Source organism: Hemitrygon akajei, chromosome 25 (genome assembly GCF_048418815.1).
Source record: "Hemitrygon akajei chromosome 25, sHemAka1.3, whole genome shotgun sequence".
In the NCBI taxonomy this organism is placed as follows: domain Eukaryota; kingdom Metazoa; phylum Chordata; class Chondrichthyes; order Myliobatiformes; family Dasyatidae; genus Hemitrygon; species Hemitrygon akajei.
Window position 1 is genome coordinate 51,304,785 of NC_133148.1, and position 72,089 is coordinate 51,376,873.

The following is a 72,089-nucleotide window of genomic DNA, read 5'->3' on the forward strand; positions in this document are numbered from 1 at the left end:
TGGCAAATAATATCAAAGAGGATACTAAAAGCTTTTTCAAGTATATAAAGAGTAAAAGACAGGTGAGAGTAGATATAGGACCGATAGAAAATGATGCTGGAGAAATTGTAATGGGAGATAAGGAGATGGCGGATGAACTGAATGAGTATTTTGCATCAGTCTTCACTGAGGAAGTCTTCAGCAATATACCAGACATTCAAGGGTGTCAGGGAAGAGAAATATGCACAGTCACAATTACGACAGAGAAAGTACTCAGGAAGCTGAATAGTCTAAGGGTAGATAAATCTCCTGGACCAGATGGATTGCACCCTCGTGTTCTGAAGAAAGTAGCAGTGAAGATTGCGGAGGCATTAGCAATGATCTTTCAAAAGTCAATAGAATCTGACCTGGTTCCGGAAGACTGGAAGATTGCAAATGTCACCCCACTATTTCAGAAGGGGGCAAGGAAGCAAAAAGAAAATTATAGACCTATTAGCTTGACATCGGTGTTTGGGAAGTTGTTGGAATCGATTGTCAAGGATGAGGTTACGGGGGGGGGGGGGGGGGGCAGTCACGTGATGACGTAGGAGCGAGATGTTGGGAATCCAGCTCCCTCGTAATAAGTAATAAAATAAAGTTTAAGTGAAGAAGAATTAATAAATACCTTCTAGAAACTACTTATAAACAACTCAGAACTACCTTTCGATATGCCTCCTAAACTGAAACAGAAGAAAACTACTACTTTGAAGACTGCGCGAGACGGCAGGGAAAAAGGCCCGGCCACCTTGGCGAAGCCTCGTATTCAAGTTGGATCTCCTCCAGAAGAAGGATATGTTACCTCCGATGATGCAGGGCAGGAAGCTGCGGCAATATCAGCAGTCTCTAAGAAGAAACGGCATGAACAACGCATGCGTGAAGAAGCGAGTACACATATACAGGTACAAACAAAACTACAAGTCCCAACTGTAACTGGAAGTGAAAATGGAAGTGAAACGGAAGTAGAATCAGATTCTCTTGAAAATACAGATGAAGAAACAGATGAAGAGGAAGAAGAACAGGAGGAAATTAAAGGAGACGTAAGAAAAGTCCCAATAAAAATAATGCGTGAATTAAAAATAATAAAAACTGAATTTGAAATATACAGATTACGCTTGACAGAATGGTGGAAAAACAAAAGAAGATGGACAAGAAGGTTAAAAAGATGGAAGAAAAAAATGGGAAAAAGTACCAAAAGAATAGATAAGATAGAAGATAATATTCTTGCCTGGACATCAAAAAGAAAATGGATGTTGGAAAAAATGGATGTGCTTGAAAACTTTAGTAGACAAAATAATATTAAAATTGTTCATCTTAAAGAAGGTATAGACGGAGAAGATTCAATAAAATTCTTCCAAGAATGGATTCCGAAAGTTTTAGAAATGGAAGAGGGAAGTCAAGTAATCGAAATTGAAAGAGCCCATAGAGCTCTAAGATCAAAACCGACGATCAATTTTGATTAAATGTTTAAGATATCAAGATAAAGAAAAGATCTTGAAGGCAGCTGCTCATGGTGCCAGAAAGATAAATGGGCCATTGATGATAGAAGGGAAAAGAGTTTACTTCTGTCCAGACATAAGTTACGACCTTTTGAAGAGGCGGAAGGAATTTAATCCAGTGAAAAAATCCTTATGGGAAAAGGGTTATAAATTTATATTGAGGTATCCAGCAACCTTGATAATTTTCCTGGATGACGAAGAAAGAAGATTTTTTACTGATCATCAGAAAGCGGAGAAATTTGTACAAGAACTACCTAATATTCATGGGATGCAGTAAAAAATTACTGAAACGAAATGGATTAAAGATGAAGATTGTGATCAGGTTGAATTTGATGGACATTTATAAGTAGAAGAATATAAATATACTTTTAAGTATATGACAGAAGGGGAAAAAGAATGAAAAAAAAGAAAATAGCTGAAGAACATTGATTGGGAGTAGAGACATTAAAAAAAAATTTCTTCTACTCTTCACTTATATTTTTTCTTTTCTTTTTTTTTGCAGGGGAGCTGGAAGAGCTTCTGATCAATGGCTGCGAGATTCACGTGTACAATCGTGGCGTTTGCCATGACCCGTAAATTGGGGGAGGTAATGTTGTGTTTTCTTTTATTCACAACATTAGTGGGGGGGGGGTATTTTGTTATTTTCTCTTATATATTAGTTATCTTTCTTCTATTTTTCTTTTTTTTTGCCTGGATGATTGGGGAGAGACACATAGCAACATGGAGAATGTTAAAGAGATTCCCCAAGGTATTATGAATGACTAATTAACTTAATTTTTTAAGTTTTAATGTCAATGGACTTAATGGACCTGTGAAAAGAAAAAGAGTTTTGACATAAATTAAGAAAATGAAAGGAGATATAGCTTTTTTACAGGAAACACATTTAACAGAGATAGAACATAAGAAATTAAAGAGAGATTGGGTTGGAAGTGTTATTGCAGCTTCATTTAATTCAAAATCGAGGGGAGTCTCAATTTTGGTTAATAAAACCTTACCAATTAAAATACAAAATGTAGTAATTGATTCTATGGGGAGATATGTGATTATACATTGTCAAATCTTTTTGGAATTATGGACTCTTATGAACATTTATGCACCAAATGAAAATGATGCAAAGTTTATACAAGAGATTTTTTTGAACTTGGTTGATGCACATGATAAAATATTAATAGGTGGAGATTTTAACTTTTGTTTAGACACAGTTCTAGATAGGTTGACTAAAGCTGTTACAAAATCAAAAGTAATAAAATTAACTTTATCATTAATGAAAGATTTAAATCTGATTGCTATATGGAGAAAAATTAATCCAAGAGAAAGAGATTATTCATTTTATTCAAACAGACATAAAACCTACTCAAGGATTGATTTTTTTCTATTATCAAAGAATATTCAAGATAGAGTGAAAAGTGTGGAATATAAAGCAAGAATACTCTCGGACCATTCCCCTTTGATAATGACAATGATAATGATGGATAAAGAAGAATCGATTCATAGATGGTGATTTAACTCAATCTTATTAAAACGTTAAGATTTTTGTGATTTTATGAAAAAACAGATCAAATTTTTTTTGGATATAAATTCACATTCAGTTGAGGATAAATTTGTATTATGGGAAGCGATGAAAGCATATTTGAGGGGTCAGATAATAAGTTATACATCTAAACTTAAGAAGGAATATATGGTAGAAATAGACCAATTAGAAAAAGAGATTACAACATTAGAAAAAGAGATTACAAAATTAGAAAATGAATCACAAAGATATGTGACAGAAGAAAAACAAAGACAACTTGTTAATAAAAAAATTACAATATAACACACTCCAGACATATCAAACTGAAAAAATAATTATGAGCACTAAACAGACATATTATGAATTAGGTGAAAGATCACATAAGATTCTTGCTTGGCAATTGAAAACAGAACAGGCTTCTAAAACAAGAAATGCAATTAGAACAAGTACAAATAAGATTACCTATAAACCTTTAGAAATTAATGAAAGTTTTAAAATTTTTTACACCAAATTATATCAATCAGAATCACAAAATAAGACTGCTGAGATAGATAAATTTTTATGACAAATAACCCTTCCAAAATTAAATTTGGGAGAATAGAAAGGATTAGATTTGCCCTTTACATTAAAAGAGGTTGAAGAAGCTTTAGGATCACTTCAGAGTAATAAATCCCCAGGAGAAGACGGTTTTCCGCCTGAATTTTACAAAAAATTTAAAGATTTATTAATCCCTCCTTTCATGGAATTAATATATCAAGTGGAAAGAACACACAAACTCCCACAATCTTTTTCGACAGCGATTATAACAGTATTGCCAAAAAAAGGTAGAGATCCTTTAAAACCAACATCATATAGGCCTATTTCTTTGTTGAATACAGATTATAAAATTTGATCTAATAGAATATCTAAATATTTACCAAAATTCATACATATGGATCAAACGGGCTTTATTAAAAATAGACAATCAACGGATAACATAACTCGGTTACTTAGTATAATTCATTTGGCACAAAAAAGAGGAAATGAGTGTGGCAGTTGCTTTGGATGCAGAAAAAGCATTTGATAGATTAGAATGGGATTTTTTATTTAAGGTATTGGAGAACTATGAATTAGGAAAATCTTTTATAAAATGGATTAAAACCTTAAATATTAATCCTCAAGCTAAGGTAGTTACAAATGGTCAAATTTCAACATCATTCCGCTTAACAAGGTCAACTAGACAAAGTTGCCCATTATCACCTGCCCTAGTTGTACTGGCGATAGAACCATTAGCTGAAATAATTAGAACAGATTCAGATATTGTGGGTTTTAGAGTTAAACAAGAAGAATACAAAATTAATTTTGCAATTGCTGCAAAAATTATCTTTCAGATTGGAAGAATGTGGGAAAATATCAGAGTATAAGATAAATTGGGATAGTGAAATTTTACACCTTATCAAAGGAGATTATAGTCAATGTTGATCAGCAACCCAATTTCGATAGCCAATAAATGGGATAAAATATTTAGGTATAAGAGTTGATAATGATATAAAGAATTTATTTGAACAAAATTATATGCCATTATTGAAAAAAATAAAAGAAAATCTTGATAAATGGATGATGTTACCAATAACATTAATAGATAGAGTTAATGCTGTAAAAATGAATATATTTCCTAGATTGCAATATTTATTCGAAACTTTACCAATACAACTGCCTCAGAAGTTTTTTCAAGAATTGAATAAATATGTGAGGAAGTTTCTTTGGAAAGGAAAGATGGCAAGAATATCATTGGAAAAATTGACATATAAATTTGATTTAGGAGGGTTACAACTTCCAAATTTTAAGAATTATTATGAAGCAAATCAACTTAAATGTATTGCATCATTTTTTTGATGAAGAAAAACCAGCATGGATTAGAATAGAACTAGATAAGATAGGAGAAAATATACCAGAAGACTTTATATATAACTGGGAATCCAAATGGATACAGGGAAGGAAAGAATCTCTTATATTAAGACATTTGATTGATTTATGGAATAAGGTAAATACGAATGAAGACATAAAGAAATCTTTATTAGCAAAAAGAACTTTAATTCAAAATAGGCTTATTCCTTTTACGATGGATAATAAACTTTTACATAACTGGTTTCAAAAGGGGATTAGATATATAGGTGACTGTTTTGAAGGAGGTATATTGATGTTGTTTGATCAATTAAAAAATAAATATCAAATATCAAATAATACCTTTTTTGTTATTTTCAATTAAAGGCCTATTTAAGAGATAAACTGGGTCAAGCAATGTTAATGCAAAAGCCTAATGAAATAGAAACTTTAATTCAAAAAGGAAAAATTAAAAAATTTACGTCTTGTATGTATAATTTGATACAAAAACAGACAATTAAACCAGGAATTCATAACTCAAGACAAAAATGGGAATCTGATTTGAATATTAAAATTGATGGAAAAAATTGGTTAAGATTATGTTTTGATAGTATGAAAAATACAATAAATGTCCGACTTAGATTAGTACAATATAATTTTTTACATCAATTATATATAACACCACAGAAAATAAATAGATTAAATTCAAATCTATCTGACCAATGTTTTCGATGTAATCAAGAAATAGGTACTTTTTTACACTACTTGTCTTGTCCTAAAATTCAACCATTTTGGATAAACTTAAGACTTTTACTGGAACAAACTACTTGAGTACAACTCCCACATAGTCCATTATTATTTTTACTAGGTGACATTGAAGGGACAATACCGAAACCTAAATTGAATAAGTATCAGAAAAAATTTATAAAAATTGCATTGGCAGTAGCCAAAAAAACTATTGCAGTTACTTGGAAATCAGACTCGTATTTAACTATGGATCGTTGGAATAATGAATTATTCAGCTGCATTCCACTTGAAAAAATTACTTATAATTTAAGAAACAAATATGATATATCTTTGAAAACTTGGCACCCCTACCTACAGAAGATAGGATTACATATATAGGTCCATTGAAGACAAAATTCTAAAATAATTGGGGAAAATAGAAATTAAAATTATTTTGAACTCCATGAAGAATGTGGGGATCCTCCGATATCCAGGCAATCTTTCTTTTTCTTTTCTTTCTTTCTTTCTTTCTTTGGTTTTCCTTTTTTTAGATAGGGGTTTAAGGGGGGAGGGTTAAGGGGGGGGAGGGTTAGTATTGTTTTTTTCTCTTTTTTTACTATTCTGATATTCCATTTCTTTTATGTAATTCTCTTAAAAATGTAATAAATAAATTTAAAAAAGGATGAGGTTACGGAGTACCTAGAGGCATATGACAAGATAGGCAGAACTCAGCATCGTTTCCTTAAAGGAAAATCCTGCCTGACAAACCTAGTGCAATTTTTTGAGGAAATTGCAAGTAGGCTAGACAAGGGAGATGTAGTGGATGTTGTGTATTTGGATTTTTAGAAGACCTTTGACAAGATGCCGCACATGAGGCTGCTAAACAAGATAAGAGCCCATGGAATTACAGGAAAGTTACATACGTGGATAGAGCATTGGCTGATTGGCAGGAAACAGAGAGTGGGAATAAAGGGATCACATTCTGGTTGGCTGCTGGTTACCAGTGGTGTTCTGCAGGGGTCCATGTTGGGGCTGCTTCTTGTTACGTTGTATATCAATGATTTGGATTATGGAATAGATGGCTTTGTGGCTAAGCTTGCTGATGATACAAAGATAGGTGGAGGGGCCAGTAGTGCTGAGGAAACAGAGAGTCTGCAGAGAGCCTTGGATATATTGGGGGAATGGGCAAAGAAGTGGCAAATGAATTACAATGTCAGAAAGTGTATGGTCATGCACTTTGGTAGAAGAAATAAACGGGCAGACTATTATTTAAATATGGAGAGAATTCAAAGTTCTGAGATGCAACGGGACTTGGGAGTTCTCATGCAGGATACCCTTAAGGTTACCCTCCAGGTTGAGTCGGTGGTGAAGAAGGCGAATGCAATGTTGGCATTCATTTCTAGAGGAATAGAGTATAGGAGCAGGGATGTGATGTTGAGGCTCTATAAGGCACTGATAAGACCTCACTTGGAATACTGTGTGCAGTTTTGGGCTCCTTATTTAAGAAAGGATGTGCTGACGTTGGAGAGGGTTCAGAGAAGATTCACTAGAATGATTCTGAGAATGAGAGGGTTAACATATGAGGAAGGTTTCACCGCTCTTGGACTGTACTCCTTGGAGTTTAGAAGAATGAGGGGGGACTTCATAGAAACATTTCGAATGTTGAAAGGCATGGACAGAGTGGATGTGGCAAAGTTGTTTCCCATGGTGGGGGATTCTAGTACAAGAGGACATGACTTGAGGATTGCAGGGCACCCATTCAGAACGGAGATGCAAAAATTGTTTTTTTTAGCCAGAGGGTTGTGAATCTGTGGAATTTGTTACCACGGGCAGCAGTGGAGGCCAGGTCATTGGGTGTATTTAAGGCAGAGATTGATAGGTATCTGAGTAGTCAGGGCATCAAAGGTTATGGTGAGAAGGTGGAGGAATGGGACTAAAGGGGAGTTTGGATCAGCTCATGATGGAATGGCGGAGCAGACTCGATGGGCCAAAAGGGTGACTTCTGCTCCTTTGTCTTATGGGATGCAATACCCACTTGTTGTACTTGTAGGCAGGTGAAGTCACTGCAGTGATGAGGGAACTAAGATGGAATGAATGGCTTTATCAACTCCAGACACTTCATTTTCTCATTTTGTTTGTTTTTAATTAATACAATTTCAAATCATGAAATAAACTCCAGCGGAATAATGAAAGAAATGCTACAGGCAATGATTTCCGTGACGTCTGATTTACAAAATATGACAGAACAAGACACTGAGCCCACCCTCCACCATGATCACCCCCCCACATCAATTTCTTGCTCCTTAACAATAATATCCATTTCCTCACCTCCCTCTTCTCCTTCACTAATAAAACTCCAAACCCCTGCTCCCCATTCCCAAGGCTTAATGCTGTCTTCCTCTCCCCTCTTGTATACCCCCTCCAGTGTCACATATCCTGCCATTTTCCCAATGTATCATCCACTGCTGTCCCTCCGCCCACCTAACTGGCTCTGTGCCCCCATTTCCCATCTGGCATCCCCGGTGCATCTAGAGGTTTATATTCTGAAATGAGCAGTTGCAGTGCGGAAGCGTGGGATTGCTGAGTGAGTGAGATGGAGACTCCATTTCCAAACATCGCAGCCACACAGGAATTTCTTGTCTGAATGTGGGGCGTGTATCTGCTGGTCACTGCTGAACCTGAAATATAGACAGGAGAGTATGATATTGTGTGTGACAAGGTGCAGCACAGACCTTAACCTGTGAGGACAGGTGAACGAAATAACAGACAGTCTGTCCTCATTGCAGGAGATGGAATCCCATCAAGAGATGTCTGTCATTATTCTCCGAGGTCAGTCCAAAACAAAAATATGAATACCAGTTCAGACCTTTAGTGTGATTCACCGTTGGGCTAATGTTTCAGTTCCTGAGTAAAACCATAAGATAAGATATAGGAGCGGAATTATGCTATTTGGGCAATGCAATTGCTGTACCACTTAGACAAATTGGAAGAATGGGCAAAAAGTGGCAGATGAATTACAATCTTGGGAAATGTATGATAATTCATTTTAGCAAAAGGAGCAATAGTGCAGACTATTATCGAAATGGGAAGAAGGTTCAAACATCGGAGGTGCAAAGTGACTTAGGAGTCCTTGTGTGAGACTCACAGAAGGTTAATTTACAGGTCGAGTCTGTGGTGAAGAAAGCAAGTGGAATGTTAGCATTTATTTCAAGGGGAATAGAGTATAAAAGCAAGGAGATAATGTTGAGGCTTCATAAGACACTAATCAGGCCACAGTTGGAGTTCTGTCATCAGTTTTGAGCAAAATACCTCAGAAAGGATGTGTTTTCGTAGGAGAGAGTCCAGAGGAGGTTCATGAGGATGAGTCCAGGAATGAAGGGGTTAATGTATGAGAAGCATATGGCAGCTTTGGGCCTGCACTCACTGGAGTTTAGAAGAATGTGGGGCACTCTTTTTGAAACCTACCGAATGTTGAAAAGAATAGTTAGGATGGATGTGGAGTTGGTGATTCTTTTGGTGGGGGTATCTGGAACAAGAGAGCACAGCCTCAAAATTGAGGGGCAATCTTTTAGAACAAAGGTAAGGAATGATTTTTTTTAGCCTGAGAATGCTGAATCTGTGGAATGCTCTGCCACAAACTGCAGTGGAGGCTAAATCATGGATATATTTAAGGTGGAAGTTAATAATTTCCTAATCGGTCAGGGCATCAAAGAATATGCTGAGAAGGCAGGTATATGGGGTTGAGTGGAGTCCGGGTTCAGCCATGGCGGAATGGCAGGACAGCATTGATGGTCTGAATGGCCTAATACTGCTCCTGTCTCACGGTCTTACATCTGATGTGGACTTGCCAGAGAAAAGATGTTCCCAAATTAACGCTTCTTTGTTCCTGTCTAATGCCCTTGTAAATTGTCCTGTGTCAATTTAAATCTCTTCCACAAGGGACCATACCTATCCTTGTCGATAACTATCCTGAAAGTTAACCAGTTGTGGTCAAGATTCCCGAACTGTTCACCCATTGAAAGGTCAGTCACCTGGCCAGGCTCATTCCCCAACACCAGGTACAGTATGGTCCCTCCTTTTACTAGACTCACACATTGATTTAAGAAACCTACTTAACAGATTCAAACCCATCTGAACCCCTTACACTCAGAAGCTCCCAGTTTATATTAGGGAAGCTGAAATCCCCCATCACACCAACCCTATTATTATTACACTTCTCCTTGATCTGATTACATATCTGCTCCTCAATGTCCCAGTGGCTATCAGGGGGTCCATAGTACAATCCCATCAGTGGGATTGCCCCCTGCCTATTCCTGAGTTTCACCCAAATGGACTCAGTTTCTGACCCCTCCATTATGTCTCCTCTGAGTGCAGCTGTGATATTGTCCCTGATAAGGAGTGCAACTCCCCCAACCCTTACCTACTCCTCTATGTTTTCTAAAACTCCAAAAACCTGGCACGTTAATCACCCATTTCTGCTACTCTATCAATTAAGTTTCAGAAATGGCCACAACTCCGTAGTTTCAGGTACTGATCCGTCACCCTTACCCAAAATACACCCAGCATATACACACTTCAAACTATCAGACCCATCCTACCTGTCATTTCAATTTTGCCTTTCAATACTTTCTCTGACTTCTAACTTCTGGTCAGATCCATTCCCTACTGACCTGGGACTCTGGTTCTCAGCCCCCTACAAAACTAGTTTAAACTCTCCCAGGTAGCATCAGTAAACTTCACAGCCAGGATATTGGCTCCTCTCCAGTTCAAGTGCAAACCACCCCAATCTATCTGCATATTGAAATTCCCGATGACTCTTTGAACACTGCACTGTTGACATGCATTTTCTATCTCTCATTGTAAGTTGTAGACCACATCTTTGCTACTGTTTGGAGGTTTGTATATAACTCCCATCAAGGACTTTACCCTTACTGTTTCTTAGCTCTACCCACAACAATTCTACACCTTCCAATCCTTTGTCACTTCTTTCTAATGATTTGATTTAATTTTTTCCCAACACAGCTACACCAAGCCCTCTGCTTATCTCCCTGTCCTTTCAATACAATGTGTATCCTTGACATCACCCCAATGTTCATTACCCTTCTCGATTTTGTCCCCCTTTTACATTTCAACTTATCCCATTGACTGCAATTTTGCCCTATTGCCCTAACAAGCCTTTGCTTGTTAGAAGACTCAGTACACACTGCCTCTGTTGTTAAACCAACGACTGGAAGCTCAGCCCTATCACTCCATTTCCCATCCCTTGTCAAATTAGTTCAAACCCTTCTGAACAGCTCCAGCAAAGCTGCCCACAAAGATATTTATTTTCCTTGGATTCACGTGCAACCTGTGAATATTCTTCCACCTTTTCCCTATCAAGACCCAGATGACCCAATGTATTGATGCAGCTTCAGAGAAGGCACAACAGCTGCTATATTTCTTTAGGAGCTTGAGCAGATTTGGTGTGTCACCGTGGAGAGCAGTCTCACTGCACACTGACTCTGTTTGTAAACCAACAACAGAATATTATTTACTATCATAATAAACGATATATTTTCCAATAGAAATAGTAGTATTGGAATATCATTATTTCTAGATGATGGAGCTATGTGCAAAAGGGGTGGGAATGTAGAATTTATAACACGGAAACTTCATAGGTTAAGGTGGAAGGTTGGGCATGAAAGTGGGAATTCAGATTTTCAGCAGAGAAATCCAAAATAATGTTTTTCACTTGGAAGAATACAGAATAACACTTGAAACTAAAACTTTATGGTATGGAATTAGAAAGTGTGGATACCTTTAAAATGTTTAGGAATTTGATTTGATAAAAGACTCACACGGTCAACACATATTAAATAAATAATAACCGAAAATAAGGAAGTGCTAAATGTTATGAGGTGTTTAACAGGAAAGGAATGGGGAGCTGATAGGAATCCCTTGAAAGCAATATATATAGGATTAATAAGATCAATACTGGACTGTGGAAGTATGGTATATGGATCAGCATCACACTGCTCAATAAACTGGATGTAATTCAAAGGTGGAGTTGGGAGAGACACCTCTGATACTGAGAAGAACAGCTTGTGTTAACCTATTGGGTAAACCTACAAGGGCCTGGAGAACATCATCCAAGTAAACAGCTATTAGATCGAAGCTGGGAAAAGGAAATTCTGAAGTTTTACATGGACTATTGAAGGAAAAACAGGAAGGACAAGAATTAGTAATAAGGCAGTGAGTGATACAGTGCCTTTTCCTGGGCTGTCTCCATGACTGTCTGAAGTAGCAGAGGTGGATCATAAAGTTTTCAAAGAGACAGAAAAATAGAGAAGTGATTTTAAATCAAGATATAGTTGAATCTTATGTAAATAATGAACATTATGTATGTTTACAAATGCAAACAATGCTTCAAGAATGGCAATGGTAGATTAGGGGGAGGATTGGTGATGCCTGATTTTAATATGAAAAAGCAGGTGAGGATAAATGATGATTTCTCAGTGTATACAGGGGAAATGACGGCTGGACTATCCGCTTTGCAGTGGGTGGAGGAAGTAAGACCGATGAGAGTTGTAATATCGTCTGATTCAAGGACAGCAATCAGGAGTTGAAAAGATTTACATTCAGTGGTAAAAGGAGACATTGTAAGTAAGATAATACAAACATTATTTTGACTATATAATAATATCCCGAAAGAAATGGGATAGTTGAGTAATGCAGGAAAGACCAGGAGGCAGGAGGTGATAACATCAAGATTGAGGTTTGGGCACACAGGTTTAAAGTACATTGTTTTTCATGAAGAAACACAATAATGGGAGTTGTGAATATTGTAATCAACAAGACATAATCAAGAGAGGGGTTGGTTGATCTTAGAGTTTTCACAGAATGAAATTCAATTTTAAATTAATAGCATTTTGCAGAAAGGATTGCAGGATTATTGCTTTAAATATATAGTGCAGTTCCTTAAGAACACAGGACTTTTTATAAATTTGACCCAAATATAAATATGGGATCAAATTTTAAAATGTGTGTCATGATATGTTGACCCACACTCTGGTCTGTAGTGTCGATAATGCACCTTAAGGTTTTTTGCCAAATGCCATAAAAACCTCAGAGCATTATCGACTATTGAAAGGCTCAGATCGGGTTGATGTGGAGGGTATGTTTGCAAGAATGTCGGGATGTAAGTACACACAGGCCATTCCCGCCATAGGCTGTTTGCCGAGGGAAGACAGAGAAGGGAAACACCAGAGAAAAAGTCAGGCAGACACAGCAAACCAACCTCCCACCTACCTGTTTCTATTCCTGCCACCATTAGTTAAAATGGCCCGTCTTACACCTGGTTAGAGAAACATGCGGACCATCTATTGGTTGGAGGTCTGCATGTTCCCACCCTCCCTTTTTATCTCCATTGGCCTGTGCACAGATCCGACATGCGGCTTGCCCTTGACCTACCAGTGGTCACATTGTTTTAAAGTTGTGGCGGGGGTTGAATTGCATGAAAATTTTTCAGAAAGGTTCAGTTCCTTAGCGCAGACTCATCCTGCGTTAACCATGAGGGAATCCTGCACAAGGATTCACAAATCCCTTTGCTCCTCAGAGTTTTGTATTTTCTGTCCATTTAGAAAAGCGTCAACTGTTTCATTTCTTCTACCAAAGAGCACGACCATACACTTCCTGACATTGTATTCCATCTGCATCATCTTTGCCCATTCTCCTGATCTATTTAACTATTTCTGTATCACCTGTACTTGCTCAAAACTACCTGCCCCTCGACCTATCTTCGTATCGTCTACAAACTTTCCAACAAAGCCATCAAGTCCAACATCCAAATCACTGACATATAATGTGAAAAGATATAATCTTTCTGAATGTTGTGGTGTGCACCGTCTGGTCCACGTGACTTATCTACATTCAGACCTTTCAATTTCTCAAGAATCTCCTCTGTAGTCATGGTAGCTTCACACACTTCATGACCCCGACACCTGGAACTTCTACCAGACTGCTAGTGTCTTCCTCACTGATGCAAGATATTTATTCAGTGTGTCCACCATTTTCTTGTCCCCCATTATTAACTTTCCAGCATTGTTTTCCAGTGGTCCGATACCCACTCTCACCTGTCTTTTACACTTTAGGTATCTGAAGCAACATTTGGTGTTCTCTTTAATAAAGCTAACTTTAGTATTCCATCTTACTCTTCTTACTGACTTTTTTAGTTGCCTTCTGTTGGTTTTAAATGCTTACTAATGCTCTAACTTCCCACCAATGCGAGCTCAATTAAATGCCCTTTCTTTGGCTGTTATGTTGTCTTGACTTCCCTTGTTTGCCATGGTTGTGTCATCTTGCCTTTTGAACAGTTCTTCCTCCTCAAATCCTGTCTGAATTCTCAGGCAACGGTAGTGAGGCATTACAGAGAGTTATTTCCCTCTTAGAAATAGGCTTCAGGGTTCAGTGTAAAGGAGTCTTTTCCCTTCCTTTAGACCTGGTGGCTGGATTCCATAAGCATGGCTGCAAGTTTCCTAGACTTCAAAACCTCTAAGATCTTAGCTAGCTCTGCCAAGTCGAGGCGTCCTTCAGTTCATCCGTGGTGGTAGAATATGGCCACAGCGCTCCTATTCCATCCACTCTTCTGGGCCAAGGTCCAAAATTCAATTGCATTGTCAGCTGTGGACTATAACCCTGTTGAATCTTCATCAGGTGGTCCAAGGCTCGCTGGCTCCGTTGAAGTGATTAAACACCTTCCTCATGGCGGCCAGGAATTCCTCTGAATCCGAGTAGATCTCTGACCTACGTTCCCAATGTGCAGTGGCCCAGGCCAGGGCTCTTCCAGACTGGAGAGAGCTAATGAGGGCCATCTTTCCTCGCTCTGAAGGGAACTGGGACAGCTGTAGTTCAAATATGAATGAGCATTGGGTGAAGAGCCACGGCAGGAACCCAAGTCACTGACAAATCTCTCTGGGGTTGAATGATGTGCTGGCTCCATACAAGCACAAACTGGCTCTCCTGAGCGACTTTGGATTCCTCCTTGCAAAAGTTGTTGAATGGGTACCTGGAGCTCGTGAATCTCCAGGACTTGTCTGGAAATCCTCATTACCACAGTGCCTGAAAGATTTTGATATCCCGCTGGGTCCATGTTGGCTCAATTGTAATGTGACAGGAGTCCTTGATGAGGATGGTTTTGACCCAATTGCCGGGGTAAATGAAACAAGGTTCTAAACATGGTATCAAACTAGATCTGAGCACAAAACAAATGCTGAATGATATCACCAGCTGGCTCACAATTGAGCACCAAACCTCCGTTCAGCTGTTCCTTACGTACTCAGTTTTTGGTGCCCATACATGATTATCAATCTGCAGGACCATCCTGAACCCTTAAAGGGGCCGTGCCAGATATCCGTACTCCCAGAAGCTGGTGCAGTTGGGAGTGTCTTGCAACATAGACTTCTGGCTGTTCACACTTGTGGTTGAGAATGCCATGGACAGGATCTGTGACATCCCTGTTCCTGGCAGCAGGGATGCAACATACCATCTGTGTGTCTGTATCGAGCCCACAGAACCTCGTCTCTGTTCTTCTGATGAAGGAATCTCCTATCCTCACTTCATTCCCCATAACCTCTCTCCTCTTCTGAGCCACATCACCAGACTCAGTGCCAGAGACCCCATCATTCTGGATCCCCCCGGTAGGTCAATTCCTCTCCATTGTAACTAAAGTTAAATACTTATTATTGAGCGGAACAGCCACAGGTTTTCTCTGCACTGGTTGTGCATTTACCCTTCTTTTCCTGACATTCACCCAGTTACCTATCTTCTGCAACCTTGGGGTAACTTCCTCCCTATAGCTCGTGTCTATCACCTCATCATTCTCCCATATGAGTCTAAGGTCATCGAGCTGCTGCTCCAGTTCCTTAATAAATTCTCTCAGTTGCTGCAGCTCAATGCACCTGGTACAGATGTGTTCACCTGGGAGACTGGAGTCTTCCCGACTTCCCACATCCCACACAGATTGCAAAACACTGCCCCTGGAGACATCTCACTAAACTACCATGACCTAATAGATGAGGAATGAACAGACGGGAACAGAAAGAGAGAGAAACCTTATGGTCTTATGGAAGGTGGAGCAGGGATGAAATGGAGGAAATTCAAGAGACATAATGTACCAGAAACAGAGCCTTGTTGACTAATTCTAATCAACTCCAGTTCATTGAAATAGCTCTTTTCCCTCAGAACTCCTCTGTTAAGACCATAAGATATAGCAGTAGCATTAGGCCAATTTGGCCCATCAAGTCTGCTTCACTATTTCATCATGGTGGATCCATTTTCCCTCTCAAGTCAAGTCACTTTTATTGTCATTTCGACCATTACTGCTGGTACTTCATAGTAAAAATGAGATAACCTTTTTTCAGGACCATGGTGTTACATGACAAAGTACAAAAACTAGACTGAACTACGTAAAAAGCAACACAGAAAAAAACTACACTAGACTACAGACCTACCCAGGACTGCATAAAGTGCACAAAACAGTGCAGTCATTACATTAAATAATAAACAAGACAATAGGGCTGTAAGGTGTCAGTCCAGGCTCTGGGTATTGAGGAGTCTGATAGCTTGGTGGAAGAAACTGTTACATAGTCTGGTTGTGAGAGCCCGAATGCTTCGGTGCCTTTTCCCAGACTGAAGGAGGGAGAAGAGTTTGTATGAGGGGTGCGTGGGTCCTTCGTAATGCTGTTTGCATTGCGGATGCAGCGTGTAGTGTAAATGTCCGTAATGGGGGGAAGAGAGACCCCGATGATCTCAGCTGACCTCACTATCTGCTGCAGGGTCTTGTGATCCAAGATGGTGCAATTTCCGAATCAGGCAGTGATGCAGCTGCTCAGGATACTCTCAATACAACCCCTGCAGAATGTGATTAGGATGGTGGGTGGGAGATGGACTTTCCTCAGCCTTCACAGAAAGTAGAGATGCTACTGGGCTTTCTTTGCTACGGAGCTGGTGTTGAGGGACCAGGTGAGATCCTCTGCCAGGTCAACACCAAGAAATTTGGTGCTCTTAACGATCTCTACCGAGGAGCCATTGATGTTCAGTGGGGAGTGGTTGTTCCGTGCCCTCTTGAAGTCAACAACCATCTCCTTTGTTTAGTTCACGTTCAGAGAAAGGTTGTTGGCTTTGCACCAGTCCATTTGCCGCTGCACCTGCTCTCTGTAAGCAGACTCGTCGTTTTGCTGATGAGACCCACCAACCCCAATCTCCTGTCTTCTTGCTGTACCCCTTCATGCCCTGACTAATCAAGAATCTATCAACCTCTGCCTTGAATATACCTAAAGAATTTGCCTCCACAGCCACATGTGACAGCGAATTCCACAGGTTCATCACTCTGTGCTGAAAAAAAAATTTGTCCTGATCTCCTTTCTAAAAAAGGCCCCTCAATTTTGATGTGTGTTTTCTGGTCATAGACTCTTCCACCATAAGAAGCTTTCTCAACTCTGCCTGCCCCTCCACCTACCTTTGTATCATTTGCAAACCTGTCACAAAAGCCATCAATTCCATTATCCAAATTATTGATATTTTATATGAAAAGATGAGGTCGCATATAGTCACCGGTCACCGGCAGCTAACCAGAAAAGGCTCCCTGTGTTCCTAATCATTGCCTTCTGCCAATCAACCAGGGTTCTAACCACCCCAGTATCTTTCCTGTAGTACCATGGGTTCTAAGGCAACACCACAAAATGCTGGTTGAGCTCAACAGGCCTGGCAGCCTCTGTGTAAAAGAGTCAACAGTCCATGTTTCAGACTGACGAAGGGACTTGGGCCGAAACATAATTTGTTTACTCTTTTCCATAGATACTGCCTGGCATCATCCGGCCTTTAGAATATTTCTTCTTTAGCATGCATCTATTGTATGCATTTCAATTTGCTCCCAGAATCTCCAGCTATTGCTTATCTGCCATCATCCCTGCTAGTGTCCCCTTCCAATCAATTTTGGCCAGCTCCTCTCAATGCCTCTGAAATTTCCTTTACTCCACAGTGATACTGATAAGTATGACTTTAGCTCACCTGCTCAAAATAACTGCAGGGTGAATTCTGTCATATTATGATCACTGGCTCCTAAAGGTTCCTTTACTTTAACTCCAGTTCATTGCAGAACCCTCAATCCAGAACAGCTAATTGCCTAGTGGGCTCAATCACCAGCTGCTCTAAAAAAACAAAAATTCCTTTGCTTGGGATCTGGCACAAAAATGATTTCGTACAGCACAGGCCATTCAGCCCACAGTATTGTCCTGAACTAGCTATAAAGCAAATCAAAATCATCCAGACATCAATCCCTCCTACTTACAACATGTCCACAGCCCTTCTACTTCCTTACAACAATTGGAAAAGAGATACTCTCTTTATCTGTGCCTCATGTAAACCTCAATCAGATCCCCCTTTAGCTCTGATGCTCCAGAGAAAACAAACCTAGTTTATCCAGCCTCTCATAATAGCACATGCCCTCTAAACCAGGCAACATCTTTGTTAACCTCTTCTTCAGCCTCTCCAAAGCCTCAGCATATTTCTTATAGTGGTGCAACCAGAACTCTGCACAATACTCCAGATGTGATCGAACCAGAGTTCTATAAATTTGCAACATAACCTCCTGACCTTTGAACTCAATGCCGCGACTAATAAAAGCAAGCCTTCCGTAAACCTTGTTAACCCTCTTATTGACCTGTGCAGCCACTTTCAAGGAGTTTGAACTTGGATTCCAAGATCTCGCTGCTCAGCAGCACTGTTAAGGACCTTGCCCTTAAAGGTGTATCCTTTTTCCCTTCATAAATAGAGGTACAACGTTAGTGCTGAGGACTTATGCATCTTAATCCTTTTTCGGATGCCCAATACTTCCTCCAACTTTACCTCGAAATGCCCGAATTTATTTATACACTCAGCACTGATCTCTTGGTCCTTCACATCCTTTTCCTTTGTAAATTCTGAACCAAAGTACTTATTAAGTACCTCACTCCCATTCTCTGCATCCAAGCAGATATTTCCCCCTTTATCTTTGAATGGTCCCACCCTCTCCTGAGTTATCCTTGCAAAGCACTGGAGAGTTTAACATCGGTAGCTGAGCGAAGGGCGCTGAGTAGGCTATGGTCAATTATGGAAAACTCTGAACATCCTCTACATAGCACCATCCAGAGACAGAGAAGCAGTTTCAGCGACAGGTTACTTTCGATGCAGTGCTCCTCAGACAGGATGAAGAGGTCAATACTCCCCAATGCCATTAGGCTTTACAATTCAACCGCCAGGACTTAAGAACTTTTTAAAAGCTATTATTAATGCTTTTTGAGATAGTGATTTAGATGCATATCATATTTTTTACTGAGTTAAGTATCGTATGTAATTAGTTTTGCTACAACAAGTGTATGGGACATTGGAAAAAAAAAGTTGAATTTCCCCATGGGGATGAATAAAGTATCTATCTATCTATCTATCTATCTATCCATTGACATATGTATAGAATGCCTTGGGATTCACCTTAATCCAATTTATCAGGACTTTTCATGGCCCCTCATGGCTTTCCTAATTCCCTTTAGTTCCTTTCTGGTTTCTTTATACTGCTCATGTGCTTTGTTTGATTTGACCTTCTGAAACTTTACATAATTTATCTTTTTCTTCTTGACTAAATTCATCACCTCTCTGAGTATCCAGGGTTCTCATATCTTTCCATCCCCATACTTCCTTCTGACAGGAACATACTTTTCCTTTACTGTGTGCAACTGCTCTTTAAACACCCTCCACGTATCTGATGTGGACTTGCCAGAGAAATGGTGTTTCCAATTAACACTTCTTAGTTCCTGCTGAATGCCCTTGTAAGTTGCCCTACGCTAATTTAAAATTGTTTCACAAGGATAATACCTATCTTTGTGGATATTTATCCTAAAAGTTAACGAGTTGTCACTCTTCCATTACCGTTCACCCACTGACATGTCAGTCACCTGGCCAGGCTCATTCTCCAGTACCAGGAGCAGGGTGGCCCGTCCTTTCATTGGACCGTACACATACTGATTTGAGAAACCTTCTTGGATACACTTAACAAATTCAGCCCTATCGGAATCCCTTAAACTCTCCCATGTAGCATCAGCAAATCTTGAAGCCAGGATAATGGTTCCCCTGCAGTTCCTGTGCAATCCATCCCAATCAACCGGCTCATTGAAATTCCTGATGATTATCTTAACATTGCATTTTTGACATGCATTTTCTGCCTCTCGTTGTAATTTGTAGACCACATATTTGCTACACTGTTTGCAGGTCTGTTTATAAATCCAGTCAGAGTCTTTCACCCTTACAAATTCTTAGCTCTACCTAGAATGATTCTACACCATCTGATAATATGTCATCTCTTTCTAATGATCTTATTTAATTTTTAACCAACACAGCCACACCACACCTTCTGCCTACCTCCTCGTCCTTTTGATACAATGGGTATCCTTAGACATCAAGCTCCCAGCTATAAACTTCCTTCAGCCACAATTCAGTAATGCCCACAAGGTCATGCATGCCAATCTGTAGCTGTGCTACAAGTTCATCTAGCTTATTCTGTATACTATATGCATTCAAATATAACACCTTCAGTCCTGTATTAATCACAGTTTAAAATTTTGTCCCCCTTTTACATTGCAACTCATCCAACTGCAATTATACCCGAACATCAGCTTCTTACTAGCAGTCTCACTACACACTACCTCTGTTTGTAAACCAACAATTTGATCCTCAACCCTTTCACTTCATTTCCCATCCCCCTGCCAAATTTGTTTAAACCCTTCTGAACTGCTCCAACAAACCAGTCTGCAAGGATATTTGTCCCCTGTGGATTCAGGTGTAACCCATCCCTTTTGTACAGGTCATAACTTCTGCTTATCAAGGCCCAGAGGCTCGGAGTAAAGAGGAAAGGTGTAAAGTCCCAGGGGTTGTGAGGGGCGTCAGACTGCATTGTCTGTTGATTGTGCTGTCATTGGGGTTGCAGTGTCAGAGAATGCAATGTGGTGAGATAAGGAAGGTGAAGGTTTGGGTTTCATGGGATGCCTCCGTTAGTCAATTAGTTACCTTGACAACGGTGACGAATGTGCTGTAGAGGAAACTGATGATGAACAGAATGGCAAAGGCAGCAACTGTAGGCACATTGTCATCTCCATCCAAGTGTCCCTGTTCCTCCTTCCCCTCCTCTCCTGTCAAGTCCGTGCAGATTTCTGAAAGAATTGAGAAAGTGAGAGCGTTAGTTTCTTGTCAATGTTTCATGAAGATCAATATGGCAATAAACTTGAGTAAACTTGATGACTTGAGTCATGTTTCCTCACAGCATGTCACTTGTAACCTGGGAGCCCCTGGACAGAACAAAATGATCTAGTTTCTCCGAATCGACTATTTTCGCTCTGCTAAAAAATATGAACAAGATCTTCACTTAGCATTCATTAACCATCATCCCAACTTATAATTTCCACTGGGGAGTGCATGTATGTTCAGCAGTCCCTCCAAGACAGTTTGTTCAAAGACCTGGAGTTGGTTATTCATTTCATCGATTATCATCCCTGTAGTTAAAGCCTTCCAGACTGCTGACAGATCTGCCAGCCTTGAGTGAGTGGCAAAGTTGGTCACGGGTGTTTCTGCCCAATATCGAAACCATGAATAAATCTAGTGAATAGTGTCAGCACTCAACACATTGCTGCAGGTCCCAGGGAATCACTGGCTACATATTGTCCCTTCTTTCTGCAACTCTCCACTTTCTGAATGAGTTCACCGAATGCCTTCACAAAGTTGATAAAATACCTTTCCCTGTCAATTAACTTTGTATATTTGAAACTGTGGACCAATCGGGAATGTTCTATCTGTACAACTGTAGAACTTCGGAATGTTCTATCATTTGCACAGAGGAAACTACAATACACATATACCTATATTTACTTGAATGTCTGTTTATCTGCTTATACAGTGAAGAACAGAACCAACCAGGCAACACTTCCCACCCCTCATTTTTAAGTCACTCATTGTATCCCAAAAGTACCGGCACAGAACACTGGCAGCCGAATGCTTTCCATACCTTCTTTATTGAACTTTGATTACACAAACACAGGCTGACATTTAACCTCTCAAGTAGTCTACACAAGTTTCCAACGGGATCAGACCTGACACTGGCAAGTTAAAACAAGCTGCAGGATCTCAGAAATGTTGGTAATTTATTTTGATGTATTTAATTTTGAAATACATATTTCCATTTTGAGCTAACAAGAAAGGACTTGCAGGTAGTCTTGCTTGTTTCAGTGATGTGATCCACACTGCTGTAGGATCAACCATCAATTGAAGGTTGACAAATGAAGTTGTCAGCCACTCTGTCCATGGGAATCTCCGCTGCAGAGAACCCAGTGACCCAACTTCTTTCCATCTCATCTGGTGGGGAAGGGTAACTGTAGAGGGTAACTTTTGGGATTTTTTTTATATATGATGTTTACCAGAAATATTCTGCTCTTACACCATCCAGGCCAATGTTTAGACCACTAGTGATCTCTCTGCATCTAAAATGTAAAGGTTTTTACTTTTGTAAATGAAAGAGAAATTGCAGAAAGTGTTCAGTAGGTTAGAGAACATTTAAGGACAGAGAAAGGGATAACATTGCAATAGCATCACAAGTGTACTCTGTACCATTGCTTCAGCACTAGTTCTGTGCCTGGCTGAGTACTGTGCATCTCTCTGGTTTACTGGAACTCAACAACTGTCTGGTGTCCAGTTACATTCCACAATGCCTGCTCCAGTGGAACTCAGTTCCTCCAATTCTGCTGACAGATAGACTTGCTTCATGTTTCCGAGACGCTGGTGAGCAAACATTGATCCTGCAGTCATTATTTCATCATTCCCTCACTGACAAGGCCAGCATTCCTTGCTCTGCTCCAGCCGACCGATCACAGAGCAGTGAAGAGTTTGGTGTGGGACTGATGGATATGTGTAAAGAGGGTAGGAAGGCCACTGTACTTCACCAAAGAACATCAGAGAAATAGTTTGTAATCTCAAACTAGAATCTGGCACAGTCACCTCTGGTTGTGTGTTCACGCCATTGTCCTGAGGCTTGGGAACAGACTGTAGGTCAGTGATCCTGGTACTAGTACTGAGGGAGTTCTGCACTCTCACACATCTGTCTGAGATGTGACAGAGGGGCCGAGATGGGCACTTACTGATGGACAGACAGACCTTGTGTTGGTAGTTCAGAAGTGAGTCACGTTTTGAAAGCATCGGATGAACTCTGATTCTTTCCCACTCTCTGCCTCTGCATTATTAATCCACTCACACAACTACAACAATGCCACACTTGCCGTTACCTATTGACCTTGCTTGGCCCTGGGTTGTGGCTGTGGCAGAGGATGTCAACAGTGGAGTGAATTTCAGAATCATACCTTGAATGTTTTTCACATCCTGCCTGACGCTGGTGTTGGAGGGGGGATGAGACACTGTGCATCTGAAAACTGAGCCTTCCTTCCACTCCTCTGTGCTCACAGTCAGGACGTAGCTGGCAATGAAAGTCCCCGCCTGTTCCAGAGCAGTTGGTCTCACACTGATGTTGGAAGAGATCAGAGAGTCCCCTTTCTCCCAGGTGAAGGTTATTTGTTGCGGGTAGAATCCAGAGGCAACACACTCGAGGGTGACCGTGTTCCCACTCTTAGTCTCTCCCTCTGGTGGTGGCAGCAGTCTGACTTTGGGACCTTTTGTCTCCACTGGAACTGATGGGCAAACAATGGAAATGTCAAACATTTTTACTGAGGTAACCAATGTTGTCCATTTTAATCGCTGACCTCTTGCCCACCTTTGGTACTTTTTGTCTGTGCTGATACTGGTGAGGTTGAAGAAGGTTGTTGGGCAGAGCAAGTGTACTCCACCCCTCTGGCCCACTCCTCCACACTGGTCTGGAGTTGGCTGATCACAGTGTCTCGGGTTCCTTCCTCTCTCGGATTTTTGGTCACATTTGCTTTGATTTTCTCCCCCTCGTTCACTTGCCAGTGGATTTGGACCTGACTCAGATCAGCACCCACAATCATACACACCAGAGTAGCAGTCTGGTTGATCCACATCTCTTCAATGGAGGGATTTTGGATAAAGACAGACAACTCTGTAGATGAGAAATAGAAAATTTACAAACTGGACAATATCTGCTGTCAGCTGGCTTGACAACTTCAGCTCAGACTTATCCTGAAGCTCAATTTGTACAGAATTGTACATTGGAATGAAATCAGGTTTGTTTGCAGAGTGGGTTGCTCATCTCTGCTTACAACCTTTGACTGAGAAAACAAAATCAAACATCAAGGAGCTTATTTCCTTAGGACCTTTTCAGGTCACAACAGGGACTGCAGGACAGTTGCCCAGCTACGTGACAGTTAGCTGCTGGAATGCCAATGAAATATGCTATTGGAGCAGCGAATTGCAATAAGAGATGCAGATTCTCATCAAAGACAACATTTCCTGCAATCTTCTTGTCTCGGTGCATGTGAGAGTCTGTAGATCCATTTCTGACAGTGACCTGAATCAAAGAGCTGCCTCATATCTGTTCAGACTGAGCCTTGGATTCCTCCAGATTGAAAATTCTGATGCTGACTTTCGGATCTCCCATGAAAAATCTCTCCCTTCATCTCTGTAACTTCTCTGCCGCAGTCAATGATCTCGCTTTGTTACAGTTGTCCTGTTCACTTCATCTATTTCCATCTCTACACCTTAAACCTCCCTGCCATTCTATTTTCTGTGGAGACTGCTTTTCATTTGCTGGACACTCATAGACACGGCTTTGTGTCCCATCATTCACATCATTAGTAATATCAGTGAATAGTTGCAGGGCTTACAAAGAACACTGCTCATGATTAAATGCTGCTGGGTTCAGTCCCCTGATACATGACACAGTGATAATGGAGTTGTTGGTGAATGATTGTAAACAATTTCAGTCCATTAGTGTACAGCAGATCCTGGCATGCTGTGGGGGCAGCTACCTCAGGCCAGCATTCTGTAGTCACTGGAAGCGCTGAGCACCATGATCAGTAAACATGAAATAGCACACCTGGATTCAAACCAGGACATCTCGAGGAAGTCTCTGAACAATGTCCACTAACATATCACCTATGGAAACAGAGGAGCCAACACTTAATCACTGTTATACCACCATCAACAATGGTTACCGTGTCAGCCCATGGGCACACTTTGGTAAGGGTGATCAACTGGCTGTACTTCAACTCCAGGCATATAGGCAGAGACTAAAGACCACAGTGATGGTAGTGAGGACCAAGAAGATATCGTCAAGGAAGGCAGAAGTATGCTTACTGGACTTTTGATTTGGTGAACTGGACAATATTCAGAGACTTATCTTCAAATCGGAATGAATATGCCACAGTTATCACCAACTTCATCAAGACCTGTGTGGATGAGTGTGTCCATTCGAGAACATACCAGACATACCCAAAGAAAAAGTTGTGGATGGAGCAGGAGATTTTTAGTCTGCTAAGAGGTCGATCTGTGGCAGTCTAGGCTGGTGATCCTGCATTAGACAAGATGCCCTGTGAGCAGCCTGTTGCTGTGTGGCTCGCTGTGACAGACGGGTCAGCCTCTCTGCCTCATGTGGTGTCCCTCTCTGCTCTTTCAATGAATGTCGGTGATATCGGAGATGGTAATGTGGTTCTGTGTTTATGGATTGGACTGTTGAGTTTATGGACGGTGGACATTTTCAGACTAAACGTTTTATACTCTGTGTTTTTTATCATCCATTCCTTTTCTGTTTGTTGTACGAGGGCAAGGTGTTTGGGGGTTGGTCTGTTAGTTTTTTGTGCAGGGGAGGAGTTTTTTGGGGGGGTTATGTTCCTGTTCCATTTTGTGAAGGGAGAGCGGGATATTGGGGGGAAGGATTGATAATTGGGATGTTGTTTTTGTTGGTCATGGAGGGGAAAGGGTGTGTTTGATGTTTCTGTCTCAACAACTTTCATATTCTTTCTTGTTTTCGTGGCTATCTGGAGAACACAAATTTCAAGTTTTATGTGGATACAAGCTTTGATAATAAATGAAGCTTTGAACAATTCCAATTGAGCTTAGAGAAGGAATCGGATCCCCTTCAGCTCTGGCAAAGTTTTCAGGCCATTACTTCCTACAAGGTGAAAGCCAACAACATGAATGGCAGTGATGCTTCATTCCCATATGAGCTCAGTGCCATTTAAGCACACTTTGAAAGAGAGAATAAAGCTACATGTGTGCAAATCCCTGCAGTGTCTGGTGACCCTGTCATCTCTGACTCGGACACCAACGGCAAAACAGCTTTCAAGAGGGTGAACCCTCATAAGGCATCAGGCCCTGATGGTGTACCTGGTAGGGAATGAAAACCTGTGCCAACCAACTATTGAGAGTGTTAAAGGACATCTTCAATATCTCACTGCTGCAGTCAGAGGTTCCACCTGTTTCAAAAGAGTGAGAATCATACCAGTGCCCAAGAAGAGCAGGGTAGCTGCCTCATTGACTATTGCACAGTTGCACCCACATCTACTTTGATGAAATGCTTTGAGAGGTTGGTCGTGGCCAGAATCAACTCCTGCCTAAGCAAGGACCTGGACCCACTGCAATTTGCCCATTGCCAGAATAGGTCTATAGCAGATGGAATCTCACTGGCTTTCCACTCGACCTTGGATCACCTGGACAATAACAATACCTGCTGTACGTCAGGATGTTGTTTACTGAATACAGCTCAACATTCAACACAATCATCCCCTCAGTTCTAATCAACAAACTCCAAAACCTGTGCCTCGAGATCTCTTCTCCACAACTGTATCCTTGACATCCTTACTGGGAGACCACAGGAGCATCTTCTCCTCACTGACAATCAACACTAGAGAACCTCAGGGATGTGTGCTTAAACGACTGTTCTGCTGTCTCTGCACACGACTGTATGGCTAGGTACAGCTCAAGTGGCATTTATACATTTGCTGATGAACTGTTGTGGACAGAATTTCAGGGTGATGAGGAGGCACACAAGAGCAGGATAGATCAGCTGGGTAAATAGTGTTGCAACAACAACCTTACATTCAACATTAGTAAGATGAAGTAATTGATCGTAAACTTCAGGAAGGGGAAGTCATGGGAACACACATCAGTCTTCATTGAAGGATCAGCAGTGGAAAGGGTGAGCAGTTTCTGGTTCCTGGGTGTCAAAATTTTTGAAGATCGATCTTGGGTCCAACACACCTATTTCTTTATTTGCACAGTTCTGATCTCATCCTTTGTCTCTTCTTCTAATTCTCTCTGTCTCTGTCTCCGCTGAACTCACAAGACAAAAACAGGAGAAAGTGCACACCACCAGATTCCATCCACAGGGCTGAGATTTCTGGGGATTCATTCCCTCTGAGGGAAGAAATTTCTCTGCATTGCAGTTTCAAATGTCCTGCCCCTTACCTTGTAACTCTGTCTCTTTGTTCATTGCTCAGTGACAGGTGAAATTCTCTCAACATTTACCCTCTCGTGCCCCTTTTACATCTGATATGTTTGAGTCCAGAAATCTGGATTCTTCTCAACTGCACTCAATGCAGATGCTGACTGTCTGGTCTTGGTCATTGTCTGATAATCATTGAGTCTCAGAAAGGTACAGCACAGAAACAGGCCCTTTGGCCCATCTGGTCTGTGCTGAGCCATTTAAACTGCCAAGTCCCATTGACTTGCACCCAGACCATTGCCCTCCATACCCCTCCCATCCATGTAACCATCCAAACTTCTCTTAAACATTGAAATCAAGCTTGCAAGCACCACTTTCTCTGGCAGCTCATCCCACACTCTCTCAAATCTCTGAGTGAAGAATTTCCCCTCAGGTTTCCCTTAAACATTTCACCTTTAACCCATGATCTCAAGTTCTAGTCCCACCCAACCTGAGTGGAAAAAGCCTGCTTGCATTTATCCTATCTATACTCCTGATAATTTTGCATCCCACCATCAAATCTCCCCTCAGTCTTCTAAGTTCCAAGGAATAAAAGCCTAACCTATGTCATCTTTCCTGATAACTCAGTTTCTCCAGTCCTGGTAGCATCATTTTAAACTTTCTCTGTACTCTTTCAAGCTTATTTACATCTTTCCTACAGGTAAGAGACCAAAACCGAACAGCTAAAGATTTTTATTCTTCATGTATATGAAGGATGTAATTAATAAAGTTAATCAAATTCAATTCAACTCAAATTCGGCCTCACGAATGTCTTATACAACTTGAACATAACATCCCATCTCCTGTACTCAGTACTTTGATTTGTGAAGGCCAATGTGCCAAAATATTTCATTATGGTCCTATCTAGCTGTGCCTCCATTTTCAATAAATTATGGACCTGTATTCCCACATCCCTTTGTTCTACTGCACTCCTCATTGTCCTATCGTTCACTGTGTAAGACCTGCCTTAGCTAGTCCTACCAAAGTGCAACACCTCACACTTGTCTGCATTAAATTCCATCAGCCATTTTTCAAACTATTTTACCAAATTTTCCAGATCACATTACAAGCTCTGATAGTCTTTGTTGCTGCCCACAACAGCCACAATTTTGGTGTCAGTTGCAAATTTGCTGATCCAGTTAACCATGTTATCATCCAGATCATTGATACAGATGACAAACAACAATGGACCCAGCACCAATGCCTACGAGACTCCACTCGTCACAGGCCTCGAGTCAGAGAGACAACCATCTACTATCACTCTCTGGGTTCTCCCACAAAACCAATATTCAATCTAATTTGCTGCCTCATTTTGAATGCCATGCGGCTGAACCTTCCTGATCACCCTCCCATTTGGGATCTTGTCAAATGCCTTGCTAAGGCCCATGTATATAACATCCGCAGCGTTTCCTTCATCAACTTTCCCCGTAACTTCCTCAATAACCTCCATAAGATTGGTTAAACATGCCCTACACATATAAAGCCATGCTGACTATCCTTCATCTGTCCATGTCTATCCAAATACACATATATCCAGTCCCTTAGAAGACCTTCCGATTGCCTTCCCACAACAGGTGTCAGGCTCACTGGCCTAAATTTCCTGGTTTATTTTTACTGCCTTTTTTAACCTATGGAACGTCAGCTATTCTCCAGTATCTCACCTGGTGTTAAAGATGTTTTAAATTTCTCTGCTAGCCACCCGCCCCCTCCCCACAATCCTTAATTTGCTTAAAGACATTAAACCTCCTCCTGTGTAATCTGTAAAGGGTCCATGTCCTCGCTTCTGCTTTGCCTCACTTCGATAGACTCTCTGTCCATCTCCCAAATAAATACAGACACAAAAAATCCATTGATGATCTCCCCATCACTTTTGGCACCACACATAGATTACCATTCTGATCTTCTGGAGAACCAATTTCTTCCCTTGCAATCATTGTGCTCTTGACATATCTGTCGAGTCCTTTGGGATTCCCCTTCACTTTGTCCGCTAGGACTACCTTGTCCTTGCTTTTAGCCCTTCTTATTTTTTTCTTATGTGTTCCCTTGCATTTCTTATATTCCATAAGTACCTCATTTGTCCCTACCTGCCTATACCTGCTGAGCACTTCCTTGTACTTCCTAACCAGAGACTGAATAAGAAATCAAGTATCACACACACTCTGTTGGGATTTCTATGTACTGATTAAGGAAACTTTACTGAATACATTTGACAAACTACATCCCTTTTGTAGTATGGGAGTCCAAGTCAAAATGTGGAAAGTTGAAATCACCTACTATCACAATCTTATGTTTCTTGCAATAGTCTGTGATCTCCCCACAATTTGTACCTGCAAGATGGTTTATAATACAGCCCCATTAACATGGCCATATCTTTCCTATTCCTCATTTCCACCTGTAAAGCCTCACAAGAGGAGTTCTCCAGTCTTTCCTGATTGAATACGGCTGACAATTTCACTGATGTGTAATGCCATACCTCCGCCTTCAATCCCTCCCCACTCGGTTGCATCTAAAACAATGGAACCCCAGAATACTGTGCTGCCTGTCTTGCCTCTCCTGCAACCAAGTCTCACCAATGGCCACCATATCATAATTTCTTGTGTTGAGCTCTGCCCTGTGCTCATCTGCCTTTCCTACAATAATACTTGCTTTGAAATATACACAGCTCAGAACATTACCCACAGTCACGTGACGGGTCAAAGAACCAGCAGAAATGGAAAACACATTGGAGTCTGGTATTGCTCTAAACTAATAATGTTTATTAGTAACTACGCAATACAGTACTATAAATGTAGATATATTTGAACAGATTAGCAGTGAGATGTGTGTGTGTGTGTGTGTGTGTGTGGAACTAGGAGCAAAACTAGGCTCTTTCAAACCTGGGGTAAATGGATAGAGTCTTACGATGATAAAGAGAGTTCTGTTCAGTTCGAGGTAGTTATTTGAGTAGCGTTGCAGAGAGAGAGAGAAATGATGCCATCGATCTTCCCGTTGTCTTCCGTGGTCTTCCAAAATACCTGTTGTTCTCCAAAGTCCTGTAGAAGTCACCGACTGTGATTATAATAACATGGGACCATTCTTCAGTGATGGAATTATCACCCAGGCGAGGGTGGACACACAAATGATTCCCCACCGGTCACACCTTTTCACACTGCTAGAGCCACTGATCTATTTCCCCAAATCGATCCTCCAAAAGCCCCCACCTTCCTGTGGGTGCAACAAAGCTCATTCAGTGTCCGAAACTGTGTGTCTCTGTGGACCTGGTTCTTATCTCCACATGTTGGACACCAGCTGTCCATCAACCTGCACCACTCTCCTCTATCTGCAAGAACTTTGCAAGCAGGCAAATGTCCTTGGAAAGGTAAACAACTTGTACAGAAACCATAACATCAATCCTTCGAGCAATTTCTGTCTCTCTCATTGCAATGGACACCTCCCTCTCTCCCTTTCTAACAGCCCAAACAGTGTCCAAAAGCCAGTCTCATTCCCCCGACATTTTAAAGTGATAGACCACAGAAAATATGAACCCCAGGGGTACATAACACTCACACCACACTCAACTTTTTGATTACTGACTTTGTCTGATGTCTGAACAAACTCTGACTCCACAACCTCTCCACGATTTGTTCCTATACTCTGGTTCTCATCTCCAGCAACTTTAGTTTAACCAGCCCCCACCCCTACCCTGCAGCACAAGCAAACCTTCCCACTAGGATATTATTCCCCCTTCAGTACAGATGCAAACCGTCTGCCATGACAGATGGAGGTTTAACTGCGCCTTTGCAATAGTACAGTTCCCAACAATGATATGTTTCATTTAGTTCGCGACACACAGGCACCAGATGAGGAGCAGCAACCTTAGTGGGAACAAGGAGCCCTCAAACAGCAATCCGACATATTTGACACAGATATGACGTTTGGTAAGTGGTTTCAACTCTCAACTCTTTGTCAGATACCGTAGGTTCTAATTTCTTTGACCATTAGTTTACAGCTGATGCAGGAAGGGTTTAGATGCCAGAGATATAAAGACACCGATTTCTCACTGTGTGGGTCACCAACGACACCTCATGTTGAAAGTTCCTTATTTGCCATTTCCAAAAATCACAACCAAGACATTTTCAAGTTATATTTATTGAACTTGGATCAGTACATTGACAGATACAAAGATTTAATACATTGTGCAGTCCCAGACAGGGTTGAAATCCATTCAAACATGGCAGAAGGTCTGTGAATGTACACACAAACTCAGAGATTTGTGGTGAATCATGTTTGTAGTTTAATTTGGTTGTTGATCTTAATTTCATTCTTAATTATTTTGAAAGGTCCAGATTTTAATCATGTTTTAATCAGCTAAATAATCCTCTCTGATAATTAATAATAATAATAAAACTAACAAAACTAGGGTTTCATGGATTGAATCACACAGTATTACACACAAGATTTAAAACTATCAGTCAGAACAAGTGAGACATTGACCAGGGTGGGTTTGCTGTGAGATTTATTGATGCTTCGGAACAGGTTGGTTGTGAGTGACTCATGACCCACCACACAGGAGAAAGTGGTGCCGCTCCTCCACTCCTCAGGAGAAACCTTCAGCTGACTGGTCATTGTGTTCCAGCCTCTTCTGGGGTCCTTGGTCACCGGCTGGTTCACAAACCCTGTCTTCAGAAGGGTGTCATTGGCCATCCAGGCCACATAGATCTCTGCGGGAGAGAACTTGGTGACCAAACATATCAAGGTCACAGTCTGATCGGTGTCTACCTCATCCGATGAAGGGGGGAGGAGGTAGACGTGAGGACGAGTCAGAACACGCCCTGGAACAGAGAGAATCTCAGTTAGAATGAATCTTCCAATAATTCCCTCCTTACCCGACACATTCTGGTCTTGTACCAACATGAACAATTTCTAAATCTGAGAGACTTCACTTTATCTGAAACTAAAGGCTTTTCCCTTTCTGTTCATCATTGGAATTTGTGGAGTGGAAATCTTGAACCTGCTGCATTTTACAGCTTCCAGCAAGGTTAGTCCATTCAGTTCAATCAATGGGAGTCGCTGAACACAGCAACTCGACAGAAAGTGGAACTCAGCCCCTGGACTTGCATCATCCTGTGCTGTTTGTTCCATCTCCCCTGGAGCAGGGGTGGCAGTCTCAGCTGTGTATGTGTGAGAGGGAGTGAGAACCTGTGGAACTCTCTCCCACAGAAAGCACTTGAAGAATTATCATCTAATATATTCTCGAGTGGATTGTATATACTTCTTCATGTGAATGGCCCAAAGGATATCTGGAGAAAGCAGGAACAGGAATTGAATTTGGATGATCAGCTGAGAACAGACTGAATGGTTGAGCAGATTGAGAGACCCAATGACCTACTCCTGTTCTCATTTTCTATAGTCTATCACCCTGCTGGATGGTGATAAATATGTCATATTACTGAGATCGGACTCACACTGAATTCTGTCCACACGTACCTGTGTCCTTCCTGATGGATTTCTTCACCGGTGTTGGCAAACTCTCGTCCTCTATCACACACGAGTACTCAGCCCCACTGTTCCACTCTGCAGCAGGGACTGTCAGTCTGCTGGTGATCATATCTTCAGCTCCGTTGCTGTCTGGACCCACAGTCCTCACCCCATCTTCCCTCTTCCTTCCGTCCACCTGCCAGGTTACACTGAATCCCTGTAAATCACTGTGAACCACCTCACACAGAATGGTCGCTGTCCTCTTTGTCCAGATCTCTTCGAAGGAAGGTTTGCTTAAAGTGACTGAGGGGTGGGTATCTGGACAAACATCTGGGAGAAACGTCACAATTATTATTTCACCATTCCCCAAAAGACGAGTTTGTCACTGACAAGACCAGCATTTCTGTTCATCTCTGGTCAATGATTTGCCTGTCCCATCAAGATGAGATGAGACCAATCTACATTGGTGAAGAAAGGAATGTCCCCTATTGAGCAGACAGGGTAAACACCCTGAGGGAACGTAAATGAACAAGATTGGCCCTTACATTGTTTTTGTAGTTTCATGGTCATTTGAACTGTTACCAGCAACTTATTAAAACAAATACAGAAAATAACCAGTATTTCAGATTGTGTCGGTGGAACAGGAGCAAAGTTTCAAGTGAAAATATTTCTGAAAATACACTTCATATTTCAAAATGGGAGTAGCAGAAAGATTTACTTTTTGTCACAAATGCTTAAAAATACCTTTTTTCCTCAAGGTGTAACTAACATTTGCCTCTGCATTGTCGGAATGTTGTGTGTTCAAGCCGCCCTCCAGAGGCTTCTACACATTGTCCAGGCTGACTATTCCCACACAGGAGCAGAGGGAGAGCTGCTCTGCTGGAAATTCAGTCACAACTGAGGCACTAATCGGAGGCTGGGATTATGTTCAAAGGCAGAGGGAGGGAGCATTTTGAAGTCAAGTATCAGTGATCTCCAGAGTGCCTGTCCAGTAAAATGATCCAGATTCCCCTCAGGTTATGAAAGTATTTTCTGGGATACACTTATTTCTATGGTGAAAGCCTGGATTATGTTGGTTGAATGCAGAAACAAACAGATGATTGGCCATTTTTCAGTGCCATTTGAGATTAAAAAGATTAAGGCGTTGAAGGTGAAGCTGAATTAGGAATTCTGCTCACTACTCTATGAGGCTTCACTCACCTCAGCACTGAACTGACTCTGCAGCTGCGGCCTGCAGCCATCGGCACTCACCTCAGCACTGAACCTGGCTCCGTGGCCGTGGCCTGCAGCCATCGGTCTCCTGGACCGGTAGCAGTGCTGAACCGGTGACGTGGCTGTGGATTTACTTTAGGGGACTCTGCGGTTCAGGTTCTGTGGATTGTTTGTTTAAATTTTATTGTTTGCACAACTTGAATTTTAGAATTATAGAGTTACACTGCATGGAAACATACCCTTTGGACCAACAAGTCCATTCTGACCAAGATTCCCCATCCAAACTAGTCCCATTTGCCACTGTTTGACCCATATCCTTCTAAACCAGGGGTTCACAAACTGGGGGGCGCAAACCCCTTGGTTCATGGTCGGGGTCCATGGCATAGAAAAAGGTTGGGAGCCCTTCCAATCCATGTACCTGTCCAACTGTTTGTTCATTTTCACACATTGGATGTTTGACTCTGAATTCTATTGTGTTTCTTTGTTTTGTAACTGCCTGCAAGAAGAGAATCTCAAGGTTGTATGTGGTGCACAGACTTTGATGATAAATGTACTTTGTACTTTGAACTTTATCAGTTCCCTCAATTAACTAAGCCAGAACTACACTGTGATTTAGTGTTGACCTTGAATTCATAGCACAATGTAAACAATGTCGATGATGGTGTGAGTACCAGGACCTTACCTGGGACGTTCTTCACTTGCTTCTTGATACTGCTGTTGGAGGGGGGATGATTCACTGTACAGCTGAAGACTGATTCTGTCTTCCACTCCTGTAAACTCACGGTCAGGAAGTGTCTGACACTGAAAGTCCACCCCTGCTCCAGAGCGGTCGGTGTAGCGCTGGTGTTGGAGGTGATCACGGTGCTGCCTTTGCCTTTCTCCCAGATGACATTTATTTGGTCCGGGAAGAATCCAGAGACCACACACTCCAGTGTGGCTGTTTGCCTTTTCTTGGTCTCTTCCTGAGGTGGAGGCAGCAGTCTGACCTTGGGACCTTTTATCTCGACTGGAAGAGACAAGAAAACAGAAATGTCAAACATTTTGACTCAGGTAACTAATGCTGGCCATTTAATCGCTGGACTCTTGCCCACCTTTGGTACTGTTGGTCCGTGCTGACACTCGGGAAGATGAAGGCGATTCCTGAGCAGAGCACTCGTACTCCACCCCACTGAACCACTCCTCCACACTGATCTGGAGTTCGCTGAGCACTTTGTATTGGGATCCGTCCCTCTTCGCTTGATGGGTGTGAATTCCTTTAGTTTTCTCCTTCCCGCCCACGTGCCAAGAGATGTGGATATCTTCGGGATCTGTACAGAGAACCGTGCACTTCACGGTAGCAGTCTTGTCGATCAACATCTCTTCAATGTCGGGATTTTGAATAAAGACTGACAATTCTGTGGATTAGAAATGGAAATGCTCAGAATCTTATGGAGATATTTCTATTGGATGTGTTAGGTCAAGACAGATCATTAGTACATGACAGCTGCATTTAATGCAAACAGAGTACATAAACACCCAGGACTAAATCACGTGTCTCATATTCCTGTTTCAGAAAAGAAAATCAGAACAAAGGATATGCTAATTAGGTTTTGAATCCCTTTCTAATAACTGTACCAATTGGTTCACTTTGAGACAGAGAAGCATGCAGATTTCTCAGCAGAGACACACCTCAGTATATTCTTTGCTTGGAGACTCAGTGCCATTGATCAGTATCAATGAACACTGTGAATCAATGAGAATCCCTTTCTCCATCTGGGCTGAGCCTGGGATTCACTCAGATTAATAACTTCACATCCTGACATTCCAGTCTTACTGTGGCTGTGCCTCTCCTCATCCTTGCAACCTTCAAAACCCACACAAACTTTGGAAAACATCATATTCTTTCAACTCTGCTCATTCATAAATGGGCACTACTTCTGCTGGTACCTGTGATTTTAGCATTCGTGCTGACAAACATTGAAGCCTCTGTCTCTCTTGAAATGAGCAGCCATGCTCAGAGTGTATTGTTAAGTTGCTGGGCTGATGAACTGGCAAAATGGGTTCAAATCCCAACCTGGTGGATGGGGGTTTAAATTCAATTCATCAATGCTTTTTGGAATAGAAAGATGTCTACAGAGGTATTTGTAGTGTCATTCCCTGTGATAACTTCCGGAGAGAAGTCCCATCTGATCCGGCTGGTCTGTGACTCCAGACCTGCAGCAACACGGCTGAACCTGAATCACCATCAGGAATGAGGCAGCAAGTCCCTCAGTTCCAGAGCGATCAATGATTGATAGGAAATGATAAATGAATAAAACAGCTCTTTGATCAAGTGTTGGGTCACCTGTCCTCTGGGTTAGTGTCGGTTTTGTGTGAAGTTGTTGAGGCCGTCTCCCAATGCACGATCATCAGTTCACGTACATTGCAGCTCTCTGCACTTTGTGTACACCATTTACACACTTGGTCACCTTCGGGCACGTGGGTGTTTTTGTTCTTTGACATTTAGTGTGAAGGCTGATTGTGTTTGTGTCATGGTTGAGTCCTTCACTGAGACTGTGAGTCAGTGTCTTTGTCTGAAGAAAGAGCAGATGTAACACACACTGTCCAGTCTGACTGGGATGGATCATCTGACAAAGTATGATATGTATTTCTTAACCTTTCCCATTTCAGTAAGATTATGAGCAATTTTCCTGTAAAACAGGAAGTCCATGCATGCAGTCTATAGGTGATCATTGTTGATCACCTGCAAACCTAGGTGTACACTGAAGGGTCACAGAATTGTGAATCCCAGTTTAATCAGCACTGTGATGTTGTTAAACATGTTTTCTGCAGGTTTCTCAGTTCGGTCCCATATCAGCCTGGTCTTGATGTTCAGCAGTCCCTGGGAAATGTGATCCTCTCATAAAATCTGACCGAGTCAAGATCGCTCCCCTTATTGCTGAATGCTGGTGTTATTCCACAGGAAGTATATAATCCTGTCAATGCTTGGGTAATTCTATCAAAACATTCTCCTTTGGACATTCCTTGGGATCACTGAGTTTCCCTTTTGGACTGAATTCAGTGTCCAGCACATGGATCAATGTAACTTTGCAATTGGACAGCAGACTAGGTAGACCCCTGTGTCTTGTCTCACCAATTTGTCTTGTGCCCAACATTATCAAAGGGTCATCCGTCCTTTGACTGAGTCAATTTGGAATTTCATCCCCATTCACCTTCATCACCTCGTGCCTCACAGCCACTGGGTGAAAAACAGGTTCCAGTTCTTGCTGACTGGAGTCAGATGGGAGGGAATCTGGCCAAGGAAACTGGAATTGGGATCTGTGTCACACTGAAGCAACAATGTACACAAATGAATGACTGTATGGACAACCAGAAACACAAGAGATTCTACAGATGCTGGAAATGTTGAACAGCACACACAAAATGCTGGAGGAACACGGGAAGTCAGGCAGCATCTATGCAGGGAAATAAGCAGTCGATCTTTCGGGCCAAACGGCTTCACCGGTACTGGAAAGGAAGTGGGCAGAAGCTAGAATAAGAGGTGAGTAGAGTGGAGAGGAATACATTCTGTCAGATGAGAGGTGAGACCAGGTGAGGGGGAAAGGGTGTGAATGGGGAGGGGGTATGAAGTAAGAAGCTGGTGGGGGGTAAGTGGAAGAGATAAATAGCTGAAGCAGAAGGAATCTGACAGGACAGTGCACCATGGAGGAAAGTGTTCAAGAGGAGGGGAACCAAATGTAGATGATGGGCAGATGAGGAGAAGTGATAGAATGAGGCGCGATTAGAATAAAAGGGGAATAAAGAACCGGGGTAAATTACTGGAGGTTGCAGAAATTAGAACTCAGGCTATCAGATTGCCAGATATCTGGATGGAATATGAGGTGTTGCTACTCCAACCTGACTTTGGCCTCACCAGGGCAGTAGAGGAGACCATGGACAGACATGTCAGAATGGGAATGGGAAGTCAAATTGAAAATGGTGGCCTTCAGGATAGTAGAAAGTTGAATAGAAATGTGATTGGAGAGGTAGTCAGTTTGAATAATGTGTTTTCTTCTCTCTCTGTTAAATTTCCATCCCAATGGATACCAGGGACAGGTCTGCAAACCAGTAAGTGGATTGTAATGAAATCAATGACGAATTGTATACACAGCCAATCACTTTATTTCACAGTTTCCTGCTGAACAATGATACTGTCGGGTTGAACCATCTGAGAATGTTGCATTGAGATTACTCTGGTAAAAGAACCTTGGCGCAGGCTTCAAAAAACAGCTGGGACAGTTTCCACCTGGAAATGGAAGATTCATAGATTTAAGTGTTAGATATTTTCAGCTCTTTTCCCATGCTTGGAAAAATGGAGCCCCACATATTCCCACTCTCTATCCTCTGTATATCGCATCCTATCGAGATGAGGTTGTGTCAACCATGATAAATGCATGTGCTCTCTGAACCTGGTCAAGGATCTGAGGACACAAGGTCACAACATTCACTCGAGGATTGGGCATCAATTCAAAAATAATCCAGGCACCTACATTTCAGTGAGTGGACAATCGACAGAAGAGCCTCTCAGGAAACACTGGAAACAAAGTCTGGGGACTGAAGCAAATACAAAATTGCAGAGATATTTTTTGAGGAACTAACACTGAGAAGACAGTGAAAAGGGGAAAGGGAGATTTTCTCCAGATTCTAAAGCATGAGATGTGAGCTTTGCTCACTAACTTATTTTCAATATAACTACAAACAGAGACAACTAAAACTATTGAGACACAATGGACAGGTGACCCTAATCTTACACCTTTCCTGCCCAGTAGATGGGTTAAAGCTGCTGGTGATATGAGTTGATTCAAAGTGCAAAGATCATCTGTACATCATTCAACAAGATTGACAGGAGGGACAGGAATTGTGTGGGAGTATCAGTTAGGTAGTTTAGTGCTGTAAGTTAATTAATTTTTCTTCAGACATTACTCACCCTCTTGATACGTCATGTTGACCTGACCACTGAAACCGGAAAGTGCGTGCTTCACTTCACAAGTATATTGCTGTTTCTTGGTCCATTCCTGCACAGGCACTGTCAGGTAAGCGATTGTTTCAAATATACCATTAGATCTCTGAGTGGAAGGGAGAACGATGCCTTCTTGGGCAGATCCAGCTTTTTTCCAGGATACTTTAATGTTGTCGGGAGAGAATCCAGATATCACACAGCCCAGGACAGCATTTGCTTGACTGTGGATCACCTCCCGGGATGGAACAAGGGAGCTGAGCTTCGGAGCTGGAACACATTTAATATCTGTCAGTACATGATTGCTTTGCACATGTTTTTGACTTCATTCAATTCCAGCCCTCTCAAGAATGTTGTTAATTTGCAGCTGATCTGATGATCTGATGGCTCACACCAGTGAGTGGGAGGGCTGGGTGTATCACTTGGGCCTCCCAGCAGTGTGTCCCACTATGCTATGATAATGCAGAGAGGTGGGTCATGGGGTTGAGGTGCAGACCTGCCGTGATCTAATTGTTTAATGGAGAATGACTGATACCAGCTCCTGTGAGCAGGAGGACATGGTGTGGTACTGTTTCCACTGGTGAGTTTGGGAAACACAATTTTACTTTCAATGGGAAAGAAGAACAGATGGACAGGAGGGAATTGTTTTGTTGTAACTGCAAAGGCTGGTTCAGATCTGTGAGAAGATGGTTAAAGAAGGGCAGTGGGGTGGATTCCTTCATCACGTTCACCAGGGATGCTTTTACCAGAAGAAGGGGCAGCTGCAGGGTGGAGGGAAAAGTGCAGGAGGAGTGGGGTAAAGTTTAAATTGTTGTTCTGTGTGCAGGGGTACGATGGGCCAGCGGTCTCTGTATGTGTACAGGAGCTGATCTGTAGGGAGGGTTTAGTGGTGGGGTGTGGTGGAGAGGCTCCTGAAATTAGACATTGGAGTGGATACAATGGAGGCAGATCCTGATACCCAGTTTCGTGCTCATATCGACTTTCATACGTTTCTCACTGCCATTGTAAGAGCAGAATAAAGGAGTTAGTTGCCATGCTCCTACGTTATCTGACAAAGCTTCCTACTCCAGATTTATGTTCTGACATCAGTGCAGTTTTAAATATAAATCATTTCTGATACTAACGTTGAGGTTGAGGTTTCCGCCCCTCCGCTGTCTCAATCTCGTTTGGCTTGTACCCTGCCTTGCAGTAGTAGACTTTATTCTTCCAGTCCGCCGCAGAGACTTCGAGCAAGCTGCTCATCGTGTATTTTGAATTTTGCCCCAACACTGCCGGGTATTTCTTGATTCCTGTGGTGATGTCCCCACTGTTAGTGGACCATGTCTGACTGATGCTCTCCGGCTGATAGTCCTTGACCAGACAGAGGAGCCTGATGCCTTGGTCAGTTTCTCTGTTGCAGGAAGGTATGATGTAGACTGATGGCACAGACTTGACCTCTGAAATTGAAAGAAATTCACAGATGGTTCCCTGAATAAATGCATTACCGACAGAGAAAGGAGACATGATATAAAGCAGTAATTCTCAAAATTATTCACCCCATCAAACAAAGCTGATATCACTTTAACACTCAGCTGTGAGTCTGTGTCCCTGAGGTAGGAGGGTGTGGATCAATCCCATAGTGGCAACTTGGACACACAGTCCAGGCCAACACTTTAGTGCAGGACTGAGGCAGTGACCCAATGTCCGATCGGTTGGATTTCAGTCAAAATACCAAAGTGACAATCTGTCTCTCATCCAAATACAATTCCTGATTCTGAAAAGTCTGTTAGCCCCTGATCAGTGGAGCTTACAGAAGAAGTAAGATTTAGAAGTAACTTATTTGAATACTTCTGATCAGTTCGGTGTTGCTGTTGATGAGAGGAGTGATTGGTGTGGATATAGTGGTACCTGGTCTCCAGCACCATGTGTGCAATTTAGTGGAGGTTGGGAAATGGACTCTGCTTCTGAAATTCAACTCAACAGACTACATGATACAGCTGACACTGCCTCACATATTTACCGTGTGTGACTGAGCAAGAATTTCAACCCCACTGAGCCTGTGGAAACTACTGAGTAACCGGGAGGGAATGGTAACTTGCATCAGAAAGGACAGAGGAACTGTGGAAATATATTAGTCCAGACTCTGTGGAGAAGTGTCGGCCAACACATGAGATTCCTGGGCAGATGGAGAAATCTCAAAATGCTGTTAGATGTAGGTGATATTCTCACTGAACGACCAGTTCAGAGAGTCCTGTGAGGAAATGCGGGTTGTGTCAATTCCCAGCCACTTAATGTGCAAAATACACTTGAAAGCACTGGTTCTCAATTCAATTCACTGGAAAATGAGATGTGTTGACTTACCAAGGTAGGTAAAAGCGTCAAGATCAATTAATGAACTGACCAATTGACAGCTTTGACAGGTGGATATGTTGAGGAGATGTGGTTTGACCAGTTGTCAGAATTACCTTGGACAGTGTTGTGGATGGGGTTTGTTCTGACCCACCGACGTGACATCATTTACCTGATGTCTGACTCTGTCAATGACAGATTGTTGCTGGTGGATGAGGTTAAAATCACCCAAAAAGACTGTGTGGACACAGCAGAACATGCAGGAACTCTGGGAGTAGGAGACTAGTGGGAGAGTATGTGTCAGACAATGTGAATTACAGAAGATGAGGACTTTGTTGTCCAACAGTAAGATGGTCAACAGACACACACAGGCTTCAGATTGATTCTGCTATCGAAAGGGCAGTAAACTCAACATTAGGAGGAGAAGTGGAGTGGTGGGAAGGTTGCAATTTCAATCAGGAGAAAAATAATGAGATATTCAGTTCACAGTATTCACTCTGGGACAAAGACCATAAAATATTGAAATCTGGGTTTCAAATAGAATAAATACAAGTAAATAAATATAACAAGTAAATAGGAATCAATATAATTTAACTGGTCAATAACAACAGCTGCATTGTTTAGAACCATTTCCAGATGACTCTGGGGACTGTGAACTCAGAACATTTGCCTTCCTGAGCAAACACAGTTGATTCAGGTTGACAGGACAGGCAGAACAGAGAAATGGTCCCTTTCTCATTCCTTTCAGACTGAGCCTGAAACAACTAGTGAAATGCTGATGTCAGACTCCCCACCGGGGACACAACTTCTATGAGCCAGAGGGGCAAGCTGACCTGTGCTGTGGGTGAAGTGTCACAGGAGAGAAAGCACAGGGCACGGTGCCAACTGGACCATGTCCACACAGACCGGGCTGAATGGTGCTGGTTCTAACCTGCTGGGACTCTTCCCACACTGCTACACAGGGAAAGTTGGGACCCCGCTGGGTTTCTGGATGCTGTAGGCTTACGGTGAGGTGTATCGTGGCATCAGCATTAAATAGCCTCAAGCAGCACCCTGCTGCAACTCTGGGTCCAGAACACCCTGACGCTTGGTGCTTGGAAGTAGGTACAGAGGAGATGCCAGGGGTAATTTTTTTTACACAGAGAGTGGTGATTGCATGGAATGGGCTGCCAGCAATGGTAGTGGAGGTGGATACTGTAGGATCTTTTTAGAGACTCCTGGATAGGTACATGGAGCTTAGAAAAATAGAGGGCTATTGCTAACCCTAGGTATTTTGAAAGTAAGTACATGTTCGGGACAGCATTGTGGTGTATTGTGCTGTAGGTTTTCTATGTTTCTATGCTTGGTAATTGTGGGGAAGGGATTGTCTTGTGTCAATTCTGTCATGTAATTTATCAGATTTGAAATGTCTGGGAAACATTAAAGTTGATGTAAATTCCTGTGGCAACAATTAATTTAGCATACCTTGCTTAAAATTATACATCTGAAATGCACTAAACTATAATAATCTGCCAGAAATCATTCCTGACTAAATCCCTTCCCAAGGCTCAGAATCCCCAGTCAGATTGAATGGGAAATGTGATCCTTTGTCAGGTCCAGCCTGTGAGGGAAATGTGGAGGTGGATTTCCCAGTGATACCCTGGGAATTCCAGTAGGACCCGGTGTCATGTGGTAGAGTGTGGTAACAGCTCTGGAGGCATCTGTCACTCAGTAAATCCCGGGGTACAGTGGTCTGTGGAACTCTGGGACTGACTCCAGTGTAAGTGGCTGAACACTGGTGATTCCTTTTGGAATTGCCAGCCACAGACAGCACCATTTCATCCACACTATCCTCAGCCTCCCAGGTACACAGCAGCTCAGCTCAGGAATGAGCTGGTCAGCTGAGGTCTGAAGGAACCTCACTGCTCTTTATCGGTTAACCCCTGAAAACAACAGAATTGCTGGACCAAGGATCTGGGACCATTTGGACGACCTACAACCAAATAGTGTCTGTCTATTCATCTACGGCACAATCAAGATCCAGATGAGGAATTTGCAGTGGTGGGGAGCTTTAGGAATTGCAGTCTAAAAGTGACCATTCCCTTCCAACAAAACACAGACTAGATTGTCATGTTGTAGTTCAGTTTGTGGGAACAAGATGCAGACAAGTTGGAGGTTTAGTCTCCCCATATGACATGACACACTGCAGAAGTACTCACTGGGTTGGGAAAGGCTCTGGGATGTTCTAGGGTTGCAGAAGTCAATGAAAAACACTTGTTTTCATCAAAACAAATTCAGTAAAATAAAACTGGAAGCGGCATAGTTGCCAGAAATCAGACTGACAGAGTCTGGTGAAGGGTCACTGATGTGAAACATTAACTCTGTTTCTCACCCCACAGATGTTCCCTGAGCTGCTCAGTGTTGGCAGTGCAGGAGGCACAATAATGTCAGTTGGTGAGATTTGCAGCTGAGGATCTTTTACATCCCGGGACCAGCAGGTGGTAAGTACAGTTCTGTCTGGATCAGTGTTCCTCTGGGTCTTTATAAAAACACCCATCAAACTGACAGCAGGGTGCTGGGGTGAAGAGGGGAACTGGATCTGGGTGGGTCACAGGGTGCTGGGGTGAAGAGGGGAACTGGATCTGGGTGGGTCACAGGGTGCTGGGGTGGAGGGGAACTGGATCTGGGTTGGTCACAGGGTGCTGGGGTGAAGAGGGGAACTGGATCTGGGTGGGTCACGGGGTGCTGGGGTGAAGAGGGGAACTGGATCTGGGTGGGTCACGGGGTGCTGGGGTGAAGAGGGGATCTGGATCTGGGTGGGTCACAGGGTGCTGGGGTGAAGAGGGGAACTGGATCTGGGTGGGTCACGGGGTGCTGGGGTGAAGAGGGGAACTGGATCTGGGTGGGTCACGGGGTGCTGGGGTGAAGAGGGGAACTGGATCTGGGTGGGTCACTGGGTGCTGGGGTGAAGAGGGGAACTGGATCTGGGTGGGTCACAGGGTGCTGGGGTGAAGAGGGGAACTGGATCTGGGTGGGGCACAGGGTGCTGGGGTGAAGAGGGGAACTGGATCTGGGTGGGGCACAGGGTGCTGGGGTGAAGAGGGGAACTGGATATGGGTGGGTCACAGGGTGCTGGGGTGAAGAGGTGAACTGGATCTGGGTGGGTCGCAGGGTGCTGGGGTGAAGAGGGGAACTGGATCTGGGTGGGTCACAGGGTGCTGGGGTGAAGAGGGGAGCTGGATCTGGGTGGGTCACAGGGTGCTGGGGTGAAGAGGGGAACTGGATCTGGGTGGGTCACAGGGTGCTGCGGTGAAGCGGGAATCTGGATCTGGGCGGGTCACGGGGTGCTGGGCTGAAGAGGGGAACTGGATCTGGGTGGGTCACAGGGTGCTGCGGTGAAGCGGGAATCTGGATCTGGGCGGGTCACGGGGTGCTGGGGTGAAGAGGGGAACTGGATCTGGGTGGGTCACAGGGTGCTGGGGTGAAGAGGGGAACTGGATCTGGGTGGGTCACAGGGTGCTGCGGTGAAGCGGGAATCTGGATCTGGGCGGGTCACGGGGTGCTGGGGTGAAGAGGGGAACCGGATCTGTCTGGATCAGCTCAGAAGAAATTTACAATGAATTGACACGAGTATTTGTACAAAATGATCGATATTGAATCAGTAGATCGGGGGAGATAGTCTGATTTTAGTCTGTATTGCAGTAAGTGGATAGAACATCGGGTAGTATGAACAACAGATGGGAATTTTATTTATTCATTCTTTGGGATCTGAGCTTTGCCGGTAAAGCCTGAATGAATTACACATCTGAGCTGCCATTCAGAGGGCATTTGGAGACAAACACATTGATGGGTCAGGAGTCATAAATAGGCTCGAAGGGTAAGGATGAGAGATCTCCTTCCCCGAGGGGCATCAGTAAAACTGAAGGGTCATCATTACTAATGACTGGATTTAAAAACAATACCAATTATTAAGATGTTGTAAATCTGACCACAGATCCAAATCTGCTGTAGATTATGGTGAACTAAATCATCACTCCGAATCCAACCTTGTGCCTGTCCATTGGATCACTGTGTCCACGGTCTCCTGGACAATATTTCTCCTTCAATAGCATCACCAGAACAGACTCTCTGATCATTCTCACCTTGCAGTTTGTGGATTCTGCTGTGTGCAGAGTGGCTCCACATTCCCGACTCTACAACAGGGCTGTACTTTGAAACTACTTCATTGCCTGTGAAGAGCTCGGGGACACCATGAAAGGTGTCTCTAAATGTCAGCACTTTATCTCACAAACACTTTTACTGAATCACCAGCAACACTAGTTAATGTAGGAAAGCACTTGTTAAACAAACCCAGTCGGGGGATGGAGAAGGACAAGAAATTAGAGCAGTTGCTCCGTCTGTGCACTGAGAATAAGCAGTTCATTTGAACAGTAAAGTTCAACTCGTGTCCCGTGAGTGTGTGATGGGACAGGTTGGGGGAAGCAGAGAGTGAGGCCATTCATCCGATAGTGTTTGTGCTTCCCTTTAGCTGAGCAAACGCAATAAACCCATTGGTCTCTCTGCGCTTCCCTGTATCCCTACAAAAGGTGGATCTCCTGTTCCCTCTCTACACTCACTATTGGCCACCACCATCATTCAGTCAGTGTGTTCCAGATCACAAACTTTCATCAACAAACCTTCCTTTAAATGCTCCCCTATTACACATTATTGACTTGAACGCTTCCCTCCCCACCCCACCTGCACCACTCCCCCTCCCCCACCCACCAATGCAAGGCTGCCCGGAATGTGTGAAGGAATTGTTATTTGTAATTCCCTGCTTTACCCTCCTGCACCACTTCCTCACTGCCTTCTCACTCCAAAATTCATCTCCACCGTACCCCACCTCCTCACCCATCAAGGATTAATCCCATTAATCCCATCAATTAATCCTGGGATATCGCCGATACTTTTGCTGTATCCCGGGACGGACCTCACGCCGGACATTACATGATGGGACTGACACCCTCCTGTACCCTGGGGATATTGAGCCATCAACCAGATCATACATGTGTAACCATTCCCTCAGATTATGTCTCAATCCCATTACCTTCAACATGAAAGCAGCCGACAGTAAAACCCGATCCCAGTAACTTGACACTGAACAGATCCATTGTTGTCACTGACAGGGAACGAGTTCAACTGCACTGAAACGCTCAGCCCCTGAACGTGGCTTCAGTTGGTGCTGAGGATCAGAAGCCAGACTTGAACCAAACACTGAGCTCACTCAGCACAACCGGCCGGTGTCAAGGCACAGTCTGGTGACAAGATCCGACCACGTTCCCCTGAGCCTGTTCCCGGTCTGTGGACAGTACACTGGTGGGGTGGGGTATGTACCCTTGTACTGTTACTGGGCTCTAGAGAAACCCGCCGGTTCGGGGAGATTCATGTACTCTCTCTAAATATCTCACTGATTTCAGTTAAATCACCGAATTCGCCAAAACCGTAAATAAATAAAATTCTAGTGCGTGAAGATACAATTGAGAAGTTGGTCTTACCTGAAGTCACTGTCAGCGAGGTTCCTCCGCCCCAGTAGTCACAGTGCTCCGTCTCCCCATTCACCCAGTGCAGTAACTTCACTTGCCCGTCACGTCCAATAATCTCACCAAAATGTCCACATGATCCCTGTCCTGGATTTCCATCTCAAATTCCGTCCTCGTCTCTTCATGGCGTGTGAATAAAAGAGGCATTTCCACAGTTTTCCTGTCTGTGGACACCGGCTCCCGCCATCCCCCAGAATCAGAGTCGAATCCTTTTTGGGCTTTTAATTGTCCAGAAAGTGACATTTGCACCCAAAAGTCCGAGTCGGGCTTCAGGGATTTGACTCTGGGAAGCAGCAATGCGGAATCCGTGGAGACAGACTGCGCTACAGACGCTCCTTTGTCGGGACCAGTTTCTGTTCAGCTCCCCGTCACCGTGCTCCATAGTAGTAGTCACAGTGATACACCGCCGTACGATAACCTCCGCCCCTCTCACTGTCTCCCAGCACAGTCACTCCTCAGTCGAACCGCACTGGAACACCAAAGTGTCTCTGATCATTAATGTTCCTCATGGCCCGACCATTTACTGTTACGTGTGGACGAAGGACCGACACCTGACCAGGTCGATCGGTGACCCCATTCCCACTCACGGCGCTTGGCTCCGAGCTGCCCTCTGAAGTGATCCGCTGAGCCCCTCGGCTCATCCATCCAGCATCTCTTCTCGGGAATCCCCGCTGACAACCCGCCTTCCATTGCGTGGACGAGCGGATGTGGCCCAGAACGACCGGGATACAGCTGTGGCGATCACTGCTACCCTTTCCCTCAGCGCCCGAAGGGCAGGCGCTCTCGCTGGGTTTTTGTCCCGGTCCAGTCCCGGTCTCTCTCACTGTGTGTCCCGTACAGTAATAGGTGGCCGTGTCGTACAGTCTCAGGTTGTTCATTTGCAGATAAAAGTTGCTGCTGTCCTTGGAAGCGGTGAACCGGCTCTGGACTCCAGGCGCGTAATACTTCTTACTGTCAGTATAATGCACTACCAGCCACTCCAGCCCTTTCCCGGGGACCTGTTTCACCCAGTGCATGTAGTCGCTGTTGACATCGAACCCACTGGCCGCACAGGACAGTCTGTGGGACTGTCCGCTCTTTACCACCGCTGACTTGGGCTGTGTCAGCACGATGTCGGACCGCACGCCTGTCGGTAAAAAAGAGCAGAAATTAATAAAATGTTCCACGGGCAGAGGTGAACAAAGCCTCCGAGAAACAGCCGGTCCCAGGAGGACGACAAGCCGCGGGACACCCACCTGCCAGACAAGACAGGAGGAGACAGAGATAAGGAACGACCCCCATCGCCCTGAACACTGAGCCGGACTTGGACACTGTTGAGATCGGCGGCTTCAGCTCAGGCCGGCTTTGTCCGGAGCCGCAGTGAGCGCTGTTTAAATAGGGACGTGGGCTGTGAGTGAGAGAGGGAGCCGCGGTTTGAACAGGCTCTCACACACTGAAACCAGAGGCGCAGCTTCCTGTCCCCGCCCACAGCAGCGATTTCAATTCCCCAAAAGATGTTTGTCTCTGCAAAAGGCAGCAGGTCAGCGGCAGTGACCAGATCCGGATTAAAGATCTGTCACACTCTGATCGATTCATCAATTTCAGCGATGAACAGTTTGTGTAAACTGAAACACACAGAATCCCAGCGAGAGAGAATGAGAGACACCAGTCAGTGGACAGATATCCCCCTGAGAGACAGGGACTGAGAGACACCAGTCAGTGGACAGATATCCCCCTGAGAGACATCGGTCAGTGGACAGATATCCCTCTGAGAGACAGGGACTGAGAGACACCAATCAGTGGACAGATATCCCTCTGAGAGACAGGGACTGAGAGACAACAGTCAGTGGACACATATCCCGCTGAGAGACAGGGACTGAGAGACAACAGTTAGTGGACAGATATCCCTCTGAGAGACAGGTACTGAGAGACAACAGTCAGTGGACAGATATCCCCTGGAGAGACAGGGACTGAGAGACATCGGTCAGTGGACAGATATCCTTCAGAGAGACAGGGACTGAGAGACACTAGTCAGTGGACAGATATCCCTCTGAGAGACAGGTACTGAGAGACAACAGTCAGTGGACAGATATCCCCCTGAGAGACAAGGACTGAGAGACACAAGTCAGTGGACAGATATCCCTCTGAGAGACACCAGTCAGTGGACAGATATCCCCCCCTGAGAGAAACCAGTCAGTGGGCAGATATCCCCCTGAGAAACAGAGACTGAGAGACACCAGTCAGTGGACGGATATCCCCCTGAGAGACAGAGACTGAGAGATACCAGTCAGTGGACAGATATCCCTCTGAGATACACAAGTCAGTGGACAGATATCCCTCTGAGAGACAGTGACTGAGAGACACCAGGCAGTGGACAGATATCCCCCTGAGAGACAGAGACTGAGAGACACCAGTCAGTGGACAGATATCCCCCTGAGAGACACGGACTGAGAGACACCAGTCAGTGGACAGATATCCCCCTGAGAGACACGGACTGAGAGACACCAGTCAGTGGAGACATATCCCCCTGTGAGACAGGGACTGAGAGACACCAGTCAGTGGGCAGATATCCCTCTGAGAGACAGGTACTGAGAGACAACAGTCAGTGGACAGATATCCCCCTGAGAGACAGGGACTGAGAGACACCAGTCAGTGGACAGATATCCCTCTGAGAGACACCAGTCAGTGGACAGATATCACTCTGAGAGACAGGTACTGAGAGACACCAGTCAGTGGACACATATCCCTCTAAGAGACACCAGTCAGTGGAAAGATACCCCCCTGAGAGACACCAGTCAGTGGACAGATATCCCCCCTGAGAGACACCAGTCAATGGGCAGATATCCCTCTGAGAGGCAGGTACTGAGAGACAACAGTCAGTGGACAGATATCCCCCTGAGAGACAGGGACTGAGAGACACCAGTCAGTGGACAGATATCCCTCTGAGAGACACCATTCAGTGGACAGATATCCCTCTGAGAGACAGGTACTGAGAGACACCGGTCAGTGGGCAGATATCCCTCTGAGAGAAATGGACTGAGTCACCAGTCAGTGGACAGATATCTGAGAGACAGGGACTGAGAGACACCAGTCAGTGGACAGATATCCCCCTGAGAGACACAGATTGAGAGACACCAGTCAGTGGACAGATATCCCCCTGAGAGACACCAGTCAGTGGACAGATATCCCTCTGAGAGATAGGTACTGAGAGACAACAGTCAGTGGGCAGATATCCCCCTGAGAGACAGGGACAGAGAGACACCAGTCAGTGGACAGATATCCCTCTGAGAGACACCAGTCAGTGGACAGATACCCCTCTGAGAGACACAGACTGAGAGACACCAGTCACTGGGCAGATATCCCCCTGAAAAACACAGCGACTGAGAGACACCAGTCAGTGGACAGATACCCCCCCTGAGAGACAGGGACTGAGAGACACCAGTCAGTGGGCAGATATCCCCCTGAGAGACACCAGTCAGTGGACGGATATCCCCCTGAGAGACAGAGTCTGAGAGACACCAGACAGTGGACAGATATCCCCCTAAGAGACAGGTACTGAGAGACAACAGTCAGTGGACAGATATCCCCCTGAGAGACAGGGACTGAGAGAGACCAGTCAGTGGACAGATATCCCTCTGAGGGACACCACTCAGTGGACAGATATCCCTCTGAGAGACAGGTACTGAGAGACAACAGTCAGTGGACAGATATCCCCCTGAGAGACAGGGACTGAGAGACATCGGTCAGTGGACAGATATCCCTCAGAGAGACAGGGACTGAGAGACACCAGTCAGTGGACAGATATCCCTCTGAGAGACAGGTACTGAGAGACAACATTCAGTGGACAGATATCCCCCTGAGAGACAGGGACTGAGAGACACCAGTCAGAGGACAGATATCTCCCTGAGAGACAGAAACTGAAAAACACCAGTCAGTGGACAGATATCCCCCCCTGAGAGACACCAGTCAGTGGGCAGATATCCCCCTGAGAAACAGAGACTGAGAGACACCAGTCACTGGACGGATATCCCCCTGAGAGACAGAGACTGAGAGATACCAGTCAGTGGACAGATATCCCTCTGAGAGACAGTGACTGAGAGACACCAGGCAGTGGACAGATATCCCCCTGAGAGACAGAGACTGAGAGACAACAGTCAGTGGACAGATATCCCCCTGAGAGACACCAGTCAGTGGACAGATATCCCCCTGAGAGACACGGACTGAGAGACACCAGTCAGTGGACAGATATCCCCCTGAGAGACACCAGTCAGTGGACACATATCCCCCTGTGAGACAGGGACTGAGAGAAACCAGTCAGTGGACAAATATCCCTCTGAGAGACAGAGACTGAGAGATACCAGTCAGTGGACAGATATCCCTCTGAGATACACAAGTCAGTGGACAGATATCCCTCTGAGAGACAGTGACTGAGAGACACCAGGCAGTGGACAGATATCCCCCTGAGAGACAGAGACTGAGAGACACCAGTCAGTGGACAGATATCCCCCTGAGAGACACGGACTGAGAGACACCAGTCAGTGGACAGATATCCCTCTGAGAGACAGGTACTGAGAGACAACAGTCAGTGGACAGATATCCCCTGGAGAGACAGGGACTGAGAGACATCGGTCAGTGGACAGATATCCTTCAGAGAGACAGGGACTGAGAGACACTAGTCAGTGGACAGATATCCCTCTGAGAGACAGGTACTGAGAGACAACAGTCAGTGGACAGATATCCCCCTGAGAGACAAGGACTGAGAGACACAAGTCAGTGGACAGATATCCCTCTGAGAGACACCAGTCAGAGGACAGATATCTCCCTGAGAGACAGGGACTGAAAAACACCAGTCAGTGGACAGATATCCCCCCCTGAGAGAAACCAGTCAGTGGGCAGATATCCCCCTGAGAAACAGAGACTGAGAGACACCAGTCAGTGGACGGATATCCCCCTGAGAGACAGAGACTGAGAGATACCAGTCAGTGGACAGATATCCCTCTGAGATACACAAGTCAGTGGACAGATATCCCTCTGAGAGACAGTGACTGAGAGACACCAGGCAGTGGACAGATATCCCCCTGAGAGACAGAGACTGAGAGACACCAGTCAGTGGACAGATATCCCCCTGAGAGACACGGACTGAGAGACACCAGTCAGTGGACAGATATCCCCCTGAGAGACACGGACTGAGAGACACCAGTCAGTGGAGACATATCCCCCTGTGAGACAGGGACTGAGAGACACCAGTCAGTGGGCAGATATCCCTCTGAGAGACAGGTACTGAGAGACAACAGTCAGTGGACAGATATCCCCCTGAGAGACAGGGACTGAGAGACACCAGTCAGTGGACAGATATCCCTCTGAGAGACACCAGTCAGTGGACAGATATCACTCTGAGAGACAGGTACTGAGAGACACCAGTCAGTGGACACATATCCCTCTAAGAGACACCAGTCAGTGGAAAGATACCCCCCTGAGAGACACCAGTCAGTGGACAGATATCCCCCCTGAGAGACACCAGTCAATGGGCAGATATCCCTCTGAGAGGCAGGTACTGAGAGACAACAGTCAGTGGACAGATATCCCCCTGAGAGACAGGGACTGAGAGACACCAGTCAGTGGACAGATATCCCTCTGAGAGACACCATTCAGTGGACAGATATCCCTCTGAGAGACAGGTACTGAGAGACACCGGTCAGTGGGCAGATATCCCTCTGAGAGAAATGGACTGAGTCACCAGTCAGTGGACAGATATCTGAGAGACAGGGACTGAGAGACACCAGTCAGTGGACAGATATCCCCCTGAGAGACACAGATTGAGAGACACCAGTCAGTGGACAGATATCCCCCTGAGAGACACCAGTCAGTGGACAGATATCCCTCTGAGAGATAGGTACTGAGAGACAACAGTCAGTGGGCAGATATCCCCCTGAGAGACAGGGACAGAGAGACACCAGTCAGTGGACAGATATCCCTCTGAGAGACACCAGTCAGTGGACAGATACCCCTCTGAGAGACACAGACTGAGAGACACCAGTCACTGGGCAGATATCCCCCTGAAAAACACAGCGACTGAGAGACACCAGTCAGTGGACAGATACCCCCCCTGAGAGACAGGGACTGAGAGACACCAGTCAGTGGGCAGATATCCCCCTGAGAGACACCAGTCAGTGGACGGATATCCCCCTGAGAGACAGAGTCTGAGAGACACCAGACAGTGGACAGATATCCCCCTAAGAGACAGGTACAGAGACAACAGTCAGTGGACAGATATCCCCCTGAGAGACAGGGACTGAGAGAGACCAGTCAGTGGACAGATATCCCTCTGAGGGACACCAGTCAGTGGACAGATATCCCTCTGAGAGACAGGTACTGAGAGACAACAGTCAGTGGACAGATATCCCCCTGAGAGACAGGGACTGAGAGACATCGGTCAGTGGACAGATATCCCTCAGAGAGACAGGGACTGAGAGACACCAGTCAGTGGACAGATATCCCTCTGAGAGACAGGTACTGAGAGACAACAGTCAGTGGACAGATATCCCCCTGAGAGACAGGGACTGAGAGACACCAGTCAGAGGACAGATATCTCCCTGAGAGACAGAAACTGAAAAACACCAGTCAGTGGACAGATATCCCCCCCTGAGAGACACCAGTCAGTGGGCAGATATCCCCCTGAGAAACAGAGACTGAGAGACACCAGTCACTGGACGGATATCCCCCTGAGAGACAGAGACTGAGAGATACCAGTCAGTGGACAGATATCCCTCTGAGAGACAGTGACTGAGAGACACCAGGCAGTGGACAGATATCCCCCTGAGAGACAGAGACTGAGAGACAACAGTCAGTGGACAGATATCCCCCTGAGAGACACCAGTCAGTGGACAGATATCCCCCTGAGAGACACGGACTGAGAGACACCAGTCAGTGGACAGATATCCCCCTGAGAGACACCAGTCAGTGGACACATATCCCCCTGTGAGACAGGGACTGAGAGAAACCAGTCAGTGGACAAATATCCCTCTGAGAGACAGAGACTGAGAGATACCAGTCAGTGGACAGATATCCCTCTGAGATACACAAGTCAGTGGACAGATATCCCTCTGAGAGACAGTGACTGAGAGACACCAGGCAGTGGACAGATATCCCCCTGAGAGACAGAGACTGAGAGACACCAGTCAGTGGACAGATATCCCCCTGAGAGACACGGACTGAGAGACACCAGTCAGTGGACAGATATCCCCCTGAGAGACACGGACTGAGAGACACCAGTCAGTGGAGACATATCCCCCTGTGAGACAGGGACTGAGAGACACCAGTCAGTGGGCAGATATCCCTCTGAGAGACAGGTACTGCGAGACAACAGTCAGTGGACAGATATCCCCCTGAGAGACAGGGACTGAGAGACACCAGTCAGTGGACAGATATCCCTCTGAGAGACACCAGTCAGTGGACAGATATCACTCTGAGAGACAGGTACTGAGAGACACCAGTCAGTGGACACATATCCCTCGAAGAGACACCAGTCAGTGGAAAGATACCCCCCTGAGAGACACCAGTCAATGGGCAGATATCCCTCTGAGAGGCAGGTACTGAGAGACAACAGTCAGTGGACAGATATCCCCCTGAGAGACAGGGACTGAGAGATACCAGTCAGTGGACAGATATCCCTCTGAGAGAAATGGACTGAGTCACCAGTCAGTGGACAGATATCTGAGAGACAGGGACTGAGAGACACCAGTCAGTGGACAGATATCCCCCTGAGAGACACAGATTGAGAGACACCAGTCAGTGGACAGATATCCCCCTGAGAGACACCAGTCAGTGGACAGATATCCCTCTGAGAGATAGGTACTGAGAGACAACAGTCAGTGGGCAGATATCCCCCTGAGAGACAGGGACAGAGAGACACCAGTCAGTGGACAGATATCCCTCTGAGAGACACCAGTCAGTGGACAGATACCCCCCCTGAGAGACAGGGACTGAGAGACACCAGTCAGTGGGCAGATATCCCCCTGAGAGACACCAGTCAGTGGACGGATATCCCCCTGAGAGACAGAGTCTGAGAGACACCAGACAGTGGACAGATATCCCCCTAAGAGACAGGTACTGAGAGACAAGTCAGTGGACAGATATCCCCCTGAGAGACAGGGACTGAGAGAGACCAGTCAGTGGACAGATATCCCTCTGAGGGACACCAGTCAGTGGACAGATATCCCTCTGAGAGACAGGTACTGAGAGACAACAGTCAGTGGACAGATATCCCCCTGAGAGACAGGGACTGAGAGACATCGGTCAGTGGACAGATATCCCTCAGAGAGACAGGGACTGAGAGACACCAGTCAGTGGACAGATATCCCTCTGAGAGACAGGTACTGAGAGACAACAGTCAGTGGACAGATATCCCCCTGAGAGACAGGGACTGAGAGACACCAGTCAGAGGACAGATATCCCCCCCTGAGAGACACCAGTCAGTGGGCAGATATCCCCCTGAGAAACAGAGACTGAGAGACACCAGTCACTGGACGGATATCCCCCTGAGAGACAGAGACTGAGAGATACCAGTCAGTGGACAGATATCCCTCTGAGAGACAGTGACTGAGAGACACCAGGCAGTGGACAGATATCCCCCTGAGAGACAGAGACTGAGAGACAACAGTCAGTGGACAGATATCCCCCTGAGAGACACCAGTCAGTGGACAGATATCCCCCTGAGAGTCACGGACTGAGAGACACCAGTCAGTGGACAGATATCCCTCTGAGAGACACAAGTCAGTGGACAGATATCCCTCTGAGAGACAGTGACTGAGAGACACCAGGCAGTGGACAGATATCCCCCTGAGAGACAGAGACTGAGAGACACCAGTCAGTGGACAGATATCCCCCTGAGAGACACGGACTGAGAGACACCAGTCAGTGGACAGATATCCCCCTGAGAGACACGGACTGAGAGACACCAGTCAGTGGAGACATATCCCCCTGTGAGACAGGGACTGAGAGACACCAGTCAGTGGGCAGATATCCCTCTGAGAGACAGGTACTGCGAGACAACAGTCAGTGGACAGATATCCCCCTGAGAGACAGAGACTGAGAGATACCAGTCAGTGGACAGATATCCCTCTGAGATACACAAGTCAGTGGACAGATATCCCTCTGAGAGACAGTGACTGAGAGACACCAGGCAGTGGACAGATATCCCCCTGAGAGACAGAGACTGAGAGACACCAGTCAGTGGACAGATATCCCCCTGAGAGACACGGACTGAGAGACACCAGTCAGTGGACAGATATCCCCCTGAGAGACACGGACTGAGAGACACCAGTCAGTGGAGACATATCCCCCTGTGAGACAGGGACTGAGAGACACCAGTCAGTGGGCAGATATCCCTCTGAGAGACAGGTACTGCGAGACACCAGTCAGTGGACAGATATCCCTCTGAGAGACACCAGTCAGTGGACAGATATCACTCTGAGAGACAGGTACTGAGAGACACCAGTCAGTGGACACATATCCCTCGAAGAGACACCAGTCAGTGGAAAGATACCCCCCTGAGAGACACCAGTCAATGGGCAGATATCCCTCTGAGAGGCAGGTACTGAGAGACAACAGTCAGTGGACAGATATCCCCCTGAGAGACAGGGACTGAGAGATACCAGTCAGTGGACAGATATCCCTCTGAGAGAAATGGACTGAGTCACCAGTCAGTGGACAGATATCTGAGAGACAGGGACTGAGAGACACCAGTCAGTGGACAGATATCCCCCTGAGAGACACAGATTGAGAGACACCAGTCAGTGGACAGATATCCCCCTGAGAGACACCAGTCAGTGGACAGATATCCCTCTGAGAGATAGGTACTGAGAGACAACAGTCAGTGGGCAGATATCCCCCTGAGAGACAGGGACAGAGAGACACCAGTCAGTGGACAGATATCCCTCTGAGAGACACCAGTCAGTGGACAGATATCCCTCTGAGAGACAGGTACTGAGAGACACCGGTCAGTGGGCAGATATCCCCCTGAGAGACAGGGACTGAGAGACACCAGTCAGTGGACAGATACCCCCCTGAGAGACACAGACTGAGAGACACCAGTCACTGGGCAGATATCCCCCTGAAAAACACAGCGACTGAGAGACACCAGTCAGTGGACAGATACCCCCCCTGAGAGACAGGGACTGAGAGACACCAGTCAGTGGGCAGATATCCCCCTGAGAGACACCAGTCAGTGGACGGATATCCCCCTGAGAGACAGAGTCTGAGAGACACCAGACAGTGGACAGATATCCCCCTAAGAGACAGGTACTGAGAGACAACAGTCAGTGGACAGATATCCCCCTGAGAGACAGGGACTGAGAGAGACCAGTCAGTGGACAGATATCCCTCTGAGGGACACCAGTCAGTGGACAGATATCCCTCTGAGAGACAGGTACTGAGAGACAACAGTCAGTGGACAGATATCCCCCTGAGAGACAGGGACTGAGAGACATCGGTCAGTGGACAGATATCCCTCAGAGAGACAGGGACTGAGAGACACCAGTCAGTGGACAGATATCCCTCTGAGAGACAGGTACTGAGAGACAACAGTCAGTGGACAGATATCACCCTGAGAGACAGGGACTGAGAGACACCAGTCAGAGGACAGATATCTCCCTGAGAGACAGAAACTGAAAAACACCAGTCAGTGGACAGATATCCCCCCCTGAGAGACACCAGTCAGTGGGCAGATATCCCCCTGAGAAACAGAGACTGAGAGACACCAGTCACTGGACGGATATCCCCCTGAGAGACAGAGACTGAGAGATACCAGTCAGTGGACAGATATCCCTCTGAGAGACAGTGACTGAGAGACACCAGGCAGTGGACAGATATCCCCCTGAGAGACAGAGACTGAGAGACAACAGTCAGTGGACAGATATCCCCCTGAGAGACACCAGTCAGTGGACAGATATCCCCCTGAGAGACACGGACTGAGAGACACCAGTCAGTGGACAGATATCCCTCTGAGAGACACAAGTCAGTGGACAGATATCCCTCTGAGAGACAGTGACTGAGAGACACCAGGCAGTGGACAGATATCCCCCTGAGAGACAGAGACTGAGAGACACCAGTCAGTGGACAGATATCCCCCTGAGAGACACGGACTGAGAGACACCAGTCAGTGGACAGATATCCCCCTGAGAGACACGGACTGAGAGACACCAGTCAGTGGAGACATATCCCCCTGTGAGACAGGGACTGAGAGACACCAGTCAGTGGGCAGATATCCCTCTGAGAGACAGGTACTGCGAGACAACAGTCAGTGGACAGATATCCCCCTGAGAGACAGGGACTGAGAGACACCAGTCAGTGGACAGATATCCCTCTGAGAGACACCAGTCAGTGGACAGATATCACTCTGAGAGACAGGTACTGAGAGACACCAGTCAGTGGACACATATCCCTCTAAGAGACAGCAGTCAGTGGAAAGATACCCCCCTGAGAGACACCAGTCAGTGGACAGATATCCCCCCTGAGAGACACCAGTCAATGGGCAGATATCCCTCTGAGAGGCAGGTACTGAGAGACAACAGTCAGTGGACAGATATCCCCCTGAGAGACAGGGACTGAGAGACACCAGTCAGTGGACAGATATCCCTCTGAGAGACACCATTCAGTGGACAGATATCCCTCTGAGAGACAGGTACTGAGAGACACCGGTCAGTGGGCAGATATCCCTCTGAGAGAAATGGACTGAGTCACCAGTCAGTGGACAGATATCTGAGAGACAGGGACTGAGAGACACCAGTCAGTGGACAGATATCCCCCTGAGAGACACAGATTGTGAGACACCAGTCAGTGGACAGATATCCCCCTGAGAGACACCAGACAGTGGACAGATATCCCTCTGAGAGATAGGTACTGAGAGACACCAGTCAGTGGACAGATATCCCTCTGAGAGACACCAGTCAGTGGACAGATACCCCCCTGAGAGACACAGACTGAGAGACACCAGTCACTGGGCAGATATCCCCCTGAAAAACACAGGGACAGAGAGACCCCAGTCAGTGGACAGATACCCCCCTGAGAGACAGGGACTGAGAGAGACCAGTCAGTGGGCAGATATCCCCCTGAGAGACACCAGTCAGTGGACGGATATCCCCCTGAGAGACAGAGTCTGAGAGACACCAGACAGTGGACAGATATCCCCCTAAGAGACAGGTACTGAGAGACAACAGTCAGTGGACAGATATCCCCCTGAGAGACAGGGACTGAGAGAGACCAGTCAGTGGACAGATATCCCTCTGAGAGACACCAGTCAGTGGACAGATATCCCTCTGAGAGACAGGTACTGAGAGACAACAGTCAGTGGACAGATATCGCCCTGAGAGACAGGGACTGAGAGACATCGGTCAGTGGACAGATATCCCTCAGAGAGACCGGGACTGAGAGACACCAGTCAGTGGACAGATATCCCTCTGAGAGACAGGTACTGAGAGACAACAGTCAGTGGACAGATATCCCCCTGAGAGACAGGGACTGAGAGACACCAGTCAGAGGACAGATATCTCCCTGAGAGACAGAAACTGAAAAACACCAGTCAGTGGACAGATATCCCCCCCTGAGAGACACCAGTCAGTGGGCAGATATCCCCCTGAGAAACAGAGACTGAGAGACACCAGTCACTGGACGGATATCCCCCTGAGAGACAGAGACTGAGAGATACCAGTCAGTGGACAGATATCCCTCTGAGAGACAGTGACTGAGAGACACCAGGCAGTGGACAGATATCCCCCTGAGAGACAGAGACTGAGAGACAACAGTCAGTGGACAGATATCCCCCTGAGAGACACCAGTCAGTGGACAGATATCCCCCTGAGAGACACCAGTCAGTGGACACATATCCCCCTGTGAGACAGGGACTGAGAGAAACCAGTCAGTGGACAAATATCCCTCTGAGAGACACCAGTCAGTGGACAGATATCCCTCTGAGAGACAGCAGTCAGTGGACAGATATCCCTCTGAGAGACAGGTACTGAGAGACACCAGTCAGTGGACACATATCCCTCTAAGAGTCACCAGTCAGTGGAAAGATACCCCCCTGAGAGACACCAGTCAGTGGACAGATATCCCCCCTGAGAGACACCAGTCAATGGGCAGATATCCCTCTGAGAGGCAGGTACTGAGAGACAACAGTCAGTGGACAGATATCCCCCTGAGAGACAGGGACTGAGAGATACCAGTCAGTGGACAGATATCCCTCTGAGAGACACCATTCTGTGGACAGATATCCCTCTGAGAGACAGGTACTGAGAGACACCGGTCAGTGGGCAGATATCCCTCTGAGAGAAATGGACTGAGTCACCAGTCAGTGGACAGATATCTGAGAGACAGGGACTGAGAGACACCAGTCAGTGGACAGATAACCCCCTGAGAGACACAGATTGAGAGACACCAGTCAGTGGACAGATATCCCCCTGAGAGACACAGACTGAGAGACACCAGTCAGTGGACAGATATCTGAGAGACAGGGACTGAGAGACACCAGTCAGTGGACAGATAACCCCCTGAGAGACACAGATTGAGAGACACCAGTCAGTGGACAGATAACCCCCTGAGAGACACAGATTGAGAGATACCAGTCAGTGGACAGATATCCCTCTGAGAGACAGTGACTGAGAGACACCAGGCAGTGGACAGATATCCCCCTGAGAGACAGAGACTGAGAGACAACAGTCAGTGGACAGATATCCCCCTGAGAGACACCAGTCAGTGGACAGATATCCCCCTGAGAGACACGGACTGAGAGACACCAGTCAGTGGACAGATATCCCTCTGAGAGACACAAGTCAGTGGACAGATATCCCTCTGAGAGACAGTGACTGTGAGACACCAGGCAGTGGACAGATATCCCCCTGAGAGACAGAGACTGAGAGACACCAGTCAGTGGACAGATATCCCCCTGAGAGACACGGACTGAGAGACACCAGTCAGTGGACAGATATCCCCCTGAGAGACACGGACTGAGAGACACCAGTCAGTGGAGACATATCCCCCTGTGAGACAGGGACTGAGAGACACCAGTCAGTGGGCAGATATCCCTCTGAGAGACAGGTACTGCGAGACAACAGTCAGTGGACAGATATCCCCCTGAGAGACAGGGACTGAGAGACACCAGTCAGTGGACAGATATCCCTCTGAGAGACACCAGTCAGTGGACAGATATCACTCTGAGAGACAGGTACTGAGAGACACCAGTCAGTGGACACATATCCCTCTAAGAGACAGCAGTCAGTGGAAAGATACCCCCCTGAGAGACACCAGTCAGTGGACAGATATCCCCCCTGAGAGACACCAGTCAATGGGCAGATATCCCTCTGAGAGGCAGGTACTGAGAGACAACAGTCAGTGGACAGATATCCCCCTGAGAGACAGGGACTGAGAGACACCAGTCAGTGGACAGATATCCCTCTGAGAGACACCATTCAGTGGACAGATATCCCTCTGAGAGACAGGTACTGAGAGACACCGGTCAGTGGGCAGATATCCCTCTGAGAGAAATGGACTGAGTCACCAGTCAGTGGACAGATATCTGAGAGACAGGGACTGAGAGACACCAGTCAGTGGACAGATATCCCCCTGAGAGACACAGATTGTGAGACACCAGTCAGTGGACAGATATCCCCCTGAGAGACACCAGACAGTGGACAGATATCCCTCTGAGAGATAGGTACTGAGAGACACCAGTCAGTGGACAGATATCCCTCTGAGAGACACCAGTCAGTGGACAGATACCCCCCTGAGAGACACAGACTGAGAGACACCAGTCACTGGGCAGATATCCCCCTGAAAAACACAGGGACAGAGAGACCCCAGTCAGTGGACAGATACCCCCCTGAGAGACAGGGACTGAGAGAGACCAGTCAGTGGGCAGATATCCCCCTGAGAGACACCAGTCAGTGGACGGATATCCCCCTGAGAGACAGAGTCTGAGAGACACCAGACAGTGGACAGATATCCCCCTAAGAGACAGGTACTGAGAGACAACAGTCAGTGGACAGATATCCCCCTGAGAGACAGGGACTGAGAGAGACCAGTCAGTGGACAGATATCCCTCTGAGAGACACCAGTCAGTGGACAGATATCCCTCTGAGAGACAGGTACTGAGAGACAACAGTCAGTGGACAGATATCGCCCTGAGAGACAGGGACTGAGAGACATCGGTCAGTGGACAGATATCCCTCAGAGAGACCGGGACTGAGAGACACCAGTCAGTGGACAGATATCCCTCTGAGAGACAGGTACTGAGAGACAACAGTCAGTGGACAGATATCCCCCTGAGAGACAGGGACTGAGAGACACCAGTCAGAGGACAGATATCTCCCTGAGAGACAGAAACTGAAAAACACCAGTCAGTGGACAGATATCCCCCCCTGAGAGACACCAGTCAGTGGGCAGATATCCCCCTGAGAAACAGAGACTGAGAGACACCAGTCACTGGACGGATATCCCCCTGAGAGACAGAGACTGAGAGATACCAGTCAGTGGACAGATATCCCTCTGAGAGACAGTGACTGAGAGACACCAGGCAGTGGACAGATATCCCCCTGAGAGACAGAGACTGAGAGACAACAGTCAGTGGACAGATATCCCCCTGAGAGACACCAGTCAGTGGACAGATATCCCCCTGAGAGACACCAGTCAGTGGACACATATCCCCCTGTGAGACAGGGACTGAGAGAAACCAGTCAGTGGACAAATATCCCTCTGAGAGACACCAGTCAGTGGACAGATATCCCTCTGAGAGACAGCAGTCAGTGGACAGATATCCCTCTGAGAGACAGGTACTGAGAGACACCAGTCAGTGGACACATATCCCTCTAAGAGTCACCAGTCAGTGGAAAGATACCCCCCTGAGAGACACCAGTCAGTGGACAGATATCCCCCCTGAGAGACACCAGTCAATGGGCAGATATCCCTCTGAGAGGCAGGTACTGAGAGACAACAGTCAGTGGACAGATATCCCCCTGAGAGACAGGGACTGAGAGATACCAGTCAGTGGACAGATATCCCTCTGAGAGACACCATTCTGTGGACAGATATCCCTCTGAGAGACAGGTACTGAGAGACACCGGTCAGTGGGCAGATATCCCTCTGAGAGAAATGGACTGAGTCACCAGTCAGTGGACAGATATCTGAGAGACAGGGACTGAGAGACACCAGTCAGTGGACAGATAACCCCCTGAGAGACACAGATTGAGAGACACCAGTCAGTGGACAGATATCCCCCTGAGAGACACAGACTGAGAGACACCAGTCAGTGGACAGATATCCCTCTGAGAGATAGGTACTGAGAGACAACAGTCACTGGGCGAATATCCCCCTGAGAGACAGGGACTGAGAGACACCAGTCAGTGGACAGATATCCCTCTGAGAGACACCAGTCAGTGGACAGATACCCCCCTGAGAGACACAGACTGAGAGACACCAGTCAGTGGGCAGATATCCCCCTGAGAAACACAGGGACTGAGAGACACCAGTCAGTGGACAGATACCCCCCTGAGAGACAGGGACTGGGAGACACCAGTCAGTGGGCAGATATCCCCCTGAGAGACAGAGACTGAGAGACACCAGTCAGTGGACAGATATCCCTCTGAGAGACACCAGTCAGTGGACAGATATCCCTCTGAGAGACAGGTACTGAGAGACACCAGTCAGTGGACAGATATCCCTCTAAGAGACACCAGTCAGTGGAAAGATACCCCTCTGAGAGACACCAGTCAGTGGACAGATATCCCCCCTGGGAGACACCAGTCAGTGGGCAGATATCCCCCTGAGAGACAGGGACTGAGAGACACCAGTCAGAGGACAGATACCCCCCTGAGAGACAGGGACTGTGAGACATCAGTCAGTGGACAGATATCCCTCTGCGAGACACCAGTCAGTGGACAGATATCCCTCTGAGAGACAGTGACTGAGAGACACCAGTCAGTGGACAGATATCCCCGCTGAGAGACACAGACTGAGAGACACCAGTCAGCGGGCAGATATCCCTCTAAGAGACACCAGTCAGTGGACAGATATCCCCACTGAGAGACACCAGTCAAAGGACAGATATCCCTCTGAGAGACAGGTACTGAGAGACAACAGTCAGTGGACAGATATCCCTCTGAGAGACACCAGTCAGTGGACAGATACCCCCCTGAGAGACAGTGACTGAGAGACACCAGTCAGTGGACAGATATCCCCCTGAGAGACACAGACTGATAGACAACAGTCAGTGGACAGATATCCCCCCTGAGAGACAGAGACTGAAAAACACCAGTCAGTGGACAGATATCCCCCCTGAGAGACTCAGACTGAGGGACACCAGACAGTGGGCAGATATCCCCCTGAGAGACAGAGACTGAGAGACACCAGTCAGTGGACGGATATCCCCCTGAGAGACAGAGACTGAGAGACACCAGTCAGTGGACAGATATCCCCCTAAGAGACAGATACTGCGAGACAACAGTCAGTGGACAGATATCCCCCTGAGAGACACAGATTGAGAGACACCAGTCAGTGGACAGATATCCCCCTGAGAGACACCAGACAGTGGACAGATATCCCTCTGAGAGATAGGTACTGAGAGACACCAGTCAGTGGACAGATATCCCTCTGAGAGACACCAGTCAGTGGACAGATACCCCCCTGAGAGACACAGACTGAGAGACACCAGTCACTGGGCAGATATCCCCCTGAAAAACACAGGGACAGAGAGACCCCAGTCAGTGGACAGATACCCCCCTGAGAGACAGGGACTGAGAGAGACCAGTCAGTGGGCAGATATCCCCCTGAGAGACACCAGTCAGTGGACGGATATCCCCCTGAGAGACAGAGTCTGAGAGACACCAGACAGTGGACAGATATCCCCCTAAGAGACAGGTACTGAGAGACAACAGTCAGTGGACAGATATCCCCCTGAGAGACAGGGACTGAGAGAGACCAGTCAGTGGACAGATATCCCTCTGAGAGACACCAGTCAGTGGACAGATATCCCTCTGAGAGACACCAGTCAGTGGACAGATATCCCTCTGAGAGACAGGTACTGAGAGACAACAGTCAGTGGACAGATATCCCCCTGAGAGACAGGGACTGAGAGACATCGGTCAGTGGACAGATATCCCTCAGAGAGACCGGGACTGAGAGACACCAGTCAGTGGACAGATATCCCTCTGAGAGACAGGTACTGAGAGACAACAGTCAGTGGACAGATATCCCCCTGAGAGACAGGGACTGAGAGACACCAGTCAGAGGACAGATATCTCCCTGAGAGACAGAAACTGAAAAACACCAGTCAGTGGACAGATATCCCCCCCTGAGAGACACCAGTCAGTGGGCAGATATCCCCCTGAGAAACAGAGACTGAGAGACACCAGTCACTGGACGGATATCCCCCTGAGAGACAGAGACTGAGAGATACCAGTCAGTGGACAGATATCCCTCTGAGAGACAGTGACTGAGAGACACCAGGCAGTGGACAGATATCCCCCTGAGAGACAGAGACTGAGAGACAACAGTCAGTGGACAGATATCCCCCTGAGAGACACCAGTCAGTGGACAGATATCCCCCTGAGAGACACCAGTCAGTGGACACATATCCCCCTGTGAGACAGGGACTGAGAGAAACCAGTCAGTGGACAAATATCCCTCTGAGAGACACCAGTCAGTGGACAGATATCCCTCTGAGAGACACCAGTCAGTGGACAGATATCCCTCTGAGAGACAGGTACTGAGAGACACCAGTCAGTGGACACATATCCCTCTAAGAGTCACCAGTCAGTGGAAAGATACCCCCCTGAGAGACACCAGTCAGTGGACAGATATCCCCCCTGAGAGACACCAGTCAATGGGCAGATATCCCTCTGAGAGGCAGGTACTGAGAGACAACAGTCAGTGGACAGATATCCCCCTGAGAGACAGGGACTGAGAGATACCAGTCAGTGGACAGATATCCCTCTGAGAGACACCATTCTGTGGACAGATATCCCTCTGAGAGACAGGTACTGAGAGACACCGGTCAGTGGGCAGATATCCCTCTGAGAGACACCAGTCAGTGGACAGATATCCCTCTGAGAGACAGGTACTGAGAGACACCAGTCAGTGGACACATATCCCTCTAAGAGTCACCAGTCAGTGGAAAGATACCCCCCTGAGAGACACCAGTCAGTGGACAGATATCCCCCCTGAGAGACACCAGTCAATGGGCAGATATCCCTCTGAGAGGCAGGTACTGAGAGACAACAGTCAGTGGACAGATATCCCCCTGAGAGACAGGGACTGAGAGATACCAGTCAGTGGACAGATATCCCTCTCAGAGACACCATTCAGTGGACAGATATCCCTCTGAGAGACAGGTACTGAGAGACACCGGTCAGTGGGCAGATATCCCTCTGAGAGAAATGGACTGAGTCACCAGTCAGTGGACAGATATCTGAGAGACAGGGACTGAGAGACACCAGTCAGTGGACAGATAACCCCCTGAGAGACACAGATTGAGAGACACCAGTCAGTGGACAGATATCCCCCTGAGAGACACAGACTGAGAGACACCAGTCAGTGGACAGATATCCCTCTGAGAGATAGGTACTGAGAGACAACAGTCACTGGGCGAATATCCCCCTGAGAGACGGGGACTGAGAGACACCAGTCAGTGGACAGATATCCCTCTGAGAGACATCAGTCAGTGGACAGATACCCCCCTGAGAGACACAGACTGAGAGACACCAGTCAGTGGGCAGATATCCCCCTGAGAAACACAGGGACTGAGAGACACCAGTCAGTGGACAGATACCCCCCTGAGAGACAGGGACTGGGAGACACCAGTCAGTGGGCAGATATCCCCCTGAGAGACAGAGACTGAGAGACACCAGTCAGTGGACAGATATCCCTCTGATAGACACCAGTCAGTGGACAGATATCCCTCTGAGAGACAGGTACTGAGAGACACCAGTCAGTGGACAGATATCCCTCTAAGAGACACCAGTCAGTGGAAAGATACCCCTCTGAGAGACACCAGTCAGTGGACAGATATCCCCCCTGGGAGACACCAGTCAGTGGGAAGATATCCCCCTGAGAGACAGGGACTGAGAGACACCAGTCAGAGGACAGATACCCCCCTGAGAGACAGGGACTGTGAGACATCAGTCAGTGGACAGATATCCCTCTGCGAGACACCAGTCAGTGGACAGATATCCCTCTGAGAGACAGTGACTGAGAGACACCAGTCAGTGGACAGATATCCCCGCTGAGAGACACAGACTGAGAGACACCAGTCAGCGGGCAGATATCCCTCTAAGAGACACCAGTCAGTGGACAGATATCCCCACTGAGAGACACCAGTCAGTGGACAGATATCCCTCTGAGAGACAGGTACTGAGAGACAACAGTCAGTGGACAGATATCCCTCTGAGAGACACCAGTCAGTGGACAGATACCCCCCTGAGAGACAGTGACTGAGAGACACCAGTCAGTGGACAGATATCCCCCTGAGAGACACAGACTGATAGACAACAGTCAGTGGACAGATATCCCCCCTGAGAGACAGAGACTGAAAAACACCAGTCAGTGGACAGATATCCCCCCTGAGAGACAGGGACTGAGAGACACCAGTCAGTGGGCAGATATCCCCCTGAGAGACACCAGTCAGTGGACGGATATCCCCCTGAGAGACAGAGTCTGAGAGACACCAGACAGTGGACAGATATCCCCCTAAGAGACAGGTACTGAGAGACAACAGTCAGTGGACAGATATCCCCCTGAGAGACAGGGACTGAGAGAGACCAGTCAGTGGACAGATATCCCTCTGAGAGACACCAGTCAGTGGACAGATATCCCTCTGAGAGACAGGTACTGAGAGACAACAGTCAGTGGACAGATATCCCCCTGAGAGACAGGGACTGAGAGACATCGGTCAGTGGACAGATATCCCTCAGAGAGACAGGGACTGAGAGACACCAGTCAGTGGACAGATATCCCTCTGAGAGACAGGTACTGAGAGACAACAGTCAGTGGACAGATATCCCCCTGAGAGACAGGTACTGAGAGACAACAGTCAGTGGACAGATATCCCCTGGAGAGACAGGGACTGAGAGACATCGGTCAGTGGACAGATATCCTTCAGAGAGACAGGGACTGAGAGACACTAGTCAGTGGACAGATATCCCTCTGAGAGACAGGTACTGAGAGACAACAGTCAGTGGACAGATATCCCCCTGAGAGACAAGGACTGAGAGACACAAGTCAGTGGACAGATATCCCTCTGAGAGACACCAGTCAGAGGACAGATATCTCCCTGAGAGACAGGGACTGAAAAACACCAGTCAGTGGACAGATACCCCCCTGAGAGACACAGACTGAGAGACACCAGTCAGTGGGCAGATATCCCCCTGAGAAACACAGGGACTGAGAGACACCAGTCAGTGGACAGATACCCCCCTGAGAGACAGGGACTGGGAGACACCAGTCAGTGGGCAGATATCCCCCTGAGAGACAGAGACTGAGAGACACCAGTCAGTGGACAGATATCCCTCTGATAGACACCAGTCAGTGGACAGATATCCCTCTGAGAGACAGGTACTGAGAGACACCAGTCAGTGGACAGATATCCCTCTAAGAGACACCAGTCAGTGGAAAGATACCCCTCTGAGAGACACCAGTCAGTGGACAGATATCCCCCCTGGGAGACACCAGTCAGTGGGAAGATATCCCCCTGAGAGACAGGGACTGAGAGACACCAGTCAGAGGACAGATACCCCCCTGAGAGACAGGGACTGTGAGACATCAGTCAGTGGACAGATATCCCTCTGCGAGACACCAGTCAGTGGACAGATATCCCTCTGAGAGACAGTGACTGAGAGACACCAGTCAGTGGACAGATATCCCCGCTGAGAGACACAGACTGAGAGACACCAGTCAGCGGGCAGATATCCCTCTAAGAGACACCAGTCAGTGGACAGATATCCCCACTGAGAGACACCAGTCAGTGGACAGATATCCCTCTGAGAGACAGGTACTGAGAGACAACAGTCAGTGGACAGATATCCCTCTGAGAGACACCAGTCAGTGGACAGATACCCCCCTGAGAGACAGTGACTGAGAGACACCAGTCAGTGGACAGATATCCCCCTGAGAGACACAGACTGATAGACAACAGTCAGTGGACAGATATCCCCCCTGAGAGACAGAGACTGAAAAACACCAGTCAGTGGACAGATATCCCCCCTGAGAGACAGGGACTGAGAGACACCAGTCAGTGGGCAGATATCCCCCTGAGAGACACCAGTCAGTGGACGGATATCCCCCTGAGAGACAGAGTCTGAGAGACACCAGACAGTGGACAGATATCCCCCTAAGAGACAGGTACTGAGAGACAACAGTCAGTGGACAGATATCCCCCTGAGAGACAGGGACTGAGAGAGACCAGTCAGTGGACAGATATCCCTCTGAGAGACACCAGTCAGTGGACAGATATCCCTCTGAGAGACAGGTACTGAGAGACAACAGTCAGTGGACAGATATCCCCCTGAGAGACAGGGACTGAGAGACATCGGTCAGTGGACAGACATCCCTCAGAGAGACAGGGACTGAGAGACACCAGTCAGTGGACAGATATCCCTCTGAGAGACAGGTACTGAGAGACAACAGTCAGTGGACAGATATCCCCCTGAGAGACAGGTACTGAGAGACAACAGTCAGTGGACAGATATCCCCTGGAGAGACAGGGACTGAGAGACATCGGTCAGTGGACAGATATCCTTCAGAGAGACAGGGACTGAGAGACACTAGTCAGTGGACAGATATCCCTCTGAGAGACAGGTACTGAGAGACAACAGTCAGTGGACAGATATCCCCCTGAGAGACAAGGACTGAGAGACACAAGTCAGTGGACAGATATCCCTCTGAGAGACACCAGTCAGAGGACAGATATCTCCCTGAGAGACAGGGACTGAAAAACACCAGTCAGTGGACAGATATCCCCCCCTGAGAGACACCAGTCAGTGGGCAGATATCCCCCTGAGAAACAGAGACTGAGAGACACCAGTCAGTGGACGGATATCCCCCTGAGAGACAGAGACTGAGAGATACCAGTCAGTGGACAGATATCCCTCTGAGATACACAAGTCAGTGGACAGATATCCCTCTGAGAGACAGTGACTGAGAGACACCAGGCAGTGGACAGATATCCCCCTGAGAGACAGAGACTGAGAGACACCAGTCAGTGGACAGATATCCCCCTGAGAGACACGGACTGAGAGACACCAGTCAGTGGACAGATATCCCCCTGAGAGACACGGACTGAGAGACACCAGTCAGTGGAGACATATCCCCCTGTGAGACAGGGACTGAGAGACACCAGTCAGTGGGCAGATATCCCTCTGAGAGACAGGTACTGAGAGACAACAGTCAGTGGACAGATATCCCCCTGAGAGACAGGGACTGAGAGACACCAGTCAGTGGACAGATATCCCTCTGAGAGACACCAGTCAGTGGACAGATATCACTCTGAGAGACAGGTACTGAGAGACACCAGTCAGTGGACACATATCCCTCTAAGAGACACCAGTCAGTGGAAAGATACCCCCCTGAGAGACACCAGTCAGTGGACAGATATCCCCCCTGAGAGACACCAGTCAATGGGCAGATATCCCTCTGAGAGGCAGGTACTGAGAGACAACAGTCAGTGGACAGATATCCCCCTGAGAGACAGGGACTGAGAGACACCAGTCAGTGGACAGATATCCCTCTGAGAGACACCATTCAGTGGACAGATATCCCTCTGAGAGACAGGTACTGAGAGACACCGGTCAGTGGGCAGATATCCCTCTGAGAGAAATGGACTGAGTCACCAGTCAGTGGACAGATATCTGAGAGACAGGGACTGAGAGACACCAGTCAGTGGACAGATATCCCTCTGAGAGACACAGATTGAGAGACAGCAGTCAGTGGACAGATATCCCCCTGAGAGACACCAGTCAGTGGACAGATATCCCTCTGAGAGATAGGTACTGAGAGACAACAGTCAGTGGGCAGATATCCCCCTGAGAGACAGGGACAGAGAGACACCAGTCAGTGGACAGATATCCCTCTGAGAGACACCAGTCAGTGGACAGATACCCCCCTGAGAGACACAGACTGAGAGACACCAGTCACTGGGCAGATATCCCCCTGAAAAACACAGCGACTGAGAGACACCAGTCAGTGGACAGATACCCCCCCTGAGAGACAGGGACTGAGAGACACCAGTCAGTGGGCAGATATCCCCCTGAGAGACACCAGTCAGTGGACGGATATCCCCCTGAGAGACAGAGTCTGAGAGACACCAGACAGTGGACAGATATCCCCCTAAGAGACAGGTACTGAGAGACAACAGTCAGTGGACAGATATCCCCCTGAGAGACAGGGACTGAGAGAGACCAGTCAGTGGACAGATATCCCTCTGAGGGACACCAGTCAGTGGACAGATATCCCTCTGAGAGACAGGTACTGAGAGACAACAGTCAGTGGACAGATATCCCCCTGAGAGACAGGGACTGAGAGACATCGGTCAGTGGACAGATATCCCTCAGAGAGACAGGGACTGAGAGACACCAGTCAGTGGACAGATATCCCTCTGAGAGACAGGTACTGAGAGACACCAGTCAGAGGACAGATATCTCCCTGAGAGACAGAAACTGAAAAACACCAGTCAGTGGACAGATATCCCCCCCTGAGAGACACCAGTCAGTGGGCAGATATCCCCCTGAGAAACAGAGACTGAGAGACACCAGTCACTGGACGGATATCCCCCTGAGAGACAGAGACTGAGAGATACCAGTCAGTGGACAGATATCCCTCTGAGAGACAGTGACTGAGAGACACCAGGCAGTGGACAGATATCCCCCTGAGAGACAGAGACTGAGAGACAACAGTCAGTGGACAGATATCCCCCTGAGAGACACCAGTCAGTGGACAGATATCCCCCCTGAGAGACACCAGTCAATGGGCAGATATCCCTCTGAGAGGCAGGTACTGAGAGACAACAGTCAGTGGACAGATATCCCCCTGAGAGACAGGGACTGAGAGACACCAGTCAGTGGACAGATATCCCTCTGAGAGACACCATTCAGTGGACAGATATCCCTCTGAGAGACAGGTACTGAGAGACACCAGTCAGTGGGCAGATATCCCTCTGAGAGAAATGGACTGAGTCACCAGTCAGTGGACAGATATCTGAGAGACAGGGACTGAGAGACACCAGTCAGTGGACAGATATCCCCCTGAGAGACACAGATTGAGAGACACCAGTCAGTGGACAGATATCCCCCTGAGAGACACCAGTCAGTGGACAGATATCCCTCTGAGAGATAGGTACTGAGAGACACCAGTCAGTGGACAGATATCCCCCTGAGAGACACCAGTCAGTGGACAGATATCCCTCTGAGAGATAGGTACTGAGAGACACCAGTCAGTGGACAGATATCCCTCTGAGAGACACCAGTCAGTGGACAGATACCCCCCTGAGAGACAC

At 46.2% G+C, this 72,089-nt stretch overlaps 1 protein-coding gene and 1 gene segment (V, D, J or C); both read right to left on the reverse strand.

The window, feature by feature from the left end:
* Positions 1 to 33,121: 33,121 nt before the first annotated feature.
* On the reverse strand, positions 33,122 to 46,964 carry LOC140716301 (Ig heavy chain C region, secreted form-like). The segment is given in 5 exon segments: positions 33,122 to 34,727; positions 34,813 to 35,115; positions 38,667 to 38,966; positions 39,821 to 40,132; positions 46,832 to 46,964. Coding segments are annotated over 5 exon segments (1,473 nt in total).
* A 73-nt stretch (positions 46,965 to 47,037) lies between these two features.
* Positions 47,038 to 47,914, reverse strand: LOC140716302 (uncharacterized). The gene is made up of 2 exons (XM_073028897.1): positions 47,818 to 47,914; positions 47,038 to 47,708 (listed from the first exon to the last, which is right to left on the reverse strand). The coding sequence occupies exons 1-2, from the start codon at positions 47,861 to 47,863 to the stop codon at positions 47,038 to 47,040; spliced, it is 717 nt and encodes a 238-aa protein (XP_072884998.1). The 5' UTR covers positions 47,864 to 47,914.
* Positions 47,915 to 72,089: the final 24,175 nt, after the last annotated feature.

Bases quoted from the DNA above. Each gene is read 5' to 3' on its own strand.
- LOC140716302 (XM_073028897.1), bottom strand. From the start codon at position 47,863: ATGGGGGTCGTTCCTTATCTCTGTCTCCTCCTGTCTTGTCTGGCAG. The intron at 47,709-47,817 runs GTGGGTGTCCCG...TTTTACCGACAG, and splicing joins CCTCCTGTCTTGTCTGGCAG to GCGTGCGGTCCGACATCGTG.